This window comes from Rosa chinensis, chromosome 6 (assembly GCF_002994745.2).
Source record: "Rosa chinensis cultivar Old Blush chromosome 6, RchiOBHm-V2, whole genome shotgun sequence".
NCBI lineage: Eukaryota > Viridiplantae > Streptophyta > Magnoliopsida > Rosales > Rosaceae > Rosa > Rosa chinensis.
Genome location: NC_037093.1, coordinates 6,756,282 through 6,817,229, shown reverse-complemented (window position 1 = coordinate 6,817,229; position 60,948 = coordinate 6,756,282). Strand labels below are relative to the sequence as shown.

Here is a 60,948-nt window from a genome sequence, read left to right as displayed (position 1 = left end):
TATATGCAATATCTACACCTGGGACTTACCGACTTCATTTTGTCCTGCTATATTATCAGGTAAAGCATGCTTTATACATTATACATAGATCCCAATTCGCCAGCTTTTTATCACTCTACCTTTCATATTCTTAGATTGTAATTTTGCTATGAGCGTGATATTGTAATCTATATCTACTGTTGAAAAGCCATTTAGTTTGTTAGTTGTCGCAATCTTTTGACATCACATGTCTTTTGAAACTGAAATCTTAACAATGTACGTCTTTTGAATGTTATTTCTTTTGTCAAGAAGGTTTCTTATCTACTGTTGGGAGCTTGAAAGGGGTGAACCATGTTTTTTCTTATCTCAGGTACCTCTCTCTCTCTCTCAGTGTTAGAAACATCAACACTGTAAGAAAGGAAATGTTTTTTTACTGTGATTAATAAGGTAGCAGTTGTCTGTTTACAAAAGGTGCCGGTAGCATTCAAGTTCTCATGAAAAGCAATGAAAGAATAATTTGAAGAAGATGAATCAATACTGATGGCCTTGGGAATCCCTTACACCATCAGTCCATCATCAGGCTGGTTTGTTACAAAACTCTCCACGTGGAACTCAAGGCTTTAGCTTTGAAAAGGTTAGTTGATGCCAAAGTATTTTCCTTTTTTTGTTTTTTTCCTGTAACCATAACTAACCGAGCATATGTGGATCAATTATGCATAGTTTCTTCTTCTTCATGTCCTTTGTGAAATTCAAATTAGTCTGCTCTCTTTACATTGCTGTAATCTAATATACTTTGGCGGGCGCCGGGGGGGGGGGGGGGGGTGGGGTGGGGGGTGGGGTGGTGGGGTATGCGCTATTCACATTTTGTAAAGGAGGCCTGAATTTTTGAGCAATTGTAAGCAATCCTAGATGATGTCTGAATAGATCATTATATAAAGTTCACTCATATGATACAAAAGTGCATTGGTCATAGGAGATTCTAGGTGTATTGCAATGGTCCTTTTTAGTAGCTGCTGAAACAGCAGACTTGCACAAGAATCTGCTAAAATTTTTTTTTTCAAGGGTTTGGTGCTGAGGATGTGACACGGTAACTATTTTTGTAAAATTTAAGGAGGTAGAGCCTGCCACTGAAATTGAGAAGGATGTTAGTGCTGAGAAGCAGTTGGAAGAGAATGAAGCTGCTGATGCCAATAATAGATGGAGCCTGAGGACAATGTAATATTACTGTTTTGACATAGTTGATATGATTATGTGATGAGACTGAATTTCCTGACCATCGTATCACATAACTATATTTTTACTTCATTGTAGTAGGTTTTGGAAAAGTATGAGAGGGTTCTTGGAGAGAAGAGAAAGACTCTGGCTGCACTGAAGATTAAGGAGAAAAAGGTTGACTTGGACAAAGAGTTGAAGTCCATACAGCAGCTCACCAGCAAGAAGACAAATGATGAAATCGTTATCAAGCTGGTGATTAACTTACACTTTATACTTATAATACTTCATTTTTTACAAGAATTTCCTAACCATCCTGCGACACTGCAATTGATTGTGAGGGTTCTGAAAAGGATAAATGCAAGGAAGCTACTGAGAAGGAGGAAGGTATCTTTTTCTTTACTAACCAGATCAGTCGTTTATGTTTATTGATTATATTTTGGTTTTTTTTATTGGGTTCTGTTTGCTTAATCATGATTAATTGATTGACTTTTCTTTTAACAAAGAAAAAAAGACAAGAGACCAAAAGTTTATGATTGACTGACCCCATTTTAATTAAAGGAAAAAAATTTATTCATTACAAGACAGTTTTTAATGTAAGATCGGTGTAAATTTATAAATTATCCGTAATTTTTTTACATTTAATTTAACATAGCGCACAAGTAAAGGATCAAAGTATCAAACAACCAACTCTTTGGTAAAGAAGAAAAGGAAGAAGAAGAAGAAGATCATCAATGGAGGGCAAAACCTTTCAACTGCTTTTCTACTCGCGGCAGGTTGACTCAACCAACAGTCGTCGTGGCTTCAAATCCTCTATACGGTGTCGTATGGTCTGAGCTGAACTCCACCTGGCATCAGGAGCGTATAGAAAGTGATACGTCACTCTCGTCTCGTGTTGACGTCATCGTCGTCTTCTTCCTCTTCTTCTCCGCAACAACAAAATAGCCGATTCTTTCGTACTCCACTGTCCACTCCCACACTCCCCCCCCCAAAAAAAGCTCCGATTTGTCGGCCGATTAAATGGCCGACGATTATGTCCTCATTCCAAACGGAGAAGAAGACCATGCAGTAGTCATCGCCACCACTCCCAAGCCTCCACGTGTCGCCTCCCTCGACGTCTTCCGCGGCCTCTGCGTCTTCGTGAGCTCTCCCTCTCTTAACCTTCATTTCAAATTGAAACTGTCCGAATCGGCAGCTTTTTTAAGCTGCCAGTCAAACTCGTTGACTTTTTGGAATTTGAACTTTTTGTCAATTCGGTTTTTCAATCCTCTGTTTTTGATGGAATTCTGGTGCTGATTTGTGATGCATTGCTTGAATTCCCAGCTGATGATGGTGGTGGATTACGGCGGCTCGATTATTCCGGCGATTGCTCACTCGCCGTGGAACGGTCTCCACTTGGCTGACTTTGTGATGCCGTTCTTTCTCTTCATTGCCGGAGTTTCTCTTGCTCTGGTCTACAAGGTACTCATGGATAGAAATTTGACAGCTTGTTGTTTTCGGCTTTCGTGTTTAGTGCTGTAATTGGAATAGAGAGCTCATTATTTGCTAGGATTCTGTCACTAATTCAGTAATTTGAAGACTTGGTTTTGATTGGCAATGACAGAGAGTGACTAACAGAGTTGAAGCTACATGGAAGGCCGTGTTTCGGGCCCTTAAACTTTTTCTCTTAGGTGTTCTTCTTCAAGGTAATGTCCATATAAGCTCTTCTGTATGCAATGAATAAACAGATGAAGAAATACTATGTTATTCGATACCTAAAGAACCCGAGATTGGACTCATTGTGATACATGATAGAAACTGGAAGTGAGGCAGAATCTAGGCAATGACATACCTTTGAACCTCTAGAAACTATTTTTGTATCCCATGTTCGCTTAAAGTTTTGGACTTTTTTTATCTCCATCAACCTTGTCATCCTAAAGTTTAAAGCTTAGTACGCTGTTCTGGTTCTTTGATTGATTCTGTGATAGAAGTACTATACCAAGTTACCAACTTTGCATTGTCCATGTCATTTCAGGTGGTTATTTTCATGGAGTGAGATCCTTGACTTATGGAGTTGACATTGAAAGAATACGGTGGTTTGGCATTTTGCAGGTGCATACCGTTTGATTGTATTGTTTTGAATTTACTTTGTCAAAAAACTAAGTCTTAGCTAGGCAGCTATCTTGCTTAATTAGAGAGAATCTACTGTACAATCTGGTTGTACTGTATCATAATTCCTTTATTCGCTCTGTGCTAATTTGTAACACATATCGTGTTTATCTCTCCTTTACTATTTTGGTTTTAACCCAGAGGATAGCCATTGGATATATTGTTGCTGCCTTATGCGAAATCTGGCTTTCACATCGCACCTCGAGGGAAGTGAGGTTTTTCAGGAGCTATTACTGGCACTGGTATGGTAGATTGTTATAATATGGGTATAAAGACTATTCTTAATTTCTTATGTGGTGTCAATTTCTGTTTTCTACTTTTTAGGTGTGTCATCTTTTTGTTATCAGCAATATACGCTGGGTTGCTGTATGGTTTGTATGTTCCAGATTGGGAATTCAAAGCATCAACACCTACCTCTTTGTCTCCTTCTGATGATACACATGTTTACGCGGTGCGACTATACTTGGAACTTCTTTTCTTCTTTGTTTACATTTAAGCTTTTTTCTGCTACATTCAATAACTTTGAAGTGATCACTTAACATGCCTAGAATATGGAAATTAGCAAATGTTCACATCATCGAACTTTTATTATTTGGTTATTTATGATAATATTTTCTTTTTCTCTTGCTGTCTTTCAATGACTTGTCTGGTTTAGTCCTTGCAAATGGTTACATTGTGGAATCTTCAACATTTTTTTTTTCTTTCTATAATCTATCTTCCACTGCTTTCTTTAAACAGTTTGCATGGTTGAAATAATTTTGTGAGGGGGCAAACTGCATTTGTGTGTACAAAATATTTTCTGCAGACCAAGATACCCATCTCTCAATTGATTATTTTCAATGTTAAGTTTAATTCGCTTTATGTTTTTATAATAAAAGTCATGGTCATGGATCCTTGTCCACCTTGTTCGAATAAGGTTTCCTTCAGTCGGTATGATTTTAGTTCAATCCTCCCATTCTGATTACTCTATTGTAGGTGAGATGTTCTGTGAGAGGAGATCTTGGACCTGGTTGTAATTCCGCTGGGATGATTGATCGTTACATTGTGGGTGTTGATCATCTCTATTCAAAACCCGTTTACAGGAACCTGAAGGTGATTACTTATTGTACACTGCTTAATCATAATTGAATAAAAAAAATTAAAAATTAAAAATTAAATTAAAAATAAAACTAAGAACATGACGAAGAAGCATGTAAGTGACAGTGCCTTACCAGGATTACTATGTGCAGGATTGCAATATGTCTACTGATGGTCGGATTCCAGAGAGTTCGCCTTCATGGTGTCATACTCCTTTTGATCCTGAAGGTATATTAAGGTGCCCAATCTAACCATTCTTCTGTTCTACCTTCTTCACAGGGGTCCTAGGTTGTTTTACTTCAGTTCATATTCTTTTATTAGTTGCATTTCTTTTTCAAAAGAACCGTCCTTATGGTTGTTAACTTATGCTCAGGTAACGGTATTCCAAGTTCTTAAACACCTTTTGATCTTATAGGTTATATACTTTCATTTATCCATGTCCATCTCTAGTTTCATTTATAGGGACTTCAGGTGCTTCCAAATAGAGTCCATGATAGTATTTCTAATCCAATGTACAAGTAAAACGACAATCTTTTTAAAAGCATTGAAAGAACAAACAGACAATCTTCTTCCAGCTTCCTTTCATTAGTGATTTTCATGCCATTATTGTTTCCCCCTGGCTCACTTGCAGTGAGTGATTGAGCATATATTTTAGGGTTTAGGGTTGCCCTCTTCTTTAGTAATTGCTTTTTGTATGCAGTAGTATTTCATCCCAGCTAAGACCAAATATCAGTCCACTGACATTCTGACTTTGCTTTCATAGCACCCTAACAGCAGCAGTGACTTGCATAATTGGACTTCAATATGGTCACATTCTTGCACACATACAGGTAATACCCTGTTCGCATTTATGGATATCCTCATTCACTGACAATATGTTTAGCAATTTTCTAGTGTTGATATATGAATATCAACATTGACAACAATCTAAAAATGTGTTGAATCCTATCCTGTGCTTTGGCATCATATGGAGATGTATCATTTATTTATGATTTGTGAATTATCTCTGTATCTCTAAACTCGATGCAAGATTTTGTTTTGGCAATTCTCTTAGCATATTTGCTGTTACTTTACTGTTTTCAGGACCACAAAGGGCGCCTAAATATTTGGTCCTTGTTTTCAGTTTCAATGTTTGTCCTTGGATCATTTCTTGCCTTCATAGGTATGCATTCTATAACTTAATTATTCTTGGCTTGAAGTCAGTGAGTACTTCAATTAATCTAGCCAATGCTGAGATGACTTTAGCAAAGCCTGCATCTCTTAGTATGTAGATTTGTTTTGAGGCAGCTCTAATGAGCAGTACTACACTAGTACTAACTTTCTGCACTTCTATTTTCTGATTTTCAGGCGTTCCTGTAAATAAATCTCTGTACACTATCAGTTATATGCTAATTACTTCTGCATCTGCAGGCATGACATTTTGCGCTCTATATCTGCTGGTCAGTTTTAAGAGTTATAGTCTTTTCATTTGAAGTGATACCTATACAGCTATACATGTCTCTTGCTTTATCATTTTCACAATGCTTTCTGTCTATGGTGGCATAGTGTCACTTGCAAGTTCCCTGCCTGAGATGTGATCTTTCCTTTAAAGATTTATTTACCATAATAAGTCTAGTAACTTTACCTTAAACCTGAGATTTTAAGCTTGAGCCCGGGGTTAGACTTCTTCATTTTTTAAGAAGTCTCATTCAAAGCTTTAGAACAAAGGTGCTAAGAGACGGGAATGTAAATAGAAAACAAACAATCTATCCATGGAGAATGCAATTTAGACCCAAAAAAAAAAAAATCAGTGCCACACAATCATGTTGTGTTCTTGCATAGCTTGTAGCTTAAGCTAGACGTTAGTTTCCCACTCAAATGAGAAGGCAATTGTTTGGACTTCATACAATTGAATTCTACCCTCATGTTTGCATATATTTTCTTTGCATCGTTATTTAGTAAAATTATAACATGTTTTTTTGTCAATTGGGAGTCATCATAACAACCAAATGTGATAACTTCCTGCACTGTATTGCAGATAGATGTTTACGGTTACCGGTGCATAACTTTTGTGTTGGAGTGGATGGGCATACATTCTTTGAGTATTTTCATAATTGTAACTTCCAACCTAGCTGTGATTGCGATTCAGGGATTCTACTGGACAGATCCTGAGAATAATATTGTAAGTGTTGATGGATAGCTACTTTTTAAACCTACACCATTTGTTTCTTCTGACACTTTTCTTTTATGAACAGGTTCACTGGATCATAGCACTTTTTGTGCACAAGTGAATTGTTTCTTTGGTGTTCAAGGATGGATAAAAATTCTTTGGGCAATTGTCCTTAATTCGAAAGCATTCATGGTGCTTCATGCTTTTCATCACATCATCTCATTCTTGCTAGAGATCTGAATATTGGAGTCCAATTTCTTCCTATCATCCATTTCTACAGCCAAACTTATGGCAGATCTCTTGCTCAAACAACCAAGATTATTCTTTGACAATGCATGCCCTAGAAGCTCGTACATCCATTCGACCATGGAAGAATCTGTATCTGAGCGCTTACAGTTGTAGGAAATTTTGTAGCATCTAATTCTATCATCTGTAATTGTATTACACGTAGAATTCTGACAGTGTTTGTAAGCTTCAGTAGCTAAGGTCTTCCTGTTCAAAGGGGTACAGTCACAGGCTTACAGCCTCCCTTGTCACTATGTTGTGCTAGTAAATTTCATTTTGTTTTATTTTAGAACTTTCATGTTGAAATGAATAGCTCCAGACTTGCACGTTGTTCTTTGTTGTATGTTCTAAGCATTATTTACTAGTGATGCTGATCGTCAAAATTTTGTTCATTAAACCTATTTGTTAGTTCATCAACCAGGAGGATGTTTTGGAAATCTTGACCGATTAGATGTTAATGTTTTGTATTGGATGAAAGGCCTGAAAGAGACTGTCTTAGGGGTCCCTGTTTTTGTGGCTATGAAGAGCGTGTCAAATTATGATTTAAAATACTCCTACATCACTAAATTTCGTTGTCAACTTTTGTCCACCAGAATCTATAACAATGTTTAACTTTTATCAAAACATGATTTAGTATTCAAATTTGGACCTGCAGAACAATAACTTTAATGACACATTGTGTGTTTATACTGATAACTATGGCTACATTTGCAGAACAATATTATTCACGTTTTAAGCCTATTACTTGTGTTGAATATCTGACGCTCTTGGCACCAAAGGGTCCTTGACCAGCACCGTATCGGTGCCCTAGCCTACTGGAGACATTCAATCTTTCTGACTGAAGAATTTTACTCATGAAAGCTGATTCATTCTTTGCTTCTAGCTTAGCTTAACTTCATCAAATTGTTCGAGCAAAGAAACTGTGCAACACAGATACCCAACAAACTATTTGGTTCCTCATATTCAGCATGATTTTATTGAAACCTTTAACAATTGCAATGCTACCGCCTTGGCAATAATAAGTATTAAAAAAAGAAAATCAAGAAGCAAAAGACATTAACCATTGATCAACAGATGAACAAGTTGTTCTTAGTTGCAGAAGAATTGTAAACAAATATTTCCAGTTGTATGTCTCCTAACACAACTCTTGTTTAAATCAACCTGAGGTTTTGGCCTTTGTCTACTTAAAAGAATTTTACTCATGAAAGCCGATTCATTCTTTGCTTCTAGCGTTGGCAGTTGCAGTCATCGAGCCTCAAAGGTATTTTAGATTATGTATTATATATGCAATGGACTTCAAAGAAGGAACGCAAATAGAACTTGAAATAAGGATTTTGGCCTTGCCCACTTGTCTGGAGGACGAGGGGGATCAATAGATGCAGTTACTCCTTGAGTACGATCCCTTGGTCTTTCCTGCAGAAATATAAATTAACAAAATCAAACTCATCTTCACATGCAAATTAGCATCCAATGCACCTTAAATATATAATTGGACTGTAGTTTTTGGGATAACCAAATGGAGTTACTGGAGTTGATAACAAGCTTTCACCTACTAAAATGTTGCAGTGACTCACATGGAGATGCTAATCCCTTTTAAAAGAAGCAACAAATGCATATTTGAGTGTCCAAGTGTGCGCTAGATTTTATATGAACAGGCTTTGTTTTACCTCTACAGCATCCTTGAGAGGCCCCCAGCATTCAATTCTATTGTACTTCTTCAAACTAGAATGAAAATAAACCCGAACCAAAGCATCAAGTAGCTCTGGATGCTCTCCGAAAAGTGGTGAGTCTCCATGTAGCACAGCTTTCAGTACCTGCAGGGAACACATCATTGATTCAGTCACCAGAATGTCCTTTGGCATCTACTGAATGTATAAAAAGAACTGCAAGGGAAATAGTGAGTCTCAATATAGTGAGTTCATATCCTTTAGTCATAAATATAATTTCCTTTGTAATACAGAGGTCATTGCAATCATAGAAGAAATACTTACCAAAGGCATTTCTTTGGAAAATATGTGATATCTGAACTCTGCTGCCAGGTCTAGCAAGAGGTTGGGACCGCTCACATAGCAATGGATATGCAGACACATTTCACCATTCACCCTTTTCCACTCTGCAACAACATCATCCTTGCTGTACCATCCTTTTAACTGCATTGGAAGTTCTTATATCTTAGCACAATACGCATCATAACGAGTTTTGAAAACCATGGGGGATAAAAAATATAAAGCAGACCTGTTCAAGGTTGATGACATTGGAGATGGTTAAGGTCAAGTTAGCTGTGAAGTCACAATGAGATAGGATGTAAGTTCTTGGGATGATTCCGACATAGTTGTTCATCTCTTCTCCAATAAACTCAACCTTTAGCTTTGAAGCGTCAAATCTTGCTGGACCCAAAAGCCTAGCAGCCTGCCAATTATAAGAACATGTAAGCATCCATTTAATGAACTCCAGTCTTTATTTTATCAAACTGAAGGGAAAGAACATGGGGCATTTGAGCTACTTCAACTAGCAAGCAATCACTGTGTGGCAACTAAAAACACTGATATACTTAACAACATAGATAATTATTCAAGGGTATGCAGACAGTCATCTATTTTTCAATAGTTTTTGTGCAATCAAGGATAATCATTACCATTGTGCATCTTAGAATTACTCCCAAGATTACATATATGGCCACCATGATTGTTTTTAAACAATTCAACTAAACTGCCTTATGTAGGGTTAAAACTGAGATTCTAAATTTGATGGATCCTCAAGAAGGCATGAGCATAACAACCCTTAGATTTCTTTACCCTAAAGAAACAAATGCCTTTCAAATTTCCAATTTAAAAATATGTCACATTGTCACAAACTTGAGGAATTACAATCCAGCAATTTACCACAGAAGAAAATCACATCATATTTCTCAAGTAATGAAGACCAAGGTACAAACTTTAACTTCTCAAGGGAATGCAGTTCATAGATAATGCTTCATATATCTTAAATTTGGCAATGCAATTATAGAGAATAATCAGAAATTGCATCATGAAGAGAGAGAGAGAGAGAGAGAGAGAGAGAGAGAGAGAGAGAGAGAGAGAGAGAGAGACAGATACCTCAGAAACAAAGGTACTGTAAGATTCTCTATTGTGGCTGATGGCAGAAAGCAAAAGAGAATTGGGTCTTTTTGATGAAGCAAGAAGAAGACTGGTCTTGTTGTTGTTGCTGAAGCTCCTCAATGGTGATGGTGGAAATGAATGATAAGCACAATGACAGGCCATGGAAGATGCATAACCCTGTTTTGCTCTCTCTTCATTTTTCACAGAAAGCAACCATCTTTTCTCTCTTTGGTTTGAGTAAGACAGAAGTCAGAGAGAAAAAAAGAGGGTGGGAGTAGAATATGTGGAGGAATGTAGTTCATAGCTGTTGTCATGTGGACTGTGAGACTCTACTTCACAATACCCAAAACTCCAAAATCTTTGTCAAGAGTCCCTTGCACCACACATTTCAATATTTCATTGGCTCATTTTAGAAAAGTGAGAAATAGTTCCGAGGATTGGTCATGAAGTCCAAGTTTGCAACACGTCAGCATCCGCTTGGAATTTCGATAACTTTTAGATAATGTAATGTGATTACGTGGAGCAAGCACTTTAGATGGGTCATGGACTCATGGGTACCACAATTTTGTACAAAGCCTTATTTACATGGCCCAAAAAAGAAAAGGATTACATGGGTCACTTGGATAAACTCAAGATGGACGGTGGAGTTGTGACATGGACCAAAATAAAAATAAAAAGTTCATTACACAGAAGGGTAAATAATGACCATTCTAGTTTGAGACTAGCAGTAGCATGAGTCCTTTGTGATTTGATAACACTCCAAGACCATTCTGGCTTGAGGCTAGCACGAGTTTCTTGTGATTTGATAACACTCTAAAATGTTTTTTGAATATGTTACATATGATTGTAATCAACTCTATTGAGTTTTATTATATTAAGTTTTTTTCTTTGATTCAAAAAAAAAAAAAAAAAAAACTAGAAGAGGAAAGAAAAATTTCAAGGACTTGTAACTCTAATGATTAAGAATATATTTATAAGCCTTTATTAGATAACCGCAAAAAAAAGATCTCCCAACCTAGCTCTTCTAGGGCTTTGAGCTCTGTCGCATCTGGTGGTGGCGGCTCTCACACCTTCTCCATTTTCATGGATAAAATTGCAGGCCTAGTCCTGCTGTCTTTCTTTTGTGTCTCTTTTGCTGGTTGTGTCTCGGAGCTCCCATAGATGAAGTTTGATGGGGAAACGGTTCTTTTGGATTGGATGGGATCGTTGGAATCAGGGTTCTGCGTGTGAGCCCCCGAAAATTTTGTTTAATTTTAAAAGCTAATTTTTCGCCAATAAGATTTTTCCGCAAGGTAATTTAAGTGAAGGAATTTATTTCAGAAATTGTTTTGGTGTCGAGACCACCTTTTGGGCCTTATAATTTAAGTTTGGGCCAATGTTCTTCCATTTGGGCCTAGAAGGTTATCGAAGTTTAGTGAGGCGACCGTTTGTTAAAGTTTCGAAGACGATAGTTGTAACAAAGTTTTGGATTTTAGGTTTTTACAAGATCAAGTTTTAGGCCTATGACGAAGTTGGGAAACAGCTTAGAAAGTTTCCGACGAAAGACGAATAAAAGAAATGTCACGCGCCCAAAACCGAAAGCAATCAGCTAGGAAAATTGTGTAGTTCGTCGTAAGGGTAAAATTGTCATTACACACGAGGTATAAATAAGAGGAAGCCCTAGCAGCCTTCTCATTTTTTTCTGTCTTCCTCTCTCGGCCACGCCTCTCTCCTTCTCCCCCGACCTATCTCTCTCTTCTCCTTCCCTCTGTCATCACCGGAACCACAGTGTCCGGCCACCGCCTCACATCACCGCTACCACCAATCGAAGCACCACCTCAATCCGACCCAAACCCATGAGAGATCGACTCCATGCATCAAACCCCGACCTCTCGCTCCCTCTCTCTTCTGATTCCTTCTGCAACCACCGGAGAACACCAACTCCGGCCACCATCTCACCACACTGCCTCCATCAATCGACGCAGCACTAAAACCCGACCAAAGCCCAAGCCTCACCTTCGACATACACCGCCTGCAGCCACCATACGCGGCCACCACAGTTGTGACACCACAGCCCTTCCTCCTCCGTCGATTTTCGACCATCGCCTCGCCACAACGACGCCACTGCCTGACTCAGCGAGCAACGAGGAGCAAAACCCAGCGAGTCCTTTTCACAGATCGACGCCACACGAGCATCGTCGGAGCTCGAGGCTCTGCATGCCTTCGTTCTCCCATCTCCGGCGCGAATCGAGCCAAACCACCACCGTAAATGGAGTCAACGTGTTCTTGTTCGCCGGAACCCTTTGATTCCGATCTCTGGTTCCGCCCAGAACTCTGGCACGCGCCTCACGCGCCGCCGCAGGCGCGTGGACCACCATAGCCACTGTGGACGCCGCCACGAGTGCCACCAGCTTATCCTGTTCATCTGGTAAGCCGGATTTTTATCCCTTCTCCTTAGTTGAGGCTTCTAGTTTGAGTAGATTGAACTCTAGTAACTTGTTATTTGATTTGGAGAGCTTTGAGGTCCATGGAGTCTGGGAACTCGAGGTTTTTGGAGGAGGAAAACTGCTAGCTTAGCTTCGAATTGAGTTGGGTAAGGTAAGAACCGGGAACTCTGTGTTGGATACGAAATTGGCTGAGAATGGATTATTGATCCTATTTTTCGTAATAGGGAGCTTGAAGGATTAAGGGTGGTGGAGTGCAACTTCGATGACTCGGCTACTAATTTGGAAAAGAAGAATGGTAAGTGTCTGGGTGTTTGGATCTGTTTTGTAGTATGTTGTTCCTACTTAGTGGAATTCGGGATAATTGGAAAGGATATTAGTATGTGTTGGAAACTTGCCATGGTAGTGAACAAAGATGAAAATGGTTGACTGCTTGAATGTATGGAGAGATTTGGGTTGTCAATTAAATTGGTTTGTCTGTTATTATTTTGGAAAAGTGTTGTTCTGCAAGAATGGACAAATAGAGACCAATTATGTGGTTTTTGACAAGTTGACTAAAATTGTGTATGATGTGAAAGGAAGTGAATAATTATCGATGTTGAAAGGGTGTTGATAATGAAAATGGTGGATTTTGTTTGATTGAGTTAAATTAGGATATCGGATTAAAGTTCATGGAACAATTTATGGTATCATATCTTGGAATGAACATGGTAAGCTAAATCATTCGAGAATGGTAAATTATGCTTTGTTTTCATAAAATAAAACACTAAAGAAATAAAGGTCAAAGTGCCAAGTATAATGACCATATCCTAAATGATTCAAATGTAATATCACTTGGATTATTTAGGAATGGTAAATATATTTGTTGCTCAAGAAAGAAATGCTAGACAATGGCATCGAATAATTAATGCGGACTATACTATGGAAAGAAGCATAATCACCATATCCTAAATAGTTCAAAAGCCGTATCATTTGAACTATTTGGGAATGGTTAATAGGTTTTATTTGTTAAAGGTTAATTCAATGGACTTTAAAGAAATTAAGTGAATGCCTTGGGTGCTCGATTGATTAAGTTAATGATGTGAAGTTACTTATTGGTTTAATTTTTATTATAAAGGACTCGAGCGTGTGCCCATGAAATTGGAAGGAGTATTGAAAGTCGGAAACGAAACTAAGTTTGTGCGAGCACTCCAATTCCAGGTAGGGTGAGCTGTCCCTTCCTTGTTAGAGGTTTTCGATATATGTGGAATGCTATACTACGATAGTATGTTGCCTGCAAGTGCGTTTTTGGTTGTTCATTAGTCGATGCCTCGTGATACATGTGTTTTCAGAACTGATAATTGCTAATTACGAAAACCGAGGCTAGACTTGCATGTTGAGATACTGTACCCTTGTATGTTTATACTTGTGACCTGAAAGTGAATGGGACCTAGACGCGTAGATTCCTAGGAATCCCACGGTGTCGATAACCGTGAACCTCCGGAGGGGGCCGTGCTCCTATGTTTGTCGAGGAAGAGTGAGTACAGACAGTGAACCAGTCATAGGAGACTCAGGGCCAGGAAATGGACACTTTCGCTACTTGTAGTCGGAAGTACTACAGAGTAGTTGGCCGGTTCTCGAAGGATGACGAACCAGGTCGGTCACCGATTTGATTTATATTGGCCGGCAGGTAAGTATCTCGGAGCTCCAAATTGTGTGAAGCATACTGCATATGCTTTATAAAAGAAATAAATGTTTGTGGTTGCCTATTTTTAAAAGTATCTTCGATAAACGTGCACAATATTATGTAGTAAATATTTTCAAGTATATTATTATTTTCAAACCTAGCATGGTTGGGTCGGCCCCTATTGGGCATGCGAGGACGAAAGCTCACCCCTACAACAGTGTGCAGGTTTTGAGCATGTGGTCGGGAAGCGTATAGGAGAGGCACATGGCCCGGCTTGGCGTATTCCTCTTTGTCTTTACAAAAGTACAGTTTTGGGTCCATTATCGGATTTCGAAGTAACTTATTTATTTACTTTCTTACTAATTTATTTATTTATTTATTTATTTATTTATTTATTTATTTATTTCCTACTCGCTTACACAAATTCCGGGAGACCTGTAACCCTGGGGCGCGTCTCCCATGCTTGTAGTTATTTAGTGAATTGTTTTATTCTCCAAATTGGGCTCCGATTGCAAGCCCAAAACTCTTAGCCCATTTCAAATTCCGCTTTTGAAAATTTGTTGTTCGGTTGCTAGAATGTTTTGAGACATTTGTCCAAGAAAGTGTTTTGTAAACCAACAACCTAAACTCAAACGGCCTTGCGGTTTTCGGGTTGATGAGCTATCGAGATGCCATTCGTGACATGTCGATTCCTCATTGGCTCGAAGTCGCGGCGCTGTGGGACCCCCCTTTCGGGTCACCACACTGCGTTTTGTTGGTTTGCCGCCGGCTTGGGCTATGCAAAGTCGTGGCTTTGATGGTGTTATTGGGCCGTCAGAAGTGGTCATTGGCGTCGATCGGTCATCTCAGGATTTCATGGAGTCAGTCGCTTTCCGGTGGAGCAGGATAGATGGTATGGGTGGTGGGGGCCACGGTGGAGGCTCCTCTCTGACTGTTGTGGTGTTAGCGGTGGAGATGAGGGCGTGTAACGCTGCGGCGGTTGGTTGGAGGGTCTGCCAATTCATGTGGAACCCTTGCTTGGTTGGGCTAGGGTTTCTCTTGGATTCTATTAATCTGGGGTGGGCTTGGCTACTTTTGGCCCACTAGAAATTTAGCTTTATGTTTGTTACTTTAGTTTTGGTCATTATTCTTTTATTCTATAGAAGGAATATGACTAGTTCTATTTTCTTTTGAGAGAATAGGTTGCAAAGATCTAATTTGCTCTGTTGATCTTTTAATTATCTTCGGAGCGTTAGGTTTTTGTTAGAATAAATGTGCGTAATCTTAAAAGGTGGGTGTACTGAGGGTATACTGGTTTCTTATTCTGTATTGAGAATAGGTTCTTAGGGTACTCTGTAATATGGCTCTTTCTGACGGCCCCTAGGGGTGTGTCGTGTTGGTACTGCTTGCTGAAATACAATATTGAGATGAACTCATTTTACTCAAAAAAAAAAAAAAAGAATATATTTATGTGCATTCAAGACTTGTTGGAATAGCTCTTTAATATAATAGTCACACCATAAGCACCACGCTCTTCAAAAGAAAAAAAATCAACAAGCGGTACGAGTGATTTCAGTTGAAACTTGAAAGTGATAGGTACATTTGTGTAGTTATAAATGACTTGGACGCAATAATGAGGAGCATAACTTACTCCCTAATGGGAATCTCCAAGAAGAGGTTGCCCTTATTTGCTCGACGCCTAAAAAGTATGCTCTCATTGAATGGTATATGCCTGGGCTTGAACTAGGACCGTGTGTATAGAAGAAGCTAAGCACACCGCAGTGTCAATTGCACATATCTTGTTTTTAAACCCAGGACAAACAGTCTCCTTATAAGCGAACATCGAAACCTAGTTCATCTAATTTTTCTTTTCGTAGCTCCGCCACATTGATATTTTGGTAATAACAATATAGCATATATGTGCTCCGGACCGGCGAGGTTGCTTTGTGATAGTTAACTTGAACATGGTCCGTTATTTGTGTGTCTGCCAGTTGAGATTGGAACAGTGCATGCGTATATTTGTTTAGTGTGAAAAATGAAGAGGTGTGATGAGCATGGTGTAGTAATCAGCCAGTGGAGGTGGGGCGACGACCCACGTTCCGATTGATTAATAGAAGATGAGGAATGTCGACGTGTGCATAGCGTCGGTGCTTATGTTACTGTCACAAATGGTAATGAAATGAATGATAGAGATGGGCAATTGGGCATTTATAATGTATGGTTGGTCATTGTATTACAAATGGCATCCCTAGCCTTTGCCGATTTCTTCATCAATACAATACAATACAATACAATACAATACAATAGTAGGGCACATCTTGAGAGCGATGGTGTTCTAATTATTTTATTTTGGTTAATGACAGAAATATGTTTCAAAAATATGCCATTTTTCATATTTGCAAGATACAATACAAGATCTAATAGATTATAGATAATATATTAACGATAATTCTTTAATATTCCATATCTGTTATCCGTCGTATTCGTTTGTGCTTTGCCACTTTTGACTAGAAGATAATTTGGTAATAACTCATTTATTTAAAATACAATTCTTGATTGGAAGAGATCAACCACACTCATTATTTTGAAATTTTTTTTAGGTAAAAAGTCAAAAACACAAGTGAATGGATATCCATCAAACTTTCCGCGACATCCAATTGAAGCTATCATGGTCGTTTGACTCATTTTGCAAGACTTCAATTGCCACCAACCCAATAACTCTAAAATTTATTCCTTGATCATTCTCAATTTACATAACTTTTTAGTTACAGTATTTTCAGATTCTGATATGTAAAAAGAAGAAGAAATATACATATATTGCCTTCAAGATCTGGCATGTTGTGTCAAGTGGATTTGGAACTATATATGATATCAAAATTCTCTCTTCATTTTTTTATCCGTAACGCTCTCCAAAAAAAATGGAAAAGAAATCTTGTAGATCACCGTCATTTCTATGAGATCTCATTGAAGTCTAATACGCTGTTTTTTTTTTTGGACTTGGTTGACTCTAGTTAATTGGTTTACAACCTAACCTGAGCTGGTATTCCCGATCCCATAAATAGGTTATAGAACTAGAACTAGATCTCCATCCCTGTCCTCTCTTCTCTCTCAGATATTTAACTTAGCAAGGCCAGAGCCAATAATAGAAAATGACATAGTAGTCGGTGGCAGTGGAGAGCTATTAAGAACTTAAAAGACCCACAGAGCACAGACCCAGTTCCGAGTTCTGTTAGTACTTGGAGGCAAATAGAATGCAGTGAGCAAAACGACCCTACAGTACGTTCTCTCAGTCTCAGATATCTCTTGTCATTATTTTTCATTACGTTCTTGTTCTCTTGCATGTTCAAAGATATTTGCTTTTTGATGAATTGCATCCAAAGAACTTCCCAAGTTTCAAGCTTTTTACATGTAACCCACTATGTATTTCTTTCAGTTTGCCAAGAATTGCATGGTTCTAATATTGACCCACCAATTTAGTTTTCAAGCTGCTTTGATGGGTTTCTAGTTATGAGTAATGCGTTATTACTAGTTGAGGAAAAGAGGATCTTTTTGAGGAAATCCAAAAGCAAAAGTTGTTCTCTTATGCTGAAATTGTAGCTTCTTTGTTAATTGATGGATCTGGTTTATTTGGAACGAAGTTGAGCATGTATTGTTATGCTGTCATATGATCTTCTTTGTTATTAGTTATAATATGCTATACTTTGCAATAAAACTGCGCACACATTATTTCCACAATTGCACATCAAAATTAGCAAGAATTTCCATTTGTTTTGAGTACTAATTCATGATCTATTTGGTTCCTCCATTCAAAAACAGTTCTTTTTTCTGTTTGATAACAGAAGGAATATGGATAGCTGAGTTTCTCTTGTTATGGCCTTTCTCAGGTGTGCATAATTTGGGGTATCGATCTTTGCCTCCTAAAGATGGCTATGGGGAAGTATTCCCGAGTTGACGGAAAGAAGTCACTGAATTGTTGCTCAACAACCAGTCTAGTTGTATTTGTTGCATTTTGTTTAGTTGGGGTTTGGATGTTAATGTCATCAGTTGTTCCAATTCAGAGTCAAAACGTATCAACTGAGGAGAATCTGACTGATAAAAGTTCTAAGCATTATGAAGACAGTTCTGGTGGATTATCAGAAACTGTAACAAGAGAAGATGACAGTGGCAGTGATTCACAGAGTGAAACCAATATTGAAAATACTCAAAATGTTTCACAGGACGAGTCTGTGAGTACAAGTGAAGAGAAACAGGAAGAAGTGGTTTCAAAGGAGGTTTCTGAGGAGAAGGTTGAGTCTGAAAGTGAGAATGGTGATGAGGGAAATCAGCAAGAGAAGTTTGTGAAGGAGACCTCTGATGAGAAATCTGAGACAGAAGAAGAACCAAAGACAGAGAACGAAAATGATGGGGATGCGAAAGTAAATGATCAGGAAGCTAGTTCTGGAGATGGTCAGTCAAACTCAGAAGCTGGATCAACAGAGGAAGCAAGTGGTAAAACGAGTGAAAATGAACAGACAGAATTAGAGGGTGAAAAGAAATCGGAGGGAGATGAATCTGCTGATGAAAAGAAGCAGGAAGATGATGTTCCTAGTCAGACTGATGAGGAGAAGGTTGAGAACAATCAAGACAATAATTCAGAAGAAGGTGATACCAGTAATAACATGGACAGTGAGAAGGAAACAGAAAAGTCTTCAATATCTGAAACTCAGAGTGAGTATAGCTGGAAACTCTGTAATGTCACTGCAGGGCCTGACTACATCCCTTGTCTCGACAATTGGAAAACTATTAGAAAGCTTTCAAGTACAATGCACTATGAACATCGAGAGAGGCACTGCCCTGAGGAAGCTTCCACCTGTCTCGTTTCTCTACCTGAAGGATATAGACGGCCAATTCAGTGGCCAACAAGCAGGGAAAAGGTATATCAGCTGTCAAACAATGAAACTTACCTATTTTTCACACTTGAAATTAAACTGTGTTCTTGGTGCATGATGCAGATATGGTACCACAACGTTCCTCACACCAAGCTTGCAGTAGTTAAGGGGCACCAAAATTGGGTTAAAGTTACTGGTGAATACCTTACTTTCCCTGGTGGTGGAACTCAGTTTAAGAATGGTGCTCTTCACTATATTGATTTTATTCAAAATGTGAGTCCTATTAACTATATTTTTCCACATTCTATATATGCATTGATTTGCATGAGTTTTTTGCTCTGTCAGTCTTGAGAAATCTACTGTCTGATTTTCTATTGTTCTTTGTTCCATTACCTAAAGATCTGGATTTTATGAAATGTAGAGTGCCATCTGATTTAATCTCTTAATAGACGCAAAAATGCCCCAAGTATTCTTCGTTTAATCTTATGCTTTATTTTTCTTCTGATGCTGTTTTTCATTTTATTTTATTTTATATTTTTCAAACAAGAGATTCAGCTTGAATGCTTGATCATCTAACCGTCTGGAGTTTCAATCTCGAAAGCATAATTTGTGGGTGTAAGTTATGTTCTCCGTTGCCTAGTTTGTTGCTTAACGTGAAACTTTGTACTGGTCATGCAGTCTCTTCCTGATATTGCATGGGGTAAAAGAAGCCGTGTGATATTGGATGTTGGGTGTGGGGTAGCCAGCTTCGGAGGATTTCTATTTGACAGAGATGTTCTTGCCATGTCATTTGCTCCCAAGGATGAACACGAAGCCCAAGTTCAATTTGCGCTAGAGCGGGGTATCCCTGCCATATCAGCTGTTATGGGTACCACAAGGCTACCGTACCCAAGTTCTGTGTTTGATCTTATCCACTGTGCACGCTGTAGAGTCCCTTGGCATGTTGAAGGTAATAAATGCATGTATACATACATACATACATACATACGTATGTATGTATATATATATATATATATATATATATATATATATATATTCTTTTTTCTTCGACTAGGTCGAGTCTTAGAGATATAATTATGTTACATTTCAGGTGGTAAACTGCTCTTGGAGCTTAATCGTGTCTTGCGACCTGGTGGTTATTTTGTTTGGTCCGCAACTCCGGTTTACCAAAAGCTTCCTGAAGATGTTGGCATCTGGAAAGGTCAACTACTTTTTATTTCTTCCTTTCCTCTGAAGAAATTTGGATGTTATTTTGCTTCTATCTAACATGCTCTCTCTTTCTTACATGGTAATTAACTATTGGCAGCGATGTCTGAACTAACTAAGTCAATTTGCTGGGATCTGGTGGTGATTAAAAAAGACAAGCTCAATCAAGTCGCTGCTGCAATATATAGGAAACCATCTACCAATGAGTGCTACAATGAAAGAGCACAAAATGAGCCTCCTCTTTGCAGTGAATCTGATGATCCAAATGCTGCCTGGTAATTTACCTGTCAATAGAAAGCATCTTCCATTCCCATCTCTTATCAGTTTTACATAAATTCTGTACATTGCTATTTTACTTGAACAGAAAAAAATGGAAATCATTAGATTTTTCAAGTTTTTCTTCGGTCAAATTTGTCCTACTATATACTGCAAAAGTAATGACTTCAAAACTGCTTCACATTGTTGAAATGCCTTTCTGCAATGAAGATGCTCCTAGCATTCTTCATCAGTTAAATTTCCAACACTTTTAAAGGTTTCTTTTATTTCTGCATTATCAGGAAAGTACCATTAGAGGCATGCATACACAAAGTACCTGAGGATGCGTCAGATCGTGGGTCTCAATGGCCACTGCAGTGGCCATCAAGGTTGGAGAAACCACCATACTGGTTGAAGTCTCAGCTTGATGTTAATGGAAAATCTGCGCCAGAAGATTTTATTTCTGACTATAAGCATTGGAAGAATGTTGTGTCCAAGACATATTTGACTGGGATGGGAATCGATTGGTCATCTGTAAGGAATGTCCTGGACATGAGAGCTGTATACGGAGGGTAAGCAATTATTATTCTTAGTTACTTTTCTCCCTATGAAAGCTTCACTACCCCAGCTTTGATACCCTTCTGAGCCAATAGTGGGACAATTGTAAATTAGGGTTATGGGTCAAGCCGATGCGGTCGATGTTAGACAGGACTTCATTTTACAGTAAAAAGGCATTCTTCTATTTTCCTTTTCCTTCTTTCTGTGGTTTTGCATACAATCGATTGGATTCATTTCTCTCTTTCCCAAATACGAATAGCTAGTGCTGATTAAAAAGAAAAAAGTTGAAATCAAGTACTGCTAAAATGTTTATATTTCTAACTTTTTAGTTGCTGAAGCGGAAATATTTATGGATATCCTGCTGATGCAAAATTGCAAATTGTTTGAAAATTTCACATCAGTAGGATTGGCATGTCATGTCCCCCTTTTAGCTACTTCCTTTTATTCTTATTTGTATTGTACTGAGGCTTTTGTTTTCCAGGGTAGTAAGAATGGCAAAACGTTTCACTTGATCTTTGTCTTTTATGTTTTATTTTTTATTTTTTAGGTTTGCTGCAGCACTGAAAGACTTAAAAGTATGGGTAATGAATGTAGTTCCGCCTATTGATTCTCGTGACACACTTGCAATAATCTTTGAGCGTGGATTAATCGGAATGTACCATGATTGGTGTGAATCATTCAGTACATATCCTAGGACTTATGATGTTGTCCATGCAGATCATCTGTTCTCTGTCCTTAAGAAAAGGTATATTCTAAGATATTGCTCTTCAGTTTTCTATAAATGTGTATTGTAATCCCGATTCTTCTTCCAAGTCGTGCATAACTCTGATTCAATGTGCTTATCCTACTCTGGTCACAGATGCAACCTAGTGGCGGTGATTGCGGAAGTGGACAGGATACTAAGGCCAGAAGGGAAGCTAATCGTATGGGATGATGCTGAAACCTTGAATGAGATCGAGAGCATGGCCAAATCTCTGCAGTGGGATATCCGATTTACTTACTCAAAAGACAACAAGGGTTTGCTCTGCATTCAGAAAACGTTTTGGCGTCCTACTGAGCAAGAGACAATTCTATCAGCCATTGCTTAAAGGCTTCAATCTGTGTCTTTGACCGCCAAAGGCTTGGCCAATGCCAGCATCAGCCTATTGAGTATTCTTTTGTTTACTGAAGCATAATTTTTCAAAAATCATATATCTATAAGTTAAATCCAGTTGGAAATGTGTGATATAGAATTATAGGCTGCTCTTTTAGAAGCCCCTGTGTTCTCTCTTTTCCGTTGTTGAAGCAGAGGGCTTACAACTTTTGTATTTCAACATTCTTGAATGAATCCTCCTCAAAAAAACATTCTTGAATGAATCTCAAACGTATTATTGTAAACTAGTCACAACTGTTATGCTACTACTCACACTATGATCTTAGTTAATGTGCTTGCTATTATGTGGTAGTGAACTAGTGATTCAAGTTACGATGTGCTTATGACACTTTTTGTTCACTATCACCGATTGTAGACAATAATCATACATGTATCATCTGATTCATATGGAAATAGACATAAATGTATACAAGTTTTGAGGAAATGTATGCAAACCTTCCTCTACCTATCAAAGTTGAATTAGGTCAATTCTAATTAACCTACTCCTACTCCTCTGATGTTATAGGTGATATTTTGGGTACAAATCAGAGTAGATGAAAAAAATTGTTGAAGATGTCACAGATTCTTGAACACTTTTAAAGCTTTTGCCAGACAAGATAGGTGATCATGTAAGACATGGTGCAGTGCTTTGAGTGATAATGGAGCCTACCACTTAGAGATAGAGTGCAGTTTCCATCTCCTTCCAACCCTTATTGTCCCAAATGAACCTGCATAAATTATAAGATTATCTTCCATCCGACATTCTTCCAACTTTCACGATTATATAATTCTCAAGCACACATGTGCATCAAATTCCTTTTATAGAGGGATCTGCTTCTCTGCAATTGCAGCTTGACCCTATTAAAGATTAGTCCCAATCATTATTTTTCCATGTAATTGGTAGATTGATAGTTACCCACCTCTTACGTAGTCTCTTTTCTTATCTTCTGACAGTGCAGTCTGGTGATTTGAATTTTTCATTTTCTCAATCACATGTTACAGATAACTGTACCAAACAGATAGAGTAACAGAGCAATATTTGTTTTTGATTGAATGTTAATAAGAATAACCTTTAAAGGGTCATTTATGAAATGAACACTTTTGATCAATAATCTACATCCATGCATAATAAGGAAAGAGGTAGAAGAAGAATGTGGCTAACATTCTTTTGATTTGAGACTTTAGTAACAAAGCTTAGAAAGGTCTGGTTCTATAGCTAACATTCTTTTGACTCAAGTATGATGTATTTAATTACCAAAAAAAAAGTATGACGTATTTAATTTTTATATGTTCTGTTTTTTTTTTTTTTTTTTGGAACAAAATTCTAATATGTTCTGACCTGACAGAATTTCACTTTTCAACTGATGAGGGGATGAGAAGCATAGATAATTGGGAAATTGTGGTGTTCTAAGCATAACCCTTTCATAAAATATACTAAATATCTCAGTGACACCACTGATGGGCATTACCTTTTTGTTGTAAAAATAATTTCTATGTTGGCAAAATAGCCTACAAAAGTGCCAAGATGCTTCTTTTGAACTCCTTTAAAAATTTACTCATAAACTTTTTATTAGCGAAGCTTGTTTCTTTGGCTGTGAGTAATCTGAGGAAATGAAAAGAGACCTCTCCTCATGTTTGCATGATTGAAATTGAAAAAAAATTCTGCCATAGTTTTTGGGTTGGTGTTTTCAACCATAGGCTTAGAGGGCTTCAATGATTTCTTCTTTTTATTTAACAAGTTTGATGCTGGCTTTACTGTCATTGCATGCTTGGCAACAAAGAAAATAATGCAATACCCATCGCACATGTCACATAAATTCAGCAAATTAAGTTAGTTGGTGAAATCTTCTTGTGGTTAGGTCACTTGGAGTACGAGTAGCACTACTAATTTATCACTTTGAACAACTCTGACAACAAGGATTTGTTACCAGACACAGCAACAATTTAATTCTTATACGCAACTCAAAAAGGAGTTCGAATTAAGAACAATAAAATCCACTAAATTCATTCTTTTTTACTTGAGCAGATTCTACACAATGAGAGCAACAGCATGAGCTGCTTAGCCTTACCAGTTTTAGAATTATCAAATACCTCACTGTCTGCCATTGCCGCATCTTTTCTCAAACAATCAAGTTGGCAGTCTCCTTACATTACTCAACTTGTCTGCTGCCTTCTTAGTAACTTGAGAGCACAAAAGTATATATCACTTCTTTCGATCAATTCCAAAGTGTATTACTATTCAACAATGTTAGGTTCTTGGAGGCACAAGTGCTTGCTCTTCACTCTTGTTGCTCTCATTCTTCTCTCATCATCATCATCATCATCATCAGAAGCATCAAGAGCAGTGCCTAAGGACCGCTGGGAACAGATGCTGCCCAAGAAGCTACCTACGCCTTCTTCAGCTCCCTCCAAAGGCACAAATTCTGCAACAAAGTCTTCTTCCAAGGCCTTCGAAGCTCATAGGAACCTCCCTTCATCAGATGGAAAGGTCTAGAAACAGTTTTATATATGAAGAGTTTTAGTTTCGATTCTATCTCTAACTGCAAAAAACATGCAATCCGCGGCACTGTGCTGATCAAACGGAAGCATGCAGTGATTTCAAATCAGTTTATGCACAGAACCATACCCTTGTAGATTTCTTTCGATTTAGTCTGCTGGTACAGCCTCTTGTAAAGATAGGAAAGTAGATTCATTATTGGACAGGGTGAATTAGCTAGCTATCATAATTTTGGGACAGCTGCGGTATATGGAGCTTCTTTTATTTCGAAATAGGCATTGCTCATGGCCATATATCACTTACAATTATATTCTTTGTACTTCTTCCATGTAGAAACATCTTTGTGTATCTGTATTTAGTTTCCTCCAATACAAGTCACTCAAACTCCCCATGGTGATGCCTTGATCAAGCAGGTCTATATCTGAACTACAACATTATGTGTTTATGGTGTCAATTCTATTTATTGGCAGGAGGGTTTATATGGATTTTCCTGCCTGAGGAAAGCTATAGTTTCTGTCTAAATACTTTTTTTTTTCCCGTCTCAGGCCAGTTTCAAAGAACAAACATGTTTGGTGTTATGAGCCTTGCATACAAGATAAAAAAGAAAAAGATATCACAATACATGTGCACTTCTTTTAGGCCTGGATACACCAGAATCGTTCTTTTAATCCGTATATCCATAAAATCCTTACTTACAATTTCAGTTATCTGAAGATTGTCAACTTGACTGAATCAAGGAGCCTTTCAATCATGACCAATGACAGGGTCTTACAAGGCTGTTAACCTGGGAAAAAGAGAACACAACAAAATGAAATTAAGTCCACTTTGGCTCCAGCAATGATTTTTTCTCAACAAAAGGGATCCCATTTGCCTGGCAATACATAACACTTCAATGTAGGCCGATCCATATATATCTGTCAGTCTCTGAACTGAATTAACAAAACCAACACGGTGCCTTTTTCTAGCTGACACTCAAAAGAAGGCAGGTGAATCTCTACATGACAATGAGATCTGCCCTGCATTAGATTCAACAATCACCGCAGACGGGCCATTGTCCTTATTGAGCTTAAGCCCCATTCCAAAGTCAAAAATAATGCACCCCCATATATGCACTGACAGTGAGAAAAAGAGAATAGCAGATGCATTAAATTTTCTGGGGATATATCGGTGCTTAACTGAAAATTTTCGATAGTTAGCAAACCAATTTCGCTATGGCTTATAGCATTTCTGTTTCTATCAAGTAAGTACAATTAATAAACAAATGAACTATAGAATCAGAACTAACTTTTCATTAGGCATCCTGGAATTCATTAGCCAGGGAGAGGGACAATGTGAAAGAGTGACTTCACATGATGAAAGCATCCTGGAATTCATAGTAACTAAAGCCTTGGATTCCGGTACTTCTTCCCAAACTGATATGGATTAGTAAACCATGAATCAATATCGTTAAAGTGATGATAATGCAGTGGATTTTCATGGTAGAAGTCTTTCCCTCCTCCATCACCATTGGCACTCTCAAACTTCAAATCAATGTTGCTACCCCAAAAGACCATGACCCTGGGTCAACAACCATAAAACACTAGGCAGAAGTCGCTGGCACCCGCATGGACAACCTTTCCACCAAAGTTGGCCTGATACGCAGAGGGAAGATCAGAGTTTTTGTTCAAAGAGTGGAGTAGCCCTTGAAACTGCAGCTTGCCATCAGGAGCAAAGAAGTAACCCGCTAACCCTTTAGCAGTATAGCCAACGGCAGGCCCCCTTTACCTGGTTCAGAAAAGCAAACGGAATGGAAGGGCCGACCAAGTTGCATAGGCTTCAAGTCTTCTCCTTCCTCTGTTTCGATTTTATTATCCGAACCCATCTCATTTTCTTTCCTTTATGATTTCCCACTGGCAGTGATCTACGTTGTAACAAAAAAAACCCGAAACGAGAGGACAGATAAATCTTTGGACCCACCACATAATGATAACAATATTGATCCATCAGAACAGTAGGAGGGCTCCGAGGAGGCGCAGGCAGCTCCTCCCACGACAATTTCAAAGAATCAAAGCACTCAAACGATGGAATCCCCGAAGGATAGTTATACGGCTTCAAAATCATTATGTATACCTTGCCATCTATGGTGGCAAGAGCTCTGCATTGGTCTTAAACTGTGATCGGCTTAGGAAATCCAGGAGGAGCAGAGATTTTTCCACTAGAGGAATCCAACACGAAAACATCTAAAGTGAAGGCAGCAGAGTAATCCGAATGGGAGTGTTTCATGTCATTGTCATCGTCATCCCCATCATCATCATCATGAGATTGAGAGCGCTTCTTCAAGTCATTGACATGCGAGTCGTCATCATCATCGTTTGGTATCCTTTCTCCGCCAACCATGTAGACTTTCTTAGCATCTTTGAAAAATGCACACATTCCGAGGGGTAGTTCCCACGTTTGAAAAATCGGCCACTAGTTCCAACTCGAGACATTCCTTTCGCTCCAGCTTGTTAAGATCCACCCACCTAATATGATCCTTTAATTGCAAGTACAGATAGTACTCTGCTCTCCCCATGCGGATTACCCTAAACCCTAAACCCTAAACCTAGGCCCTAACTGGGAATATTACAACACAAGGAACAAACTATCCCCATGCGCTTCCAGAATTATCGTGGAGACGAGACGAAGAGGATTTGGTTTGCGGCTGCAGTTCCAGTTCTATATAAATACAGGGGACGTGTGATTCACATGGAGCGGGGTTTGGGCTACAGTTGGGCCTTAGGCAGCTCTGTGGGTCGATATAGTTAATATTATTATCTTTAATGTTTTAAAGTGTCACGTACGTTGTCATCAGAGACCAAAAGAAAACAAATTTGGGCTTTTATTAGAGGATGCGGCTGGAATTTGAATTTGAAGGGCACAAAAGTAAATTTATCACTTAACTAAACTATCGTTTTCAGTAAAAATGACACCGTTGTGGTAAAATTTTGAGGCTGTTTATGACAAATCCTACTACACGATAAACAAAAGTACAATCACGACGGCCTCGTCGATCGCCGGGATTTCTCTACGCCATTTAATCCCACCTTTCAATGATTCCTTCTTTTTATTTAACAGATGCTGGTTTTACTGTCATTGCATGCTTGGCAACAAAGAAAACAATGCAATACCCATCGCACATCACTTAAATTCAGCAAATTTAGTCTCCTTAGAGTAACTCCAACAGATTCCTTATATTTTTATTTTTCTCTACTTTAGGGAAAAATAAGTCTCTTTTGCTCCAACAGATTCCCTATAACTTTTCCTATTTTAGGCAAAGTGAGGAAAGAGAAAACCAAATTCCCTATATTTACAGCAAACTCTAAAATTTTAAGAAAGAATATGGAGAGTTTAGAGATTGTTGTAAAATAGGGAATCTGTTGGAGTTGGAGAAGAAAAATAGGTTAAAGCTTTGACTTTTGCTTCCCTATAATACAAAAATTATAGGGAAGCTGTTGGAGTTGCTCTTACATTACTCAACTTGTCTGCTGCCTTCTTAATAACTTGAGAGCACAAAAAATATATATCACTTCTTTCGATCAATTCCAAAGTGTATTACTATTCAACAATGTTAGGTTCTTGGAGGCACAAGTGCTTGCTCGTCACTCTTGTTGCTCTCATTCTTCTCTCATCATCAGGGCCGGTCCTGATTTTTTAGAGGCCTGAGGCGAATATTTATACAAAATTTTTTTCTAAAATAAATTAAATCCAAAAACACTAATGGAAATGGAAAAAAAAAAAAACATCTAGATTGTATTCTTAGATAGTTAAATTAGACACTAGTAGCAATGAAGAAAGAAAAAAAAAAAAACAGAAAGCTGTTTAATACTAGAAGAAATCAGAAAAAATATATATATATAAAAAGTGTTTAGGTATATCCAGAATATGTGTCTGGCCCAAACTTTAGGTTACTTGACTTAGTGATAATAGGGTTATTAACTAGAGATAATTCCTTATCCTGAGTTGGAATACTCCTCAGCGTTTATTCAGAAATTCTAGAATTTCATACAAGTACAATTACTTAATGCAACTAAAATAGAACATTAACGGACTCATCAATTATATATATACATATATATATATATATATATATATATATAATCTTGCTCAGGTACGGATATCCATACTTAAGCAAAAGGTACGGGATTTCAGGTTTTTACCCAGTTTTTTTATCACACATTTACATCTTAACCATTCTGTTTTTAGGTCCTATTGTATAGATCATCTCTACAAATTTTCAGCCAAATTGATAATCGTTAAAGCATCCAAAACTGCAATTTACATGAACGAACCGAATCTGTCAAACCGAAACCGTCCCTGTTCATTGTTGTAAATTACATTTTTGAATGCCTTAATGATCATCAATTTGGCTGAAATTTTGCAGAGATGATCTATACATTAGGACTTAAGAACTGAACGGTTAAGATGTGAATATGTGGTCAAAAGTGGGTGAAAACTGGAAATCCGTTCCTAAGGCTACGGTAAGGACATCCTTAGCCAAGAAAATTTGTGTGCGTGTGTGTGTGTAGTTACAAGGGAGCCTCAACAGGCCTAAAAGACAAAAAAATGAAACAAATTAACTAGTCATAATAGCTGCTGCTAGATCTTCTAGGTCATGAAACTTCATCAATATCATCCATATATGTAAGCTTGTGAAGCATATATAGGAGGGGCTTCAAAGGTAGTGAGACCAAGATCATTCTCAATGCTATTCTTAGTCAAAGCATCAACAGTCAAATTACACTCATGGAATCAATTATATTGTTTTTCAATTTTCTATTTCGTGTCACTTGATTTTTCAGGATATATATGGCAATAAAATAAAAGAGACATTCGAAATCTAAATATTGCTACTTCATCAAGCACAGGATCAATCACACCGGCAGGCATAATTAACCAAATGAAAAATAATGCACGTGTTCATACAAAAGCAAGAATTCTTTTCCACACAAAAAAAAAAAGAAAAGAAGGAAAAATGCATTAACCATGTTTCTGGTCATTAATGTAAGGGGTTCCACTGGGTCCTGCACCGTCAAAGTTTAAGTTGTTTAAATCTTTTTGGATGAGCCTGGCTTGCACTACTAGATGCTGCATCATCACAATCATCATCATAGAGTCGAAGGCCTCACTTAGTATTGCTCTGCTTGCCAAAGCTCCTCCACATCTTCCAAATACACCATACGAACCCCACATTTCTTCACTTGCCCAATTTCCACTTCATGCCCGACATCATACATGGAGGTTTTAAATGAGAATTCAAGCTGATAGTAGATATCCTGCCACTCTTGTACCGAGTATCGACTACGGTGCACATAAAATAACCAAATGTGATCCAACACAGGTTCACCTTGGTTTTCCTCAAACAATATACTTTGGCCACCCAAGGATCGTCCATTGACCCTTAGTGAGCAATTAATGGACCACTCAACCCCAGGCTGGAGTGGTTTCACAGGTCTAAAAATGACACAAAAGGCCAATCCCATCCACTTGTTACTAAACCAGCCTGGATGCAGCTCTACAATTATAAAAGACCCCACATTTTGGTGATTGTACCACTCTGGTATTTCATCTCCAGGACCAATAAAGTGAAACCTTTCATGGTCAGATAATGTTTTGAGGGAGCGTGTTAGCAATAAAAGTTCTATTCTCTCAGATCTTTCATACTTCTTCATGTTGAAAATTTTAGCATTTCTTGCTGCTATCGCCAAATTGCATAGTCCCATTTGATTGGGCAATGTATCTAATGAATTGCAGTTGCTAACGTTAACCCATACATGAGGTGGAATCTCCGGTAATGTCCGAAGTTCGAGACACCAATCCAACCAAAGATATTCAAGTCTAGAGAGTTGGCTGATGCTCTCAGGTAGTCTAACAAATTGATTTTGGCTCAAATTTAAATTACGCAATGAGGCTAAGCATCCAAAATCATTGGGGATTGCTTCTTCAGAAAGATTGCAGTCACTTAGATCCAGGTAAGTTAATGAACACAAACCAGATAAACAAGCCAGTGATAATCTTGCGGGAACGTAACTTCTCTTTAGGAATAATTGAAAGGGGTTGAACATCATATTCCATGATTTAGGTGACTCTGCTTTACATCCAGCGACGGATAATTCTTTGAGGTTTTTCAAAAGACCAATATAGGAGGGCACTTCTCTTATGCCACTTCCACTCACATCAAGATTCTCCAAACAGGCAACATGACCCAACTCATATGGCAATTTTTCAAGCTTTGAGGAACCAGAAAGATTGAGATCTTTGAGAGATTTTAAGCCACCTACACTGCTTGGAAGACATAAAAGATGTTTGCAATCTACCATGTTTAGCAGAGAAAGTCTTTCAAGCCTTTCAATAGATGTAGGTAATTCTCTTATGCCAGTATCATTCAGATAAAGCTCCTCCAAACTCTCCAAATGACCCATGTCATTCGGTAGTTTGTTAACCTTTGAGCAGCCAGAAAGATTAAGAACTTTGAGAGATTTGAAGCCACTTACACTACTTGCAAAGTGCACAAGATTTGTGCAATCTTTCAAGTTCAGCATAGTAAGTCTTTCGAGCACTTCAATTGTTGGGTCAACATCATACAATCTTATACAACCTTCAAGAAACAGAACCTCGAGATATGGCATACCTTTGAAGCTTGGGGTTGCGACAAGATTTAGAGAGTGACTCAGATTAATGGTTTTCAAACTGTATAAAGGCTGCATGTCAAGTAAAAATCATAGAACAAGTTAGCTTCCATGATATATTCAACAATTATTTTAAGTAATGAAAGAATGACGACATAGTTATTATAATATACCTCAGTTCCTATCCGAACATGTTTAATGCAACTATGACACAAGCTAAGATCGAGCAGCTTCTGAGGGTAGAAATCTGCTGGCAGAGATTTTGATGGATACCTCATCCAATCAAGAATCCGTAAACTATTGGGAAGATATTCAAGCCCCTTAGGTAGGTTCCCATTCTTAATCTTCAGGTATCTCAATCTGTTCATCATTAAAAATGATTTCGAAGTCACGTTCACCTGATCTACTCCTGACTCGGTTGAGTCCACAAATATGCCCTCTATTGCTTCCGTTCCCTGTCAACTCAATTTTATCAAACCAGAAAAAGCAGAATAAGTAGACTGACTTGTCATATAATGTGTTAGCAAATATCAGTTAAAACCATTCTTGAACGAAATCTCTTACAGTATTTTTGGTCAAAACATGTTTAACATCTTCAAGAAGCCACAACCTACTGCACCTGCCCGGCTCGTTAGGAGATTCCCTGCGGACAATTTCGTGACCCATTTCTTGGAGCAAATCATGCATCCATAGTTTTCCATTTGAAAGAGTCAGGAGAGATCTTTCCATGAGGACTTTTATTCCAATAATTGCAGAAAAATCACAACTGGATAGTACTTCTATTACTCTATCTTTGTCCTGTCCATTAAAGAAACATGCAATGTCTAGGAATATTTTCTTCTCTTCAGAATCTAGATCATTGTAACTTATTTTAAGTACGTCAAAAATTTCCAAGTTACAAACTCTTCCTAGTTTTCTTAATGCACTGTTCCATTCACTTGGATCTCTTCCGTGCAAAAAAGAACCCAGTACTTCAAGAGCTAAAGGAAGACCTTTGGCATAATGTATAACAGATTTAGACAAACCAAGAAAATGCTCTTCAGGGTAACCTCTTCTGAATGCTTTCTGGCTAAAAAGCTGAAGAGAATCATCATCATTTAATTCTTCGGCCTTTAATCTTCTGTCGACTCCATGTTCGATCAACAAATGCTCATTTCTAGTTGTGATGAGAACTCTACTCCCTGAACCAAACCACTCTTGGTTTCCTGCCAAATATTTTAAATGGCTTGAGTGGTTCACATCATCAAGGACGAGAAGAATTTTTTTGTGACCTAATAACCACCTTATAATGGTGGCTCCTTCATGAAGGTCTGATATGTCGGCCTTTTTTGTCCAAATCCCAGAGAGAAGTTGCTTTTGTAGATTAAGTAGACCACTTTTTTCAACGTAGTTTCTAATGTCAGTAAGAAGGAAACTAAATTCAAATTCATGAGAGATTCTCTCATACACCGCTCTTACCATAGTTGTCTTACCAATCCCACCCATTCCCCATATCCCAATAAAGCGGACGTCATCCACTCCTACACCTAAAAGAGAATTGACTGGCTGCAATCTTGAGTAAATTCCAATCAGATTTTCTGCATAACTGAATGATGTAGGATGCAATTTTGTCCATATACCTTCAACAATATCTCTAATAAGCTTTGATTCATACCTACAACACAGAATAGACTAAACTTATCAGGTTATTTGGATGAAGATTTAGTTTATGAAAATGCCTTTGCATTGGACTTGATTCTGGTAAAGAAATTTAAAAAGCGTCAAAACCTCGATTGGTTAGATCTGCCTACATTATTTGTGCATAACATAATAAGAAGTGAAAAATTAACTATTGTAAATTAATGAAATGGAAAGAGACAAAAAGAAAAAAGTATATGTATATATACCACTCCTTTGAATTCCACCCAGAGAAACTTGCCACTTCAGTTAAAGCAGATCTCCAGCTTCGCACTTTCTCTTTGTCATCCCTAAACCTTTCTTCATGGTTAGCAAAGGCTTCTCTAAAACTCCCTGTTTGCTTTCGTACGTCAGAGGGATCAACATCATAGAAAATTGGCAGCACAGTTTCTCTTGCTTTCATGCATTCAAGAATTCTTGTAAGTTCATCCATGCACCATGTTGACGATGCATAGTTTTTTGAGAGAACAATGAGAGCAAATCTTGATTCTTCAATTGCAGCAAAAAGTGCTAGAGAAATGGCTTGCCCTTTGTGAAGCTCAGGATCATCCCTGAAAGTTGTGATTCCTTGATGATCCAATGCAGTGTATAAATGGTCTGTAAAAGCCTTTCGAGTATCCTCGCCTCTAAAGCTCAGAAAAACATCATATTTCCACTGAGGAGTTAAAGCCGAGAAAGATGTAGACGTTCTTTGTATGCTCATTTCCGATGAAACCTACTTTCCTACTTGTAGAAGAGCAAGCGTCCAAAGACTATATATATGAGTAACCCCAGAAGCTTTCAACACTAGCTATTTCAAGGCTTGGAATTAACTATCATGGAAAACATGTATTTCTGTCTCCTGGTTTCCCTTCCCCACTGCATAAAACGTAGAAAAGATGAATAATTTCCTAGTCAATCCACTATAAATAAATATGCATTTTAAAAGAGTTGTATAATTGACTGTGAAGCAATAAACATTAGCTGGTTTGATTTATGTGGTCAATTTTTATTCCTTTGCTTTCTCTTGTTCGGGTATCTAAATACATAGAGGGATACAAAACACCAGTTGTAAACTAAAAAGAATTATACTTAAGAAAACGATTGGTGTCAGAATTGTTAAAGAATGTTGACTTTATTGTGCCTTGTCAAACTAGCTAGGTTTACTTTCTATAGTTGTAATAGGAGAGAATTATCAATTCAAGTTAGAATTGGAATCGTTGTACTTCGATCAAGATTATGTACTTTATAATACCTATATACAAGGCTCCTATTATCAATAATAGACACACCACTTCTCTCTACAATCTCTCTCAAATCTCTTATTCTTAAACACGTTATCACCACGAGCCCTAACTCTAAAACCAAAAACCCAAAAACCCAAAAACCAGAAAATACTTCATCATTAGCCTCACCTTCAATTAGCCTGCGTAGGCCTAGCTGCCTTTACAACCTAGCTCCGCAAGTGCCCCTGCGCTCGACTCTTCTAGCCTCGCTAGTAGCCAGCATCTCGGCCAGTGCCTAGCCAACCCTAGGCCATGCACCGACCAGCAGCCAAATCGGCCACGACCAGCAGCACATGGACCACTCCTCTAGCCAAGCCTAGCTACTTCCGGCCATCCTCCATTGCACGCGTATAATTCAAGGTTCAAGCTCCGATCAAACAAGTAAGTATTTGCAATTAAAGTACCTACTTTCAGTACTTTAAATTCCTCTTCTTTTTCTCGGGGACTTGCAACCTCCCTTCTTCTTCATCTCATCTTTCTTATAACATGGGTTCGATTCTTTAAAGAGGAACTGTGGGGAGTTCATGCCATATACGAACTAAGAGCGTTTGTAAGCTACGAACTAAGAGCGTCTGCAAGCATTGAAATTGACCATATAAACATCATTGTTTCGGTCTAATCCAAACATTTTTGAAAATCGATTTCTTGGTAGCATTGAGGCTTAGATATCTTATATTAGTTGTCGTGGAAGCATTGACTCTGAAACTAATCTATTTCTCCCATTTTCTTTTTAGGATGTCAAATGATCAATAGAAGCTCGACTTTCCTAAGCTTGATTCTATAGGGAAGGGTTATCATAGTTGGGTAACCGATGTTGAGAACCATCTGACTACAAAAGGGATCTTACCCATAATTCAGGCATCGAACCCAGAAGTCCTGCTTGAGTGTACGACTAGGAAGGCTAGAGCTCTCATCTTGATCCAACTAGTGTTTTGGCAATGTCTAAGATTCCATCCCCTCTGACTTGAAGGTATAATGGAACAATCTTCGCTTCTCTGACTTCAAGTCTATCATTGAATATAATTCATAAGCTCTGCGCATCAAATCTATGATGTGATTCTGTGAAACTGTGATCACAGACCAAGAGTTAATTGAGAAAACTCTCTCCACTTTCCCCCTCTTAGCACTTTTGGTATCAAAACAATATACAGGTTTGGTATCAAAGCAGTATACAGGTGAGTACAATGCTGGACGAATCATGAGGTTTCATCAGCTAATTAATATTATGTCCCTAGTTCAGAGACATGATAATATCCTCGTGAAGAATTACAATTCAAGGCCCGTCACAACTAAGAGTGTTTATGAGATGAATTATAATGCCCCCAAAGGAGGCGCTAGGAGCAGAACCCTAAAGATAAAGGACAAAACAAACGTGTCAGCCCATATGACAGCCCTAAAAAAAGGTAACCGCCAAACTGGAGCGGAAACACAAGGCAACTCAAGCCAACGTGAGAGAGGTGGCAGTGGCACAGCCAGCCGTGGTGATGGGGCCAATCCCTCTAAGGGACGCCAACAAAGTGAACAAGGTGCACGTTCATTGAAAGGAGGCAACCACAATGATGTTTGTCATCTATGTGAATCAATTGGTTCAAACAATGCAATGCAAGCAACAAGTTAGCTGCACAATATAAGGCATATAGGGACTTAAGAGAGCAAGAAGCCTATCTCGCCATTGTAGGAGATGGATGGAGATGACAATGACTTTAATATCACAGTTGCAGACTATAAATCTGGCGAAGAAAAACACATGGATGCCATAGATTTTGATTAGATAGTCTTTGATTTTCCAAGAATTATGTAATGGCAATTATGTCTTAATCAATAAATGACAATTGTTTTAACTATTTCTCAACTAGGCCCATCTAATTAATTGTGATGTCTAAGAAATGTTTGAACCAACAGAACGATTTTACAAGAGAACATAGCTCCACTAAAATCTCTACTTACCTTACCTGGTCACAACCAAATTGGAGTTACATAAATGATTGAGTAATTACTATTTGTCTATGTTTGATTTTGTTATTTTGGATTAGATTTTTGGTCAAGAAACTTTGATGTAATCATTGGGTTTTATTAATAAAGTCTCGATTTATTTTATTGAATGTCTTGGACATATTTTAATTTCGAACTTTATTATTTTTAGGTATGTTTCCCGGAGAGCTAGAATGCCTCATGGATAGTGCTACTATACACACTATACTTCAAAATAGGTAGTTATTTCTTGAAATGACGCCTAATAATTGCCTACTCGATCTTCAATGACTACGATGGCAAGGTCATCAAAATTGATCCATGGTCGAGGACCAACTCAATTTTCGTTGCCAAATGACATAATTATTAATGTCATTGAAGCTCTATATGCTCACAGGGATGGAATAACACTCTTGAGCTTTAAAGATATAAGAGCCAATGGTTTTCATGTGGAAACACATTGTGAAAATGAATAAGAGTTTCTTTGCATCACCTCTAATGACTACGGACAAAAATGAGTATTAGAGAAATTTATGTGTCGCTCCAGTGGATTATACGTAACCACGATTCGAATAATTGAATCTAACACATATAGGATTTGGCATGACCTCTAGGATTCTAACACATATAGGCTTTGGCATGACCGTTTGAGACATCCAGGACGTAATATGATGATCCGTATATTAAAGATTTCACACCGACATCTTTTGTTCAAAACAAAGAGAACTAAGAATCAAAAATTGATTCAAAGAGAAAAAGGGACTGCTGCCATGCCACATGGCTTTGCCGCCGTCCAACACAGGTTGTTTAGGGCCGAAGCAGTCTACACCCTGTGGCCCCAACATGGCTTTGATGCCATGGATGCTTCTTTAACTCCTCTCTCTACTTCTAAAGTCAATTGTGACTTTGTGGCCAACCAAAATCCTCATTGGTTGCTTCTAAAACCCATCTTTCATTCTGTAAAGCTTGCTCGTTAGCAAAATTAGGATCGAGACCATCCTATGCTTAACACTAAGGAAAATATTCCATTCTTGCAAAGAATCCAAGGTGATATTTGTGGACTTATTCAACTACCTTGTTGACCATTTAAATATTTTATGGTGTTGGTTGATGTATCGGCACACTGGTCACTCATCATGCTCTTAGCTACAAGGAATGCTGCTTTTGCTAAACTCCTAGCACAAATTATTAAGTAAGGGCTCACCAGCCAGATCATCCTATTAGGTCAACACGTCTTGACAATGCTTGAGAGTTTACATCAAAAAATTTTGGTGATTATTGCATGTCCATTGGAATTGAAGTTGAACATCCAGTTCCTCATGTTCATACTCAAAATGGTCTCGCAGAAGCTGCCATTAAAATACTTCAAATGATTGCTAGAGCATTGGTTATGCATACCTATCTCCCTATTTCCACTTGGGACTACGCAATATTGCATGCAGCTCCACTTATTCATCTGAGGCCCTCTGCCACTTAACCCTTTTCTGCATCCTAGATGGTGACTGGGTATGAGCCTGATGTCTCACACTTACGCATATTTAGGTGTGCAGTTTATGTGCCAATTACACTGCTACAACGTACTAAAATGGGTCATCAAAGGCGATTATGCATTTATGTTGGTTATGATTCTCCAACTATTATCTGCTATTTAGAACCCTTGACAGGCGATCTTTTTACCTCTAGATTTGTGAATTGTCACTTTGATGGGAAGACTTCTTCTCGTCGTCAAGGGGAGAAAAGAACACTAATGTTCAATAGGAACGATAGGAATTGTTGTGGTTTGTCCCCACTTTGTCTCATCTTGATCCCCGAACAGTACATTCCGACATTGAAGTGCGGAGAATTCTCGATCTTTAAAATGTAGCAGATTCGATGTCTAATACATTTACTGATATCACTAAAGTGACGAGATCACATATACCTGTTGCAAACGTGCCTGCAAGGATTGATGTCCTTACACAAAGAGAGCATGACGCCACCCCGAGAGGGATTGGGCATAGTGGCAATGTTTCCCATAGTGGTGATGTTGTGGCTAAGGCCATGGCTCCTGCCGGGAGGCGCGGGAGGCCTACAGGTTAGATTGATTGTAGCCTAAGAAAGAAAACGAGTTTGGCACAAAATAATCCATTAATCATCGACACAAGAAATCCATCTCATGAGAATATTCTGGATTATGGGTATGTTCAAGAGACATCATTGGAGGACGTTCCAATATCAGAACCAATTCCAGAGAGTAAAGAGATCTCATTGAATTACACTAGTGTACATGAGACATTGAATAGAGATTCGATTATCCTTGATGATGCCTTTGCATATTCTGTTGCACAAGGAATTATAGAACATGCTGATATCGAACCTTGCTCTTTGGCCTAAATTGAAAGATGCGATCCAAGTTGAATTGGATTCATTAACAAAGAGACAGGTATTTGGGCCCATAACACTGACAGCCCCAAGTGTAAAGCCTGTTGGCCATAGATGAGTTTTTGTTAGAAAGTGTAATGAGAAGAATGAGGTAGTAAGATATAAAGCTCACCTTGTGGCGCAAAGTTTCTCACAACGCCCTAGAGTCGACTACGAGTATATTCTCCCATAATGGACATTATAATGTTCCGCTACCTTGTCAGTTTAGTAGTTTCTGAAAAACTTGACATGTAGCTTATAGATGTGGTTACAGCATATCTCTATGGGGTTCTAGATTCAGATATATATATATATATATATATTTATATATGTATATATATATATATATATATATATATGAAGGTACTAGATGGACTTCAATTACCCAAATCAAGTGGCTCTAAACCATAGAAAGCATTTTTCAATAAGGTTAAAACGCTCACTATATGGATTGAAATAATCCAAACGGATGTGGTATAACCATCTATGTGTCTACTTGATTGGGAAGGGATATATCAACAAAGAAATATGCTCGTGCGTGTTTATTAAAAGGACAAGTTTCGAATATGATATTATAGCAGTTTATGTTAATCACATGAACCTAATTGGAATTGTAGATGAGTTAAAGGAAACTGCTAATCCGAATTTGAGATGAAAGATCTTGGGAAAACAAGGTTTTGTCTCGAATTGTAGTGATGGGATATTGATCCATCAGTCAGCATATACTCAGAAAATATTGAGGCGTTGTAATAATGATAAAGCCAAGTCTGTGATTACTCCTATGATTGGCCCTGTTTCATCCAAAGGATGAGGACGTAGACACATTAGAGGCTGAAGTACCCTATGTAAGTGCAATAGGAGTGTTATTGTACTTAGAACAATGCAAAAAACCAGACATCTCATTTGCAGTGAACTTGTTAGCTAGACATAACTCTGTGCCAACACGCTGCCATTAGACTGGTGTAAAGACAATATTTTGATACCTAAAGGATACCTTTTGATATGGGCTTGTTTTATCCCTATAGAGAAAAAATGAATGATAGAAGAATGGGATCGGACCCCATTAGGTTTGACATCGCCGTCCCCACTGCCGTGACTGGTAAAGTCACTGACGCCTCCAAGGGTGGTCGACCTCACCCTCATCCCTTACATCAAAATGATGGTAATGTTTTGATGGGTTTTGCTGATATAAGGTACTCTCTGACCCTCACAAAGATCGCTTCCAAACTGGTTATGTCTTTACCATCTGAAGCAATGTGATATCTTGGAGGTCTATCTATAAAACAGACCTTTATTGCTACCATGCAGAGATTATTGCTCTACATGAAGCTATGCATGAATGCATATGGCTAAGGTCTATAATTAGACATTAGAGGAACTTGTGGTTTGAAGTCTATCATGTATGAACCTACATGCATTTATGAGGATAATCATGCATGAACCTACATGCATTTATGAGGATAATGCAGCTTATATTGAACAAATGAAGTTAGCATTCAGCAGGGGCTACAACACCAAGCATATATAGCCTAAGTTCTTTTATAATCAGCAATAACAAACACTTCTAAAGATTGAAGTGAAACAAATCTGATCAGAGGATAATGTCGCAGACTTATTCACTAAGTTGTTACCTAAATCCACATTCGAGAAACATGTTCAAAGTATCAAAATGCGAAAATTATCCGAACTCCCATGATTGTAGTAATCAGGGGGAGATCTCAACATCAGGGGAGGTATGATGTCTACATGTTTTGATCTTGAATAGTGAAGGACGTATTGTACTCTTTTTCTCCTCCTCGAAGTTGTTTTTGTCCCATAGAGTTTTTATTACTTGAGCAAGGTTTAACAAGGCAACGTTTGAAGTGTCATCACCAAGTTTGAGTGGCACAAGAGGGAGTGTTGAAGAATTTTGACTTTAGCATGCCTTGTCAAACTAGGTTTACTTTTCTGTAGTTGTAATATGAGAGAATTCCCAATTCAAGTTAGAATAAGAATGCTTGTAGTTCATGATTAGGTATTTTGTAATCCCTATATACAGAGCTCCTATTATCAATAATAGATGCACAAATTCTCTCTACAATCTCTCTCGAATCTCTTATTCTTAAACCAGAATGATTAAAACTCCATATATCCTATCTAACCAAAAGTTATGATTAAGACTATTTAGTGCCCAAGTATACATGGGAGCCTTTCTAATGAGGACCCCTATAATGAGGACTAGTTGAGAACTTTATTATTAGACCTACTTTTCGATCACATTTCCTCAAATCAACTGTTAAATGTTTTTATATTTGTGTGTAGATCATTTATGCAATTTTTCAACCATATTGAAAATTGTTAAGACTGTTGAAGGATATTTGACTTTGGAGTGCCTTGTCAAAATAGGATTACTTTATATTGTTATAATAGGAGAGAATGTTGTGAGCCCCGGAAAAATTTATCGAAATAAGGTGAGATCGTTGGAATAAATTTAACGATCTCGGTAATTATTAAGGTTTTCGGGAATAATTATTGAGATTTTTCACAAGGTTCCGCGAGAATTTTCGGGAAATTTTTCAGACACCTAAAGTATTTATTATGAATTTCTGAAGTTTGAGAATTAAGGAAATTCATTTAAATAAAAACAAATTTCACGGTGCGATCTGGACCGTTCAATCTAGCACCGCTTAATTTGAGCTGTCGAAATTAATTAAGAGAGGAGTGTGGATAGAAGTGGGATCAGATCAGAGGCTCAGATTGTTCGAGACCCTCCCAGAATCTCGACCCGTTTCCCTGCTCGACGACCCGGCGACTGAACCCGAACATAACTTCCTCTTCCAGCGAAGATACGGCAACGCACCAGTCATGGTCCATGCGTCTCGTCGTCGTGGTTTCTCCTATGGTTACGGATCGTTCATGCAAGGAGTGAGGAGAGTGAATCGAAGCCCGAAAGCTTCGGGTTTTCCGGCGAAGTTCCTCCAATTTCCGGCGATCTTCGGAGCTGCATGAGGCATGGAAATTGATCCTCTCGATGAGCTCTACGTGCTGGTGTGTTAGTTTTCAGTTTTGGATGGGTTTTGATGGATTGATGTTTTAGTGGGTTTCGGATACCCGCGGAGCCACTGTCCTCTTTGGTCGTTCTATGCTTCTGGGTTCATATCCGACGTCTTGGAGCATCGTCTGAGGTCCGGGGAAGCTCAGCTCATTGGGTTGGCTGAAGTGAGAAGTTTGGAAATTGGAAGTTGATTGAATTCCAGGATTGGAGTGTACCTAGTCATTGTTTATGGAATGAATTGCTGTAGAAATTCCGAATAGCAAGAATCAAGATTCGGAGTTAAGCCTCGGCTTAATCTTGTGCAAGGTAAGCTCGGGGTTTCTCTTCAGAGTTCAGACTTCAGAGTATTGGAATTAAATTGCAATAGTTGTTTAATATTTGAAATTTGGTTGCCTACATGCATTTCTACTATAAACTGGGTCCTGTTGTTGAGAATAGAGAACTGTACTCGTTTCAATTTAATTAAAGATTAACGTGTTAGCGTATAGTAATGAAGGGGTTGTTACCGAGAGGAAAGACGTAAAGTTCCTTCAGTTTTGGTTCTTTGGTTGGATGAGTACTTTTGAGATTAGTCTGGGCCAATGCTTTTAAATTGTTCCACTCTGGGGTAATTGGTTATAAAATGTGAAGTTCGGACGTTCGGTACTTTTGAGAAGTAATAATATTAGTTGTATAAAGGAAAATAGGGTGGGTGCCCATGGTGAAAGTGAAATTATATCGATTTCGGGAATTGTCCTAATTTGGTCGGAATCGGTCTAAAATAATGGATGATAAATTACAATCATTGAAATTGACAACACCTAAAGTGGATTGTGTCGAAAGAAAAGATTGTTAGTTAAGGTTGGTCAAATTTTGGTCAAACTAGGAAAACTGGTCGGACAATATATTGACGAAATTGAGATGTCATTTATATTATTTATGTCGGAATTTAAGACTTCAGTTATTCAAAGAACGGAAGGTTTGTGATTCTCGAAGTATGTGAAGAAGAGCAACAGCATTCAGGTAAGGGATTCGGGACTCTCCTTGATTAGTGGTTTTCTTATATTATGTTGTTATTAGAATGATGCATGTTAAGTGGTATGGTTTGGTTATGTTAAAATGCAATGCGTACTAATCAAACCATGAGAGATGTGATGGCTTGAGAGCGAAGGGTAGCACTAACTTCCTTGGGTTCGATCCCTTTAACCTCTAGAGGGTTAGCTACACCGGTCAGACGGTGCACGATCGCAATGACAACCTGATTCGTGTGTGTAGCTAGGTAGCGGACACTCTCGCTACGCTTACCTGGTTATAAATTAATTTGAGGTAAGGTCATGTAGTGGGTCTATGGGACCATCAGGTAATATTTGGTGCGCACGTATTTATTTTAGTAACATGCATCGATTTTCAAGTGGGAAAATATTTTAAGAGTTTTTCTATTGGAACATCCAAATTTACTCACTTGACCTCTATGCTTTTTACACCTCTTATCAAATGTTTGACCTCTATGCTTTTTACACCTCTTATCAAATTTTCAAATACTAAATTTATTCATTAAACCTCACTAATGGTTCTCAAATAACCTCACTCATATAATTTTGCAAACAAATTATCTTTAAAATCAAAATCTAGTCATTTCAATGATTTAATTACTCTATAAATCTTAACTACATATACACTTCTTAATCAAACAACATGCATAAATCTCTTTTCCAATAAAAAAAAAATCAGACACAAGGTATTGAGTTTCAAAATTTAATTTCTAATCAATAAGAAAATAACATGAACTATTCTGTGGTTTTTTTTAAAACATTTTTTTTTCTATTTTAACTGTGCAAAAAAAAAAAAATCATTTTTTTAATGTTGATTTTTTTCTCTATTTTCTGTACCTCATGATTAATTATTTAAATATTTTTTCAGTTTTTTTAACCGCTAGCTCTTTTTTGTTTTTCGATAGACTTAGATTTAGGTCATAAATCATAATAGGATTTATTTTGCTTTCCCTCACCAATATGTGTTCAACATACATATCATATATTTTTATGTCATATGATCTTAATCATGTTTTTAATTCTTATAAAATATATATGAATGCATTAATGAGTATGTAGTGAAATTGGAAAATGAAAATAGACAAGGAAAATAATAAAGAATACAATATGATATTATTGAATTGGAAAGTTTACGTAAAATAAATATTATATTGTTCAGGTATAATTATTATCCTTAATAGTCATTTTATCGTAGGTTATATATATATGTCATTCAATAATTAATAACAGAGTAAGGTCAAGTGAGTAGACTTGGAGGTCCCACTAAAAACTCTCATATTTTAAAGTATGTTGAGTATGTTTTCATACTATGGCCGGCTACAATGCAATACTATAATGTTTTCAAACCTAGTCGAGTGGATTCCCAATGAGCAACGAGGATGAAAGCTCACCACTACAACAGTGTGGATACAGGTAATGTGCACTGGGGACGGCGGAGGAAGGTGTGCGTGAGCAACTTTGGTGAATAGTCATAACAGAAGTCAGGTTCCTTGTCTAGTCTTGAACAGTATCTCTTGAAAGTAATTGATTCAAGATTTGATCGTCCTTATTTCATCTTGTATCGAAAATGTGTCAAGTCTTGTTTACTTTACTGGTGAATCAGAATCACTCTAGAGGGACTAGTTCGATAAATGATTTCAAAATTTTTCACCTCAAAAAGTATTTGGACGTTTCCACTACACGTTTTACGAAAAGTTATTTTTTTTAAAAAAAAGTCTTGCGGGTTTTTAGAATGTAAACTGAACATTCGGTTTATGTCTTAGAGACACGCAGCACTGTGAAGTGCTCAAACTGATGAGGTGTAGTTTGGGGTGTTACTGATTAGAAAATCCTCAACTAGTCCTCATTATATGAGTCTTCATTAGAAGGGCTCTCCGTATACACGTATGTTTCAAAAATTCATAAGAAATTTGAAGTATAAATCTATGATGAATTTGGATTTAGGAACTTATGCCACTTTTACAATGAATCATGAGTAGAGCTACATAAATACTAACCAGAGAAAGAGAGTTTCTATTGGGATTTCTAAATCTGCTCACTTGACCTCACTTTATTATGAATTATTAAATGACATATATAACCTACTAAAAAATGACTATTAAGGACAATAATTATACCAAAAAAATATTATATTTATTTTATGTAGACTTTCCAATTCAATAATATTAGATTGTATTCCTTTATTATTTTCCTTATCTATTTTCATTTTCCAATTTCACTACATACTCATTAAAGCATTCATATATATATATATATATATATATATATATATATATTTAATAAGAATTAAAAATAGGATTAAGATCATGTGACATAAAAATGTATAATATATATGTTGAACGCATGTTGGTGAGGGAAAACAAAATAAATCCTCTTATGATTTATGACCTAAATCAAGTCAATCCATTATATTTGGAAAAAAAAAAACTAAAAATATTTAAATAATTAATCATGTGGTACAAAAAATACAGAAAAAAAATAAACATTAAAAACAAATGATTTTTTTTTTAGAATAAAAAAAATGATTTCTTCATTATTATTTTTTGCACAGCTAAAATAGAAAAAAATTTAAAAAAAACATAATAGTTCATGGCATTTTCTTATTGATTAGACATTAATTTTTGAAACTCAAGTTTGATTAAGAAATGTATATTTAGTTAAAATTTATAGAGTGATTACATCATTGAGATGACTAAATTTTTATTTTAAAGATAATAATTTGTTTACAAATTATATGAGTGAGGTTATTTGAGGAATTTTAGTGAGGTTTAGTGAGTAAATTTAGCATTTGAAAGTTTGATAATAGGTGTAAAAAGTATAGAAGTCCAGTGAGTAAATTTAGAGATTCCAATAGAAAAACTTGTTTATACAGAAAATGTAATCATAGCAACATATGTAAGCAAATTAAAATTGTAAAAAACAAACACAAAAATGGGATAGGAATCAGTTGGAGCTTAACCTGGGTATCGTGAGAATCTGAAGATGCGATCAGATCCAGTTCAAATATGACGGTTTTTGATCAATCGATACTTATGTCATTCGTTCAGGTGAAAAAAAAAAAGATCAAGAATGAATAGAAGCAAAGTGGTGATGAGAGACTGGACTGTTGGGAGTGAAATAGATCATGAGGTGAGTGAAGACTTCAGCAGGAGGAGACTTATAAGAGCGACTGCACCGCTGAAAAACAAAAGTGCATTCCGGCCCCCACGTCATTCCAACCCAGAAGTGCCCAAAAAATAGATGCTTCTTCTTCCGGTCGCAGCTAGGTTCCAGTGGTTCCTCTAATTTGAAAAAAAATAACCATACCTCTAATTTAGTGAACAATTGTTGGAAAAATTGACCGGTTTCAAAATGGCGAAATCCAATAAACAAATCATGTTCAGGTAACATTGATATGCCAAATAATAGGCAAATACGTTTGCGACCCAAAATATGGTAACAGATATCAAACTGAGAATGTGGAATATTGTATGTATTAGAGGCTTTGAGAATGTGGAATTGTTGTACACATTAGAAAATCAATTACTAGCAAATATGTTTTGGTATTTTCACCTATTGCCAATTGATTTTAAGTGTTATGTTTATGGAAATAAAGTGGGTTAACTCATACACCAATATTCTAAGAACACATATTCTGTGTCACCAAAAATTGTTTACATATTTAGGTTGAAATTTTGTCAAACGTCAGGGGGTGTTTAGAATGTGAAGTGATGTTCTTACATTTGGTTTGAAATTTTATCACGTGTCAGAGGGCGTGTTTAGAATGTGAAGTGAGCTATTCAACACAAAAAAATTAAGTGAAAAACAAGTACAAATAAGGTCTGATATCCTGGATCAAATCGATCAGCTCTTATGTATCGTCTAACAACAATGAGAAAGACGAAAGAACAGGAAAAAGAGTAGTTAGACTATCATAAACGTATTATCATCTGTAAGGTAATACTAGTTACCTCAGAGAACTACGAGCATCAATAAATTGCTCAATTTAGACTTCCCTGAATGATGGTTTAGCTAAATATTTCTTCTCCTTTGTTACTCGGTTTAAATGACGGAGAAAAATAAACCTAGCTCAGTATGTATAAAAGAATATAGGGGAACTCTTCAATGTGCAGGATGATCTACTTTAGAAAGTAGAAACACTGACGTTGAGGGCTGACAATCCAACAGTATTCAAGGTCTTGAGCTGATCAAGCTGTTTCTTCCCACGGCGAAGCAAGTACTCGATGTAAAGGAAATTTTTGTGGTCTACTTGCTTAACATTGCTGCGGAACTCATCCATTGCTGCAGATCTCATCGGATACAAATGAGTCAATCTTGTGTCGGTCTTCAGGAGATTTTGAATCAGCTGCCCGCAAAAACACTCTGGATAGACCAAGTACTTGTCTCTGTATCCCAGAAAGCCTTGACCCAATGGAGGCTCCCACTGCATGTTCTTCTTATTTTTAGCACTATACTTTTACTGCAATCGATCGATCTTAATTTTACGTACTTTTGTATTTTCTGCTAAAAAGGAGCACAAAATAGTATGTTTCTTAAGTTTTATGTAAATCAAAATTTACCACTAAATAGAAGAGTTCAAAAATCGTTGTTTGTAATGGATCATAGTCCGCGGATTGGCAACTAATAATCTAGTACTGTTGGATTTCACCAGCATCAGTGCATAACTTACCTTCTACATAACAACACGTTTCCGATATAAACAGCAAGACATCCAAGTAATGACTTAAACACAATGTATATAAGCAGAGTAGTATTGATCATAGTCTCCATACACATTTCATGGTTCATTCCAATCCACTTGCGAACAATGAAGCTACATAAGTACGTAGGATACTTCATCCCGAACCCAATACGCGTACGTCAGCATGCATAAACAAAAACAAAAGCAAAGACCCTTTTATACCCATTAAAGCAAGAAATGCCGAGGCACTTCTAAATGGTGATCGGGCTATTCGAATGATACCAAGCAGTATTTCACTCATCAGTCGATCAATCATGCATTTCATAGAGGATATTCCTTATTTTAATCATTACAGAAAACGTAGCTGTCAGCTATTCCAAGTCTAAATTGGTATGCAAATGGAAATGCTTCTTCTTTCGGTCGCAGGTACGTTCTTTGCATCTTCTTTCGGTCGCAGGTCGTTCCAGTGGGGTTCCTCTAATTTAAAATAGATATTGTACCTCTCCATAGTGAAGAGTTGTTGGAAAATTGACCACAGTATTCAAATGAGTTCAATAAATAATGTGATCATGTAACTGTGACCGAAGACAATAAAAAATGTGATCAAATTGTCCACAATTTTAGCTTGAAATTTTAGCTTGAAATTTTGTCACACTTCAAATAGACGGCGTGTATAAAATGTAAAGTGTTATTCACTTATTTCAAACTAAAAATTAAAGGGAAATGATGGAAAATGTCATATTAGAGTGTGAAATGATAAAAATGTCATCTAGTTTCCACTTGATAAAAAGGTCCTTAATAATTTGTTAATAATATTAATTCTAATTTGCTCTTTGGACTTCCCATCCCAATCTTTTTTCAACAAACTTCTTATTTTGTCCTTGTTTGTATTTTACTTTTTTATTTTTTATTTTTTTATTTTTTTTATATAAATGATACATGCAGTTCCTTTGAGCATCAATTTTTTTTTTTATCTTTGTCTGGTAAGGAACTATATACATAGAGAGGAGAGGAAGGGTTAATATATGACCACACTACCAACTTTAAAGTCTAAACTCTATACATGGCATGAAGGGCCATCGATAGTTTCGTCAAAAGGGATAAATATAGGCATACAGTAGAGTATTTAGTTGAGAATTACAAGTGCAATTGTGTTGGAGTACAGAAGAAGGGCCAAGCTGGAGGCTACGTTCTCAACCCAAAAACCCACAAAAATTTCTAGGTTCTTGCATAATTTAAAACCACCTGCATATCTCAAGTGATGTAATATGCTCTTTACTCGTTCTTCTTTTCCTTTTTAATTTCTCATGGATATGGAGTTATGAAGTGCATCACAAATTTTGAATAAAAAAAAAAAAACTCCATAATTCATATTTGTCAATTGGCTAAAAACAATTGCGAGGGAAGAGAATATTTTTAGAATAATGACTCTTGCGTATCAATGGTATTCATTCTATATATTCAGTTTTTGTTTTAATTATAATAGAGGGTTAAAATAGGGATTAAATTTTGACAAAATTTAGATAGATCCAAAGAGCAAATTGCGAGGTCTGAATAGAACCACCCTTAAAACATTGAGAGGAAAAAAAAAAAGGATAAAGCAGGTTTGATACCAATCTTGGATCAAATCAGCCCTTATTTATCGCCTAACAACAGTACGTGAGAAAGACAAACAGAACAGGAAAAATAGGAGTTCGACTATCACACTCATAACCTCTAATGAGATCCTAACTTTAGTGTATAGAAGAAAACATAGAAAAGAGAAAGAAAACACTAAGATGAAATGATAAGTCTTTGATATATTGATAAAAGCTTGGCCAAGCCAATGCATATAGATGCAAAGGTCTCAAAATAAACTGGACACCTGTCCATTCCAAAACGGATCCAATGCACACATGATCCTATGTTTGACAGATATGGTGACACCTCACACCCATATTCTTACCTAGACACAGTTAGAAAAGACTAGATAATAATTCAGTAACAAAGTAACTAAGGATGAGATGGGGATCTTATCAGAAAAGGACTCATCTTGATGGCTGTGTGGTAAGTGGTATTGTACCACCACTCAGCCCAGGAAAGCATCTCAGGCCACTTACTCTTCTTTTACTCACATATCACACTTATCAAATATTGCTCTAGAACTTGATTCAAACATTCAGTCTGACCGTCTGTAATACCCCGAAAATTCGTTATTAATTTCTAATGGTTTCTGGGAATTAATTAAGTGTTCGTTTGAACTATTTTGTGGTTCGAAGGTGGAGCGAATAGCATTTTGAAAAATTATTCGCTCGGAATGCTTCGTCTCAAGAGTTGATTTTTTATACGTTTGGATTCTGTAAAAACTTCCTTCACAAAAGTTGTAGAGGGAGTCGATACGAGTTCATGGACATGTGGAACGCTAAAATCGGAGTTCGTATGAAGAAGTTATGGCCATTGGAAAAAGTTTCCATTTTGGTTAAATAGGAAAAAAAATCCGAAAATATCAGAAAATGTCAACTTTCCATTTTCGGAAAGTTTTCTCTCTCTTCGGTCCCGAGCCCAGTTTCGCCACCTCCCTTCCCCGGCCGATTTCTCGCTTGTCCGGCCACATTTTGCTTCGATTCCATCGGGGTTTCTACTCGCCTTGATCCCGCCTGTAAGTCTGTGGTGTTGGTTCATCAAGGGAAGCACCGTAGGCGGCTCTGCATAGCTGGAAAGCCACGGGTTTGAGTTTGAAATCGCCCCCATGGGTTCTTCCTTCTCCGGCCACCATATATGGTGATCCTTAAGGGATTTTCTAGCCCAGAAGACGTAGATTCTATACCCAGGGTGGCTAGCAACGATTCAACCTGTGGAGCTCGAATTTGGAAGATTGAGAATCTAGGGTTCATCGGTTTTCAAAACTTGCAAGGTAAATTCAGGCCAAATGGCTTTGATTCTGACTTTGTACTAGTTATAAAAGTTATAATTGGAGTTGAGATGAAGATCTTTTATGTTGGAAGTTTTGTCAAATTTTGACTTTGGACTGGCGACGGCGCCTTTACTGTGGTGGTGTTTTTTGGTGGCTTCCGGCGATCCCAGGGACAGTTTCTATTCCTGATTTCGATCTACTCGTCGATACGAGCATTTTGATATATAGTTTGTAATTTTTGGAAATCGTATGAGCAAGTTATGGATTTTCAAAGTTTTAGGGTTTTCGGTTCTATCGGTTTTCTATCCGTGAGGATTCGACCGTCCGATCGACTTGTAACTTTGATATATTGACCGTAGAAGTGTTCCTGAGACTTTATGTGGTCTTGGATCGTCGTATAATTGTGTTTTGTGAATTGTGTGATTTGTGTTGTATTGAATGTGACATTGATGTGATTAGGTGATTGACGGAATTGTGTGAGCGGAGTATGGATGATTTTGTGCTTGTCTTTTTTTGTGTGAAGACGCAGCAGGATTTGGAGGTGAGTAAATCTCACGAGGTTCATTTATGAACAGAGTTACTTTATTTTCGGAAGTAATGGTTAAATTGTGAATTGTTTTCATAAATAAATATTTTTTTTAAAATTATATGAACTTGATCGTCAACGGTTCATAGGTAAGTAAAATGAAGTTTTATTATAAAAATGAATTTCTTGGTTTTAATACATATGAACTATAGTTGGTATTAGTGGTCATTCCTGCCTGAATGACTACGTATATATATATATATATATATATATATATATTTACGTGGAATATATATATTGGATGGTGTGACATTGGTGAAGTAATGATTGAGAGTTGATTGAATTGAATATTTACTTATGCCATAGGTATATTTGATGATTTATATTGTTGGAAGAGTGATTTGGGGTTATGGTGTGACATTTCTGAGTCGAGTGAGATTTCCTTAAATGTCTTGTTCCGAGGGTCGAAGGGTCGGAAGTCTGTAGGTTACAGTAGTAACCTGGGTGGAAAATTATCGTAAGGCTGAACCTCGGCCGATGTGACATGTTACGATTCAGTATAGCTATAGTCTGTTTGCAATCGTGCGGTCATGGTGGTAACTGGGTTACTGCATCATGAGTACGTAGTCTGTTGCATGCGTGCCGTCATGGTGGTAACTGGGTTACTGTATCATGAGTACGTGGTCTGTTGCATGCGTGCCGTCATGGTGGTAACTGGGTTACTGCATCATGAGTACGTGGTCTGTCGTATGTGTGCGGTCATGGTGGTAACTATGTTACTGCATCATGAGTATGTAGTTTCAAAGAATGTTCTAGTGTTCTTTCTTTAATTTATACATGAGATTTGGAGTATTATGAATTATATTGTTTGTTTTCGTAATCTCCTGAACTAAATTATATGCAGGGATTCCTGTTTTCTGAATTGATTGGTTTTAATATAATCTCCTGAACTAAGTTATATGCAGGAGTTGCTATGATTTGAATTGTGTGATTTTAGGTGATCTCCTGAACTAATTTCTATGCAGGGATTACTATGAATTCTTTCGTTTGTTTTCATGTGATATCGTGAACTAAGTTTCTATGCAGGAATTATTGATTTTTGCTTAATTCTTATTGTGGGTACAGTTGTGGGTTGTGATCTGTAGTGATTGGAAAATGAGTTGGGATGGCATGATTTTGGCAACCGCGTTATGTTGAGAGAAATGAGTATGATTTCCTAGTTGTGCCATTGAGGCAAAGGAATGGTGATCTGATAGATTGTGGGGATGTAAAATATTAAAATTATTGGGAGTTATTTGTATAGTTGGAGACTGTGGGAAGTGAGATAAAATGAATTGTGAGATAGAGCATGTGGGTTTTAGTTGGGTTGAAATTATTGAGCATGATATTGATTTTGTTAGACTAAGATGGTGAAAGCATGTATTTTGTGGAAGTAAATATTGTTGCTTTAATTTATCTCATGAGTTGAGAAATTATAAGCATGAGTGACGTGAGTCATTTTAATTAAGTTTACTCATACGAGCTTAAAAAGCTTACCGGGTTTGTTGTTTACAATCCCGGTGTACTATTCCATGGTGTAGGGGTTATTGTGCAGGTTAGAATATCGAGTGATCGTTGTCAAAGCTGAGGTGTACGTTCGGTAGCGTGGGTGTAGAAGGGTGCTTATAATTGTAGTCTTCCGCTGTGTAGTGAGTTGGTGAGTGTGAATACTCATTGAAGTGTTGTTCAGTTTAATTTGTAAACTCTTGTAATGTAATATGTGACTCTAAATAAAGAATGAGTCGGTATTGACTTTGTGAGCTCAGTTGTTTAGTTACTTAATTTAAATGAAAAATTTTCTATGAGTCTTCTTGTGATTGTGATCGTTTGTTCTCGCGTTTCGGATTTTGAATTCCTTAATTCAAAATTCGGGGCGTGACACCGTCACTTTGTGGGTGGTACGCAATACTCTTCCCCAATTTTGTACCTTATAATTAAAAAAAAAAACTATTCCAAAAAGCACTGAGAAAGACTAGGTCTCTATCATTGATTATATGTTCTAGCATTCCATGCAACCTGAAGATTTCTTTCACAAAAAGCTCAGCTATAGACTTAGCAGTATGAGGATGATTTAGAGCAATAAAGTGGCCATATTTAGTTAACCTATCTACTACCACTAAAATAGAGGTTTACCATCAATTTTGGAAGTCCATATATGAAGTCCATTTAAATAGCGGTCGACACTCCTTTTGGTATAGGGTTTGGTTGAAATAGATCGGGGAAGAGATAACAACTCTTAGTGTACTTGCTGGCAAATAATACACTCGGAAAACAAAAGACTCTACTTCTTTTTGTATGCCCGGCCATAAGAAACTTCTCGAAATTCTCTTACAAGTGCGCAGCCACCCTGAGTGATGAAATTCTTGCATTATTTTCAGTCTCCATCCATCTTTTGCAGGAACAAAAAACCTGCGTCTGTAAAGCAGCTTCCCGTTATCATTGAGAAATGCTTAGAACAAGCTTATCCTTGCTCCAAATTAGCAATAAGTTGCCTTGTCTCCACATCAGACCTGCAAACATTAGCAATCTCTTGCATATAATCCAAGACTGGTCTGGAAATTGCCATCAATTGCTTAAGCTCAACTTGCCTTGAGAGAGCATCAGGGACAGTATTGTGAGTTCCAGACTATAAACAATGCTGTAATCATACCCAAGTAACTTCAATAACCACTTTTGTTGGGAAGGTGTAGTGATACGTTGGTTCAAGAAATACTGAATTGTTCTATGATCTGTGACAACATTAAAATGATGACCAAGAAGGCAAGGTCTCCAATGTTCCGCAGCAAACACAACTGCCATCATTTCCTTGTCATAAACACTATGTGCCAAGTGTTTAGGAGCCAAAGACTTGCTTAAAAAAGCGATTGGATGTCCATCTTGAGAAAGAACAGCTCCCAAACCTAACCCTGAAGCATCACACTCAACCACAAAGTCCTTAGAGAAATCAAGTAAAGCAAGAACAAGGGTAGAAGTCTTGACCAATTTAAGATCCTTAAAAGCCTTCTCTGTTGTAGGTATCCACTGAAAATTGTCCTTCTTAAGCATATCAGTCAATGGTTTAGAATCATACCATAACCCTTGGCAAATTTCTTGTAGTACCCAGACATTCCTAAAAAACCTCTCAATCCCTTCAAAGTCGTGGGTTTTGGCCAATTCCTAATGACTTCAATCTTTGATGGATCTACAGCTACTCCTTGTGCAGAAATTAATGATGTGTCCCAAATATTCCACTTGCGGAGTTCTGAATGCACACTTGCTCATCTTGACCTTCAAGTCATGCTCCTGCAACCTTGAAAAAACCAAAGCTAAATGTTCCAAATGCTCCTCCAAGGATTTGCTGTAAATAAGAATATCATTAAAAAAAACGAGAACAAACTTCCTCAAATAATCCTGGAACACATCATTCATTAGGGACTGAAATGTAGAAGGGGCATTGGTGAGGCCAAAGGGCATCACTAAGAACTCGTAATGACCCTGGTGAGTTCGAAAAGCAGATTTTGGAATAGCATTAGTGTGCATTATGATATGATGATAACCCAACTGGGGATCAAGTTTCAAGTGAATCACAGACCCATGTAACTCATCCAAAAGTTCATCCACTACGGCGATCAGAAATTTATCCTTCACTGTTTGAGCATTTAGGGCTCTATAGTCCATGCACAAACGATTACTACCATCCTTTTTCTTGACTAATAGGACTGGAGAGGAAAATGGACTAGTGCTAGGTTGTATTACTCTACCAACCAATAATTCTCCACAAATTTTTTCTATTTCATTTTTCTAAAATTGAGGGTAATATATGGTAAGGTCTCACACTTACCGGAGAAGATCCAGGAACGAGTGTAATTTGATGATCATGTAGTCTATGAGGAGGTAAAGTGGTTGGCTTGTCAAACAAGGTGGCAAACTGATTGATTAATGCAGCAATGTCCGAATGTAGGTTGTTTTGTAATTCCAACTGATCTATTACTTCTATCAGCTATATGAACATAGCCTCCTTTCTTATTGAAGTAACTTTGTCATTGTGGTACTATTAACCATAGTTGTGTCACCCGATAGCAAACCTTGTAAAAAATGACTCTTATCACCAATAGTAAACTTCATAGTCATCTTCTCAAAGTTCCACACTATATCACCCAATGTTTTGAGCCAAGAAGCCCCTAGAAGAACCTCACAACCATTTACAGGAAGAAGAAACACCTCAGTATCAATGGTAGTACCTTGTAACTTCATCTGTAATTGTAGTTTTCTAGAAGTCTGAGTGGGCATTCCACAAGCCACAACTACCTTCAATAATTTTGAATCATCTACCTGAGCTCTTATTTTCTTTAACACACATGGATGGATGAATGAATGCATTGCCCCACCATCAATTAAAACACACTCTAGGGTAAATAGCGTACCAGTAATCCTAAATACTCTTACACGCCTGCATCAACACGCGCGTGTATTTAGAATTTCAAGCTCTGAAATTCACAAGTAATTAAGTTTTATATTAAAGTTCCCGGCTTTTGAAATTTAAATTTATTTTTATTTTTCTTCGGGGACTTCGAAAATCCCTTCTCCTATATCTCGCCTTTCTTGTAAAGTAGGTTCAATTCACAAAAGTGGAAACGTGGGGAGTTCACGCTAAATTACGAATTAAGAGCATTCGTAAGTTATTGACTAAGAGCGTTCGTGAGCATCGAAATTTGACCAATTAAACGTCATCGTTTCAGTCTAAGTCCAAACTTTGGAAACTATCAACAAAGACAGTGGTTATAACTCTTTCTCAACTAGGCCCATCCAATTAATTGCAATGTCTAGGAAAGGTTGATCAGAGAGAACGATTTTACAAGTGAGCATTGCTCCACCAAAATCTTGCCTTACCTTTCCTGGTCGCCACTAAATTGGAGTTACCAAACAAATTGAGTAACTACTTCTTGTCTAAGTTTGATTATTGTTATTTTGGATTAGATTTTGATTTAGAAACTTTAACGTAATTGTTGGCTTTTATAGAAATAAAGTGTCAATTTCTTCAAACTTTATTGATTGAAATATGTTTCCCGGAGAGCTAGAATGCCTCGTGGATAGTGCTACTATGCACACCTTATATACTTCAACATAGGCAATTGTTCCTTGATATGATGCCTACTTGATCTTTAGTGGCTACAACTGGCAGGGTCATCTAAATTGATCCATGGTCGAGGACCAGCTCAATTCTGTTGAGTTTCCAACCGATGAGTCTTTCCTAAGACAACCATCTTAGAGTATAAGAATTGTTTACCCAGTAGATTTTGGATTCCTACAGATGAATGAAGCTCCAATAAGGAAGGAAGATTCTTATTGATGTAGGGTTACCTGTACTCCTTGTTAATTATAGAGAAGGGGAAGACATAATTGCCTACCACCAATAGGAATAGGTTTCCTAGTCGGTGAAGAAAGTTAATATTCTTATGGTTAAATAAGGAGGGGTTCTGGTCTTGGTTTTGTATCATAGAGATTGAGAGCAAAGTGTATTCCATTCTCGGAGTTAGAGAGTGAGAGAGAGAAAAGAAGAGAGATAGGAAGAAAAGAGGGAGTCCTCGTTTTCTTATTCTTTCTGGTTGTACCCATTATAAGTATAGTGGAGGATTGTTTTTCTGCCCAGTGGACGTAGGCAAAAGTTTTACTGAACCACCTTGAATTCTATGTTCTTGTGCTGATATTTATGTGGTTGTTTCTCTTGGTGTGCTGTGCTTATTTGTGTTTTTCGACTTCACATATTAACCGATTCTCAACAAATTCTTGTTGCCAAATGGCATACTAATAAGTAACACAAACCCTCTATGCTCCAAGGGCAGGAAGAACCCTTTTTTTAGCTTTAAAGATATTAGAGCCAACGATTTTCATATGGAAACACATAGTCAGAATGGACATGAGTTTCTTTGCATTGCCTCTAATGACTGCGGATAAAAACGAGTATTAGAGAAGCTTATATGTCACTCTAGTGGGTTATATGTAACCACTATGCGAGTAGTTGAGTCCAACAACGTCTTAAGAGATGACCTTTGGAACATCGACACATATAGGCTTTGACACGACCGTTTAGGACATCTAGGTCATGATATGATGATCCGTATATGACTTCACACAGACATCCTTTCTTCCAAGCAAACAAAAGAGAATCAAAAGTTGATTCAAGGAGACACCCGGATCTGCGCCGCGCCAGACAACGCCACCGCCATGTGTCATTGGCTGAAGAAGGGCCATGACGTTAGCCCTCTACGACAAGAACTTGGCATTGAGGCCAAGAGTGGCAACGTGCCATCTCTCTCGACTTCTCAAGTCAATTATGATTTCGTGACTCAATCGAAATCCTCATTCGTTGCTTCTAAAGCCCATCGCTCAATTAATTTGCAAATCCTGCTCTTTAACTAAATAAGGATTGAGACCATCCTATGTAGAGGACACATATGTTCTCATAGAATCTAAGAAGATTATGTGGACTGATTCAACCAACTTGTAACTGTTTAGATGTTTTATGGTGTTGGTTGACGCGCAGACACGATGGTCAAATGTTGCGCTATCGTCCACTCATCATGCTGCTTATGATAAACTCCTGGCCCATATTATATGGTAACGGGTCCATTACTCGGATCATGCCATTTAGTTAATTCGACTTGATAATGGTGAAGAGTTTAAATCGAAGACTTTCAATGACTATTTCATATCAATGGGGATTGATGTTAGGCATCATATTCCCATGTACACACCCAGATGGTCTCCCAGAAAGCCACCATTAAATGACTACGATGGTAGCCCAGACATTGATAATGCACACCACTATTTCCGCTTGGGGTTATTCAATATCGCATGCAGCTATGCTAATTCGTCTATGACCCACTGCCACTCAACCTTTCTTTGCATTACAGCTAGTGACTGGGTGCGAGTCTGATATCTCGTACTTACGCATATTTGAGTGTGTGGCTTATATGCCAATCGTGCCGCCACAAGCGCATCCAAATGGGTCATAAGCAATGAATGGATATATATATATATATATATATATAAATCCGCTATGTAGAACACTTGACGAGCGATATCTTTATCGCTAGATTTGCATATTGTCACTTTGATGAGACAATCTTCCAGTCGTTAGGGGAAGATTAGACCATTAACATTCAGAACAATAGGAATTGTCCTGGTCTATCCCCACTATGTCTCATCTTGATCCCCTAAAAGTGATGAGATCACATATACTTACGACAAACATGCCTGCAAGGATTGATGTCCCCTCAAGAGGATATGGCACCACCTAGAGGAGCTGGGCACGGCGCCGCCATCATGGATGTGTCAGAAATTATATAGGAATAATGTCATATCTCTATTCATCTCTCAAGGAGGTTTATATAGTGTTACATTCATATGCAGAAAGGAAAGTAATCAATCCTAATCTAAGTCAACTATAGCCCTAATGCTAATTGATACACAAGATGAATTGTAATAAAGTTAATTGATACAGCTCATGTCAACACTCCCCCTCAAGTTGGTGCATAGATGTCTTGAATGCCCAACTTGTCAAGTGAGCTGTGGAATACCTTACCAGAAACATCTTTTGTCAGAATATCTGCAAGTTGATCTCCAGTCTTCACATGGGGTACATCAATAATCTTTGATTCTAGCTTTTCCTTGATAAAGTGTCTATCCACTTCAACATGTTTTGTTCTGTCATGTTGAACTGGATTATGTGCAATGTCTATGTCTGCCTTATTGTCACAAAAGAGATTCATAGCCTGTTTGGGCTTGAACCCTAAGTCCTTTAGTAAGTTACGTAGCCATAACATTTCGTAAACACCTTGGGCCATTCCTCTGTACTCTGCCTCCGCACTAGATCCGGTAACTACTTTCTGTTTCTTGCTCCTCCATGTCACAAGGTTACCTCCCACAAATGTGAAATATCCTGAGGTTGATCTTCTATCAATGATACATCCAGCCCAATCTGCATCAGTATAACTAGCCACCTCCAAATGATTATTTTTAGAAAACATGATCCCTTTGCCTGGAGCAGACTTCAAATAACTAAGAATACGATATACTACATTTATATGGTCTTCACTTGGAGCATGCATCAATTGGCTCACCACACTCACAGCATATGCAATGTCAGGACGAGTGTGAGAAAGATAGATTAGTCTGCCAACTAGTCTTTGATATCTCTCTCGGTTAGTAGGCACTTGATCAAGATATTCTGCTAACTTGTGATTTTGCTCCATAGGTGTATCTGCAGATTTGCAAGCCAACATGCCTGTTTCAGTGAGTAGGTCTAAGACATATTTCCTTTGAGTTAGGAAAATGCCTTCCTTTGATCTGGCCACCTCAATGCCTAGGAAGTACTTTAATCCACCAAGATCTTTCATCTCAAATTCAGATGATAGATAAGCTTCCAACTTCTTCACTTCTTCCTGATCATCTCCAGTCACTATCATATCATCCACATAGATAATCAAGGCAGTTATCTTATCCCTTCTGCGCTTCAAGAAGAGAGTATGATCCGAGCTACTCTACTTGTAGCCAAATGCCTTCATGGACTGTCTGAACCTTCCAAACCATACTCTAGGAGATTGCTTGAGCCGGTATAAAGACTTCTTTAATCTGCAGACCATTCCTTCCTATGAAGGTGCAATGAACCTTGGAGGTAGATCCATGTATACTTCCTCTTTCAGATCTCCATGCAAGAATGCATTCTTCACATCAAACTGCTTCAGGGGCCAATCCAAGTTTGTATCTAGAGACAGTAGTACACTGATAGTACTAATCTTGGCTACCGGTGCAAATGTTTCCTGAAAATCAATATCATATGTTTGTGTGTAGCCTCTAGCAACTAACCTTGCCTTGTACCTTTCCAGTGTCTCATCAGCAGCATATTTCAAGGTATAGATCCACCTGCACCCTACTGTTTTCTTTCCTTGAGATTTTGGTACAAGTTCCCATGTATCATTCTTCTCCAAAGTTTCATTTCAACCTTTATTGCCTCAGTCCATTTGGGATCTGCTAATGCTTCCTGCACTTTATTTGGAATGACAATAGTTGATAATTGAAACACAAATGATGCATATGACTCATACAACCTATGAGTTGACACATAATTGCTTATGGGGTTTTTGGCTTTAGCTTTAAGATTTGGCTCATACTGGGCTTTAGGCTTCCCTCTCGTTGTACGATGTGGCAATTGATATTTAGGGGGCACACTTGTTTTAGTGTTGGAGTCTATTTCAGGGTTAGCCTCATTATCTATGATAACATTAGACTCATGATCAAGGACATGTTCATCATTTATAACAATATCTGACTCAAGTTCAGGATTGAGACTTACCTCAGGGGTATCCTCATGAGAAATAGGGACTGACGTAGTAGGAGTAAGGGTTTCTTCAGTTGAATCTGGCAAGACTGACTGAGTTTGATCATCAATTCCTATTGCTGGTGCTTCTAGATCCATTTGATTTCTTTCTTGTACCACAATTGTTTCTTCCACAACAATTTCTGGTACTCCCAATATTGAAGAAGACTGCTCTTCTCTAGATGTGCTCTCCCCCTGAAGAGAAGTCTTCGGGGCAAAGAAAAGTTGTTGCTCACCGAATGTCACATCCATGGTAACATACAACTTTCGGGTACAGGGATTGTAGCACTTATATCCTTTTTGGGTAGAACCATATCCCATAAAAACACACTTTTCAGCACAAGCATCCAACTTGGTTCTCTGATTACGAGGAATGTGTCTATAAGCCACACAACCAAAGATCTTGGGTGGGAGGGTATGGAACGGTGGTAAGGTAAAGAACTAGCCAACAGCTTCAAGTGGTGTTTCTGGACCTATGAGTGCATCCTCGTTTAGTGCTTTAAGAGCTTGTGTAGGTAGGCGATTTAGGAGATAAACGGTGCTAAGGATGGCATCACCCCATAAATACTCAGGCATGTGGGCTACGATTAACATGGAGCGGGCAACTTGGAGGATATGTTGGTTTTTTTCGCTCTGCCACACCATTTTGTTGAGGAGTTTGGGGACATGTGGTGTGATAGATACTGCCATGGTTGTTTAGATAATGATGGAAGGCATGGTTCACATATTCACCACTATTATCTATGCGGAAGACTTTGATGGGAGTCTGGAATTGGGTTTGGATCATATTATGGAAGATTTGAAACACATAACAAACTTCACTTTTATGATTCAACAAGTAAACCCAGCACATTCTTGTACAATCATCCACAAACAACAGAAAATATTGTATACCAG

General features: G+C 37.7%; 6 protein-coding genes and 1 long non-coding RNA gene across 10 annotated transcripts; 4 read left to right on the top strand and 3 right to left on the bottom strand.

The window, feature by feature from the left end:
- Nucleotides 1-1,145: 1,145 nt before the first annotated feature.
- On the top strand, nt 1,146-2,007 carry LOC121050271. Its single transcript, XM_040509814.1, has 3 exons — nt 1,146-1,194; nt 1,294-1,578; nt 1,847-2,007. The coding sequence occupies exons 1-3, from the start codon at nt 1,177-1,179 to the stop codon at nt 1,970-1,972; spliced, it is 429 nt and encodes a 142-aa protein (XP_040365748.1). The 5' UTR covers nt 1,146-1,176; the 3' UTR covers nt 1,973-2,007.
- On the top strand, nt 1,906-7,184 carry LOC112169059 (heparan-alpha-glucosaminide N-acetyltransferase). Of its 2 annotated transcripts, none has more exons than XM_040509813.1 (13): nt 1,906-2,331; nt 2,515-2,652; nt 2,795-2,876; nt 3,206-3,282; nt 3,481-3,581; nt 3,664-3,790; nt 4,315-4,431; nt 4,569-4,654; nt 5,180-5,246; nt 5,500-5,578; nt 5,764-5,826; nt 6,434-6,577; nt 6,651-7,184. In XM_040509813.1, exons 1-12 carry the CDS (start codon nt 2,212-2,214, stop codon nt 6,565-6,567), a joined length of 1,191 nt encoding a protein of 396 aa, XP_040365747.1. In that variant the 5' UTR covers nt 1,906-2,211; the 3' UTR covers nt 6,568-6,577; nt 6,651-7,184. The 2 variants fall into 2 exon arrangements, with proteins under 2 accessions (XP_040365747.1, XP_024161770.1); XM_024306002.2 differs by having other exon boundaries at nt 1,910-2,331; nt 5,764-5,855.
- Nucleotides 7,185-7,885: 701 nt separating this feature from the next.
- LOC112173708 (magnesium dechelatase SGRL, chloroplastic) lies at nt 7,886-10,265 on the bottom strand. The gene is made up of 5 exons (XM_024311387.2): nt 9,946-10,265; nt 9,086-9,259; nt 8,842-9,000; nt 8,518-8,664; nt 7,886-8,263 (listed from the first exon to the last, which is right to left on the bottom strand). Exons 1-5 carry the CDS (start codon nt 10,108-10,110, stop codon nt 8,147-8,149), a joined length of 762 nt encoding a protein of 253 aa, XP_024167155.1. The 5' UTR covers nt 10,111-10,265; the 3' UTR covers nt 7,886-8,146.
- A 1,847-nt stretch (nt 10,266-12,112) lies between these two features.
- Nucleotides 12,113-14,770, top strand: LOC112173327. 3 transcript variants are annotated; one of them, XR_002925534.2, is made up of 5 exons: nt 12,113-12,355; nt 12,442-12,525; nt 12,599-12,669; nt 13,489-13,571; nt 14,256-14,770. It is a non-coding gene; the product is annotated as an uncharacterized LOC112173327 (long non-coding RNA). The 3 variants fall into 3 exon arrangements; XR_002925533.2 differs by having other exon boundaries at nt 12,113-12,525; XR_005801766.1 differs by lacking the exon at nt 14,256-14,770 and adding an exon at nt 13,703-13,735 and having other exon boundaries at nt 12,113-12,525.
- A 2,302-nt stretch (nt 14,771-17,072) lies between these two features.
- LOC112170276 (probable methyltransferase PMT24) lies at nt 17,073-22,283 on the top strand. Its single transcript, XM_024307502.2, has 9 exons — nt 17,073-17,292; nt 17,901-18,929; nt 19,008-19,157; nt 19,563-19,833; nt 19,975-20,085; nt 20,191-20,365; nt 20,648-20,917; nt 21,451-21,648; nt 21,763-22,283. The coding sequence occupies exons 2-9, from the start codon at nt 17,940-17,942 to the stop codon at nt 21,989-21,991; spliced, it is 2,394 nt and encodes a 797-aa protein (XP_024163270.1). The 5' UTR covers nt 17,073-17,292; nt 17,901-17,939; the 3' UTR covers nt 21,992-22,283.
- A 7,393-nt stretch (nt 22,284-29,676) lies between these two features.
- Nucleotides 29,677-32,658, bottom strand: LOC112170708 (disease resistance protein RUN1-like). The gene is made up of 3 exons (XM_024308029.1): nt 31,741-32,658; nt 31,350-31,631; nt 29,677-31,248 (listed from the first exon to the last, which is right to left on the bottom strand). The coding sequence occupies exons 1-3, from the start codon at nt 32,635-32,637 to the stop codon at nt 29,677-29,679; spliced, it is 2,751 nt and encodes a 916-aa protein (XP_024163797.1). The 5' UTR covers nt 32,638-32,658.
- A 294-nt stretch (nt 32,659-32,952) lies between these two features.
- On the bottom strand, nt 32,953-33,556 carry LOC121049931 (TMV resistance protein N-like). Its single transcript, XM_040508410.1, has 2 exons — nt 33,063-33,556; nt 32,953-32,962 (listed from the first exon to the last, which is right to left on the bottom strand). The coding sequence occupies exons 1-2, from the start codon at nt 33,554-33,556 to the stop codon at nt 32,953-32,955; spliced, it is 504 nt and encodes a 167-aa protein (XP_040364344.1).
- Between the last annotated feature and the right edge of the window lie 27,392 nt (nt 33,557-60,948).

Excerpts from the sequence above, each read along its gene's own strand:
- LOC112169059 (XM_024306002.2), top strand. The coding sequence starts at position 2,212 with ATGGCCGACGATTATGTCCTCATTCCAAACGGAGAAGAAGACCATGCA. Across the intron at positions 5,247-5,499 it reads ACATTCTTGCACACATACAG|GACCACAAAGGGCGCCTAAA; the intron begins GTAATACCCTGT and ends TACTGTTTTCAG. Across the intron at positions 6,578-6,650 it reads CAGATCCTGAGAATAATATT|GTTCACTGGATCATAGCACT; the intron begins GTAAGTGTTGAT and ends TTTTATGAACAG.
- LOC112173708 (XM_024311387.2), bottom strand. The coding sequence starts at position 10,110 with ATGGCCTGTCATTGTGCTTATCATTCATTTCCACCATCACCATTGAGG. Across the intron at positions 8,665-8,841 it reads TTTCCAAAGAAATGCCTTTG|GTACTGAAAGCTGTGCTACA; the intron begins GTAAGTATTTCT and ends TGTTCCCTGCAG. Across the intron at positions 8,264-8,517 it reads CTCTCAAGGATGCTGTAGAG|GAAAGACCAAGGGATCGTAC; the intron begins GTAAAACAAAGC and ends ATATTTCTGCAG.
- LOC121050271 (XM_040509814.1), top strand. Across the intron at positions 1,579-1,846 it reads AGCTACTGAGAAGGAGGAAG|CGCACAAGTAAAGGATCAAA; the intron begins GTATCTTTTTCT and ends AATTTAACATAG.
- LOC112170708 (XM_024308029.1), bottom strand. The coding sequence starts at position 32,637 with ATGGTAAGAGCGGTGTATGAGAGAATCTCTCATGAATTTGAATTTAGT. Across the intron at positions 31,632-31,740 it reads ATGTTTTGACCAAAAATACT|GGAACGGAAGCAATAGAGGG; the intron begins GTAAGAGATTTC and ends TTGAGTTGACAG. Across the intron at positions 31,249-31,349 it reads ATGTTCGGATAGGAACTGAG|CCTTTATACAGTTTGAAAAC; the intron begins GTATATTATAAT and ends CTTGACATGCAG.
- LOC121049931 (XM_040508410.1), bottom strand. The coding sequence starts at position 33,556 with ATGAGCATACAAAGAACGTCTACATCTTTCTCGGCTTTAACTCCTCAG.
- LOC112170276 (XM_024307502.2), top strand. The coding sequence starts at position 17,940 with ATGGCTATGGGGAAGTATTCCCGAGTTGACGGAAAGAAGTCACTGAAT. Across the intron at positions 18,930-19,007 it reads GGCCAACAAGCAGGGAAAAG|ATATGGTACCACAACGTTCC; the intron begins GTATATCAGCTG and ends TGCATGATGCAG. Across the intron at positions 19,158-19,562 it reads ATATTGATTTTATTCAAAAT|TCTCTTCCTGATATTGCATG; the intron begins GTGAGTCCTATT and ends CTGGTCATGCAG.